The sequence below is a fragment of the Epinephelus moara genome, chromosome 6, assembly GCF_006386435.1.
Source record: "Epinephelus moara isolate mb chromosome 6, YSFRI_EMoa_1.0, whole genome shotgun sequence".
Taxonomy (NCBI): domain Eukaryota; kingdom Metazoa; phylum Chordata; class Actinopteri; order Perciformes; family Serranidae; genus Epinephelus; species Epinephelus moara.
Window position 1 is genome coordinate 24,860,228 of NC_065511.1, and position 62,290 is coordinate 24,922,517.

The window sequence follows — 62,290 nt, forward strand, 5'->3', positions numbered from 1 at the left end:
TATCTTTAAGAAGCATCTTAAAACCTATCTGTATAGGCAGGCATTCTTTAACTTGTCTTAAGTGATTTAGTTTTGCAACAACTGTTTCATTTTTGTGTCTCTGTATGTGACCTGTATGTTTGTATGTATGTATTCTTGTTTGTATTTTAATCCTGTGAAGCACTTTGTGAGTCCTCTCTGTGAGAAGTGCTATACAAATAAATTTTACCAATCCTTTCATTCAGATCCACTGGAAGTCATGGAGTGACTAATTGTCCCTTTCAGGAGCGTCTACACCTGTCTGAGTGACACACTAATTGGCCGATTAGACACCTGAATCACTCATGCTTTCTCCCGAGGAGACACCTGGGCGTGACCCCGGTCCCAAAGCTGGGTGTCAGATACAAACATGTTTCAGACAGTTCAATTCACATTATGCTGTGGCCTTCACTCATGCAGTCTAATGATGTTGCAGAGCTGCATGTATCACCTGGGGTAGTTTAGAGCCAAATGCTTTACCAAAGAGAGAAGTCTCCTGAAAATGTTTTTTTTACACAAGGAGAATGACTTCAGGCCACATTGTGCAATTTCTTCTGCTTCTTGGCTTTAAGATGAATGTCACAGCCAATGTGTAATTGGGACCACACCACTGCCACCTCAATGATTCACACAGCGATTAATGACTAAAGTTTGCTTTGGTGCAAAAATAAGCACTAGGATATCAGCCTCTCCATGAATAGGTCTACTTAAGGCTGCAGAGTTTGCTTTAACCTCTAAGCTTCTCTACCTATTAATAAATCACAAAAAAGGAAACTTGTCTTTACATAACTCAAATACTCCGCAGTGTGTTATGTCATGGAGCTGCATTCTTCACTGGACTTTGTACAGTAATTCAGGATCTTGGCAATAAGTCATGAGAGCTCATGCTGATGGACTGAAGAATGTAATTAGAGGAAACAGACTGTATTAGACCACATTAGACTTCGCTGGCTCAACCGGCAGTTCACATGCAATTTGTTGACAGATAATTTGTTTTCAAGTTTCTTTTCTGTCAGTTCTGATCAGCTTTGTGGATAGTTACCTTCGGATGTCATTACTTCAGTGAGTTTATTCTTGCGTTTATTATTCATCACTTTTCTCTCTCTCAGAAATGTTGTAGATTGTTGCTGATCATTTTTATAAAATGTCATGTAAGTTTGTTGCTTTGCTTTTACATCAAGATGATAATATTATCAAATAGCAGAGGATCACTGCTTTTAATTGGAGTTGAGCCAGTGTAAAAATTTTCAAACCGGTTTAATATTAAGCCAAACACCAGACCACAATAACAAAATTTACCAGGTGTGGCACTTGACTCAGCAGTTGATCCTGAGTGGAACACAATGACAACGTGTCACAACAGCAAACAAGTGACAATCACATCATATTGTGTTACACACAAGCTCTCTGTCCTCACTGAATCCATTAAATGTGCTCTTCTGTTACATCATGTAAAGAAACCAAGTGGCTATTAGCTGTGCGCTCGAGATCAGACTGAAGATGTAACCACTTAAAAGATGGGTGAGTAGCCTATGTTCAATTCTCCTACATTTGTAACGTTACTTTTAAAATCGAAAACATTTTATATCGTGATATTTGCTGAAAATGGCATAACATGCCAACAGCAAATAGCCTTATGTTAGCTTGTTATTAGGGATGGTTATTTAGCTTATGGGAAACGTTAAGCTGCCTGGCGATCACTCTCCAATCAGCTGCCATCTTACTTTGTGTTAGGGCTGAAATAAGAAGGTATTGTACTGATAATTCCTCGTTTCAGCTTCATGAATTAGCCGTTCCTCGTCCATTGGGGTGTTTTCAAGGTGAATGACAGAAATAAATAGACATAGGGTGTCCGACAAAAGTTCAGCTCAAAACAACAGCGCTGCTTCTCCTGCAGTCAGTTAGGACACCTCTTTGGGTCAGTTTCAAAACCACAATGTTGCTTTCATAGTGCAATTTTAGTTTTGTCTTGTCTCGTCACCCCAAAAAACACATTTACATTTAAGTAAACAAACAACGTGTGTTACTTACTCTGGCCTAGCCTCAGCAGTAAATTGCACATGGCCTGTCAGACACTAGAAGCACCATTAGTCCATTTATAAGCATAGTGTTATGTTAGGCAGTAGCTCAGTCCATAGGGACTTAACCGGAGGGTTACCTGTTCAAGACCAAAATATGGAGCGTGGACTGGTAGCTGGAGAGGTGCCAGTTCACCTCCTGGGCACTGCCGAGGTGCCCCTGAGCAAGGCACCGAACCCCCCAACCGCTCGGAGCGCCTGTCATGGGCAGCCCACTCTGACATCTCTCCACTTAGTGCATGTATAGGTCCAGTTTGTGCATGTGTGTGTTCGGACCTGTGTGTAATTGACAAACAGAGTGAAAAATTGAATTTCCCCTCAGGGATTAATAAAGTATATAAAATTATATTAATTAAAGTTAAATTAATCACGTTGTCATACTGTTTATTGCTAATGCAATACAAGCAGGTCTAGCACTGTGATTCCGTCTGCACAGGTTACTGATGTAGGTTACTTTTTAATTTGCCAGACGGTGTCATAATGACAAATGCTGGTTTAGTTGGTTTGCATAAAATCAAACTGGTTTAATGTTGAACACCAGACTGGACCCTTAAAACTTGAAATGGACCCAGCTCTACTTTCAATATAACTATCAAGTAAAAAAAAAAAAAAAGTAGACATACTGTTAATGTAAATATGAATAATACAAAGTAACAATGTCTTTAGATATTCCAGTGCAGAGAGTCAACCAAATGGGGCAAACAAATGGAACAGGGTTATGGTCATGATTAGGTTACTCAGAGTTGCAGACTGCAGAGATCAAGTCAAGAGACATTGTGTTGAATCAAATTAAACTATCCATAACACAAATTGAAACCTCCAGCATCCCTTATTGACAGGTGTTCTTCTGTATGACACAATTAGATCCACAGAGGATGATATTTCAGGTTAGTCTGGGGCCGTTAGTGGCCGTTTTGGTAAGGAAACGGAACCAGGGCGAGTGAGACAGGATCCGGAATTCGATGGATGTGCCTTTCCGTAAAAATAAAAGCACCAAGCTAATAAAAATGCGGTGAAACTTTTAATTTAAAGAATATAATTTACAAGAAAAGCCCCAAGCCATTAAGTTAATCGATTTTCTTACACCCCTCATCACCCCAAATCGATGGTTCGCCAGAATTTAAAGTTTTACTATGGTGAACACTTTTAGTTTGGTGAATTTGGTGAATACCGCATCCGCTCCCTAGACCGGAACCAGAATCCAGACAAAATTCAGAGTGAATAGACACCAGGCTCTTCGCTTGAAGAGCCTGGTGACGCGAGGCTATTTCAGGTGGGGATCCTCTGTGGTTTTTGAGGGCTGTCATTGGCCGAATCCTCAGGAGAGGTCCTGCCCAGCATGGCGCCAGTGATGGGCCTTCCCTCACTGGTGCAACCAGACTGGGGTTAAATTAGGAAAAGCTAACCCCAGAGCTGTGGTGGAGACGAGGGCGAGGTCAAACGCTCTGGTCTGCTTTGATGATGATGATGGAGGTTGGAGAGAGCAGTAGACAGACGCTCTTCATCTGGAGCCTAACAGAGACTGAGAGGACGGATCAGTGCTGCTGGTCACTGATATCCCTCCTGTTGTGAACATGCATGTGCAGATCAAGCTAATTCATATGCATGAAGCTAAGAGGGGCGTGTAAATATCACCATTCTCGTGTGTCCTGTGCAAACAGTTTGCTGCATTTGTTTCCCTAACCCCTCCACCGTGCCACAGCTTGTCCCCTGCATCAACAGGTGGCTACTGAATCTTTTTTATACTCTCCTTTAAAACCAAAAACACAAAAACAGAAGTGTATAGCATGGATCACCCACTATGCTTATATGCTCTAACGTTAGCATTTCCTGCTCTGTGTTGTGCGTTGAATAGGCTAACAGAGCTTGAACATGCTTTATGTTTTTGGTGAACAGGGAACTGAACATTTCAGTTTGCAACTACTGCAACATTTACGGCATGCTGGTGTTATGCCTAAATCCTAACCAAATCTTTGCCTTTACCTATCCATGGAAGAGGCGCTACACATTTTAACAGGAGGGAAACCTCATTCAACTAGTGAATAAACATCAATTTAACAATGATATGGCTAATGCAACTGGAAATTCAGACAACGCAGCTACCAGTACTGCCGAAGCCATTTGATATGAATATTTGTAAGCCTAATATTGTTTGAAAATACAAACAATAAAGCAAAAGTCTAACCTCACTGCTTATTGTATTTTTTTTTTTAAATAATAATCATCCAAACAAGGTTTAATTAGAACAAAATAACAGTACATTGTTTATGTAGTACTGTAATACTGAGGTTAAATAGCTCTACACTGCAATACAAGAACAAATATTCTACTTATATAACATGTCTTCATGCAAATGGATCATCAGCTGGTAAGGATACTTTTTTGCCTTCGACATGCAGCTTTAGCATCAGATTTTTAGCATTATATCATGTATGTAGCCATTAAGTTCATATTTAAGATCTTTTACATGTTCTTGTTTTAAAACCAGTTAGACAGAAACATTTAGAAGTCAGATAGAGGCATCAGTTTTCAGTCAAATCACAGTTAGCATTAAATAGCTAGCTACAGCGGGTAAAAATTCATCTTCAATTTCAGACAAAAAAAAATCTCACAAAAATAAGAAGCCTTCTGAGTGAAATGAAAGCCATGTCGTCTGCTAAGGATTTCAAATGGTAAATTTGCCACTTTAAACATTGTTAACTGCTCATGTGCTGTGTCAGAACGAAAAGCTTGACCCACACGACCACACGAGAATGAGGTTTAGCAATCGGTCATCTGAAGAGACCTGAGGAGCAGGCAGTGATTTAATCTGCGGCCCTGCCTCTCTCTCTCTCTCTGTCTGCAGAGCTGCCTTTACTCTCTCTACAGCCTGAAGGTTACAGTCTGGACTCTACGCTGTAGCTGAGCTTAAAATTTAATCTGTGCTGCAAAAATCATTTCACCTATGTGCTTGAGGCATAAACGTGTTTGTCTTAAAAAATAAACAGCAAAAGGGAATGAATCTTTTTGACAATTATGGGTGCTGGAACATTCATCCATCTGTAATATATTTCCAACTTGACCTTCTGAATATTTAAAATAACAGTTTGTGTTTACCTAACTATAATTTAGTGAAGTAAAATACAGCTATTCACATTGTCTCCAACATTACATGGAGTAAAATATGGTACTGTTAGCTGCTAGCCACTAGCTAAGAAACAACTCATACGCTCTAAATTTTGCATAGAGACCCTAAGTAAAAGATCTGAATATTTCCTCCACTGACATATATCATAAGTATTGCTGCTTCTTCTGAAATCCATGCAAACATCTACGATGCTGACCCGAAGATAACTGCAGGGTTCGAGGACTTTACGGTCACTGAAGGCTTGTGTGAGGATGAAGAGGTGCTGAGGGAGACTATATGAAGTTGCGGATGATTTGTCTTTTTAAACATACATTTTCCCAAACAAATTTATCCGACTGTGGAACACATCAAAGCTGTCGTCTAAAAAAGGAAAAAGGCCTGTCATTGGTTGTACCGAGGCCATATTGTGAACATATGGCCCCACGAGACGCCTTTTACCCTGCTTGGTGAAAACATCAAGACCTGAAAGTGAAAGAGAGTAAACGAAAACCATAGGGGAGCAATAAAGTGACCAGTAAAGAGACTGTATCGAGGAGTTTGGGTTATGAACTCTGTGCCCTCGTGGGAGTCGAATATCAGAGCAGGGGAGAAGTGTAGATGAAATGTTTTCATGGATACAGACGGAGAGCGAGGGCCAGCTGTCGACCTGATGTTTTCTTGTTCCCACATGACTGGGAATAGATCTGACTATGTGATTAGGCTGCTTTCTCACTACCCAGTGGCCTAAAATGCCTTCCCAGTGAGGAGCACCCTGCAGCATGTTACTGTAAAAGATGAAGGATAGATCTGGATACAGAGCGTATTGAAATTATAATCATTTTCAACTGCAGCAGAAAACATTCATTTTTGAAAACCTGCACACACCCATGTTTCTGGACTCTGTCAGGGTGGCATGACGGGGTGGTAATCATAGAGTCAGCCTGCTCTTTAACAGCAAGTTCTCAAGTGTGAATCCTGAATAGTTGTTTGCACATCAACAGCTGTTTGGTCATCTGCAAGACTCGTGCTTACACAGCTATCAGGCAGCTAAATGCACCATATGTAAAACTGATCATTTGCAGGAACTATATAATAAAACTGGCTGAAAGAAACATTTTCTTTGTTTAATGTGGAATCAAGATCAATATTGTGCAGAGTCAGCCCACATTCATGTACTGAACTTTGCCATTTCTTACAGTTAATGTGAGTAATGACTGGTGGGATGCCAGAGCGCTTCATATCAATTTAAATTTAGTGCAGATTTGCAGCTAAAATACCGGTTTGCAACCAAAGGAAAGTTGACTTTGATGGTTGCTTGCCGCCCTGTTCAACCAACACCATCATCTAACTGCTCAAAATGTCGTGTGGGGGAGTGTGGATTTTTGATTTACCGCCATAGTGTTATTATAAACCTGTTTACTTCTTGTTGTGAGGAACATCTGCTCTCAGAGTCTGCTCTCGAATGAACTGGATCCAACTAGCATGGATTACTTTTAATGATGTAAACCTGTGTCACAGAAATCACGCAAATCTGACATTTAGTCCTATAGTCTTTTGAATCGTAGCTGGCTTTTTTTTTTTAATCAAAGAACCAGTGTTTTTAGATTTTTTTGTCATTAAACAGCAGATAGCTTTATGACAATCATCACGTCTCTAACATTCTTCAAAACACATCTAAAACCATTCACCACAAGATCTTTGCTGATTTGTTTGTCAGATTCTTCTCATTCTTCTTCCCCAGATGGGAAGGATACAGCATGTAGAGGGATTACACAGTTTGAATATTGGTTAAATATACCATACAATGAGAACTGCCTACCTTCTCACAGCAACTCGTACAGTAAACCCTGCTAATCTGCACGCCTTGTAGGTGAAAACAAACACTGAGGATTATTTGCAGCTATGTGTTTGGCAGAGCTCGCTGAAATCTCGACCACACAGCCTATCCAAAACACCGACTTGTCACAACAAAGAACGTTAATTTCTCATTTTCCTGTCACAATAAATAGAACTCTCTTGTTAGCGTGCTATACAGTACGGGCTGCCCAAAAGATGTGAGAGGCTTTTTATGTTCATAACAAGGCAGAACACTCTCATTCACACTTCTTGCAAACAGCAATGTAACAGCGGGGAATCAGTCATACTTATGTGACAAATGTTTAGCATGATAATGTGATGTTAACTTTCACTAATGTTACAAGTTTATTTCCACAGCTGGCATATTACAGACAAACAAATAGCTCTTTGCTTTACGGTTTTGTGGTGTGCATGGTTTTAGACATGGTTGCGGGTTGTATACACAGCACAAAATTGAATTGGAAATATTCTGTATACAGTAAAATGTGTTTCCAGGCAATAAGTCACTTTTCTGGTTCAACTCAGTGGACAGAAAAAATGTTGGAATGTTTCCTGCAAACCACAAAAAATTACATTTGTGCATTATTATATGTTAAAACTTCACCTATCAGCAACACTGTGTCACAGCTCAAGTTTCTTCGGTTATGTTTTTAATTTAATTCATTCATGTTGTTTCCTGTTTTACTTTGAAACTCACGTCTCCTCTGGTTTCACATCACTTCACTTCCTGCTTCTGTGTGATGATGACCTCACCTGCATCTCGTTATCCTTCCCCTCACCCGAGTATTTAGTGTGTCTTGTTTTCTCTCAATGCCAGTTTGTCTTAGCTCCTTGTGTGTCTAGTGTTTCAGCCTCATGTTTCCTAGTGTCCTTTTCGTGGTTCTTTGGGTCTAGCCTGTTGACTGACTTCCTATTGGACTCCACTGATTGTCCTTCTGTGTACTCACCCTACCTTTGGACCAGTTAAGACTGTTATTTTACCTGAACTGTCTCCAGAGCTGAGCATCTGAGTCCACTCTCACCTGGTTTACCAGTTGTTAAACACTGTGATTAATGTGTGGTTATGTTCTTGCACAAGAATCACTTGGTTATGGTTGGGAAAAGATGATATTTTGGCAATATAATACCTAGTTTTGTGGCAAAAATCCAATCTGGAAACGCAGCAATGTCTGTAAAAAAACAACCGCATTTCAAGGCACTATCCCCTCTGGAAAAACAGCAACATGTCAATAAAAAATAACCACGTTTTAGTGGCTTTAAAAAAAAACTGGAACCACAGCAATGTCTCACAAACACAACACAAATGGACTTGCACTTGTGCAGCACCTTTCTAGTCTTGCAACCACTCAAAGCCCTTTTACACTACTTGTCACATTCACCCATTCACACAGTTGGCCGAGGCTTCCGTATACAAGGTGCCATGCTACTCAGTTAATCATTCATATGATGGCACAGGAGCAGGTCACCCAAGGATACTTCAACATGCAGGCAGAAGGAGTCGGGATCAATCGACAATCTTCTAGTTAGTGGATGACGCACTCTACCTCCTGAGCCACAGCCGGTGTTTGCTGATCTTGAACAGTGGTCTGCAGCTTGGCAGGCATCATACCGAGATGTCACACCATCCACCATCTCCTCCACCTCTGCATGACAAAGTCAGCTCATATGTCACTTTATAGACATTAATATTACACACATGGCACGTACAAATGCAGAGCTGGCTGTCTGGTTTGAACTTCAGAGATTACGATATCAAAAGACAAACAGGGGAGTCACAACTTTGCACAGATATCGAGGATATTGTGGTTTATTTTAAAAATGTAAACATGTAACCAGCAGACAAAATTATGGGATTGTGAGGCATAGTCAAAACATGAGATATGACAAAGATAACCATGTGTGCTGATGAATTATTCAGTCAAATCATGTTGGGTTATTTGGTCAAAACACAGACGGATTATGATAACAGAGCAAGAGGAGGAAATATATTGAAACTGAAGATATCTGTGAGAACTTAAGGATGCTGCTGCCTGAAGAGACTTAGACTATTTATGACAGTCTGATCTATCAAATATAAATTTATATGTGAAAAGCAACAGAACGAGCTGATAATTAGATTTTTCTGCTGACAAGTAATGCAGCCTGTTTGAGATTAGCTGGCTGTTAGTTGTTACCAGTGCTGACTCAGCAGGAGGGCTGGCAGCTTCACCTTTTGATAACTTTGTGTTTCACTTTCTATCTGAGTGGGAAATCTCTTCATTGAATTATTCATATCTACATGGACTCCTGAGGCAGCAATGGTTTAAGTAAACTATTTAACCTCACACATAAAGCAGGAAACTGTTGATAGTTGGAGCATTTACTGAACTGTTCTGTATTTAGTTTCAGGTCGGCCGAGCTACAGTCAGTCCCTGCCCTTGTTCTACAGTGAGGGTCATCTGACCTCACTGCTCACTGAGAGTAAAACACATAAAACTCGTGTCTCCTCTTTCTCTAAGTTTCAGTCGGGGTTGAACCAGAGGCCCCTCCAGCACTCCCACCGTTGTTCGGCTGCAGTCTCTCCTGACATCAGATGGTTATTTGAAGAGGGTCCGTTGCTCCTGGTCAGGTTTCCTCACAGGCCCCGAGGCTCAGCCCATCTCCCTAACCCCCTGGGAAGCAGAGGTCACGCATGAGAGAAGGGGAATGAAAAGGGCCACTCCCCTGATTTATGACCCGACGTAGCTATAGGATACCTCCAGCTCGGGGATGGTTTTTGTTACGGAGGTGGGGGCACACCAAAGCAGATTCTTTCCAGCACCTCCTGCCAACGCTGGTTTAAAGTTTCAGCCGTTCAGAGGGAGAAGCTGGGCATTCAGAGTCAGAGGGGCAGTAGCTGGAGATGCTTTGTGGTGTGTTAGGACAATGAGCAGGTACAACACAGTGATTGTTTGCTTCTGACTGATTCACTGGTGGGTTACATTCACATATGTTAGCCAGCTGCTGGATTTTACGTAACCGATTCGGCTGCTGCTGCTGTTTTGGATCATTCCAGTCATTCCTTGGACAAACTTATGAGGATTTAATTTTAGTCTCTCAGTTGTGATTCCACAACTGTATCAAATCAAAATGTGGGGTTAAGTTCTGGTGCGTTCTCACACTCTTGATGCAAGACCTTATAAGTGCCTTTTAAGTTCGAAAGAAATAAAGTTGAACAAATTACAATCAATACGTGATTTGTTCGACTTCATTTTAAGACAACACATGCTGAACTGTCTTGTAGAATTGGTTTTGTTTAATTGTTCATGGTGCCAAAATGAGTGTATGTATGCAGACTTTTTAAACACAGGAAAACACGTTGAATATAGATGATAGACTCCTTTATCACTGCCAGTAGACCACGGCCATGTAAATGCCTTACCAGACGAGTATGCCTTTCTAATTTTTTTTCTCTCGTTTGTCATGCTCAAAGTCACAGACGGCCAGAAAACAGGTTAGTAAACAGTAGAAAGCAGCATGGAGGTCAGTGGAAAATGTTACGGTGATAACTACTTTTGTACCTCTACTGTAACTTCAGTCTCTCTCTCTCAACTTCAGTGTGCTGCTTGAACAAATACGGCTTCGAGCCAGCAAAGGGACTAAAATTTATGCATCCACCTGGGTGTTGTATTCATCACTGCTGATTGAAATTGATCGGAGCTGGAGCCAATGGTACCTGTGACTACGGCAGTCATTTGTCCCAGCGGGAGTGAATGCTAATTGTAACCTGTCCCATTAAATACAAAAACCAGATGTTAGTGGGTCTTTGGGGCGCTTTAAAGAGGCTTAAGACAGTTGACTATAACAAAGTCTTTATCAGCACTTGTTTCCATCTATATGTGTTAAATTCAAAATGCTTTCATTACTTCTCACATGATTTATTGTTTTGTCTCCATTTTGTGTTAGAAACGAGAACATCCTGGCTCACTAATTGAAGCAAAAGGGTTAAACTTCTGCATCAACTCTATGTAGGCCATGCCATAGCCTACAAACATGGCATACACTGTTGTCAGCATGTATACTTGTGCAGGGTGTTTGTGTCACTCTGCAGTTACACCTCCAAAACACTAATTGGCGGCGGGGTTTCTGTGAAGTGCTGTAAAGTTTAGTTGATTCAAAACACACATTAATATATAACATGCTAACGTTATTAGCACAAGCCTATGGCATTTTACATTCTTTTAATTAGCCTGACGATGAGCGGAGATTTACTCTGCTCATATGAAGCCAGCATAAATCCCCGAAGGATAAATCACACACAAGACTTAAAATGCTATTTAGTGAAGGCTTTATTGTCTTCACAATTCATTGTTTCTCACAAGTGAAATTGAAGTAAATAAAAGCTTAGTTTCCACTGAGGGAAATGGTTTCAGCTTACAAAAATAGACAGGAGGTCTGTGTAGCTGTGACATATAGTTATATTTCTGGGGAGGTGCATGTTAGTCTACAGGGTAGGGTACGACGTCGATTTGACGCAGAACTATAAATCATGTATTAGACAGAGCATTTAATGGACACTACCCACAGGAGCTCAAGGAACAGCTTATTGCTCTCATACAGTGGATTTTGAATTCCAACAGAGCATTACAGGTAATGATCCCCCACACACACATCCAGACAGTAGTAGTTGACATGACTCAACTGTTCAAGCAATTACTTCACATTAACTTTACTTTTAGTTTTTACAGATTATATGCTGACAGTCACACTGTGCAATCAAACATTTATTTCCCTTAAAATTGCATACTTAATTCATTATTACTTTTTTATATTCCTGGAGCCTTCTTGTCAGCATTCTTCCATTTTTCCAGCTCTAAGTGGGTCCACAGGTTTCTGATTTGTATTGCAATGTGGGACAGTAGTGCAAGCAAATTTGTAATGCACACTGACATCTATGAGAATTCTTCATATTGCAGTTCTTCCAGTGTTTATGGACTCCACACTTCTGTAACTTCAATCCTGTCAGAGTCCGTAGGCTGTGTAGTAGGCTTTTGGAACTGGGACAGAGCTCTTGTTGTCACCAGTAGCTTCAGTCCCAGACCGCCACTGCTTCTACAAAGCCCCCCATGCTTGTAGCTTTTTGATGTTTTAGCACATCACTGATGAAACTGTGCATTGCTAACAGCTGCTAATTGGCTATCATGTTTTATTCGTGTCATGGCAGATCATACAGACCTTTGTGCTAGTTTTGTGTGCTCAGCCTCCCTGTCCCTGAGTCATGAACCGAGCTTCTCTCAAGCGTAGACGTCCACAGTCTGCTGAAGCTGCTGGCGCAGAAGAACTAGGCCAGATTTGACACACTTCACAACCCATGCTACCCCTGACACACATTATTGCTTCTCAGAGCACAGAGGAAAAAAATCCAAGCTACAAATACATCACAGTTTGGGGCCACTCAGACACAAAGTGATAGTATTTGACCCGAGTTGTTGTCAAACAGCTGGACTGGAGGTTTTTAGCCCAAAAGAAGCTCATGTTCTGACTGCCTCTGCGATGTGACACTGAAAAAGTCTTGTTGTGACAGTGGCCAGAGGCGTTCAAGACCACAGTGAGTTTAAAACTCCAGGCGAGACGGGAATCGGCTTTTCATTTGCTGCCCTAGAAATAAGTCTGTTATGCTTCTGTGGCTGTAAGAAAACAAAATGAAGTAAACCCACGACTGCTTGCGTGAATCAAAGTTTGTACATTTGTGTGTTATTAAATTGCTGAGAATAGTTTTGCAAAGTTTCAAGAGATGCTTTATCAGTCAAAACTCCACATCAGTTTCAAGTCATAATTGGGTCAAAACTTTGCTGGGCAGGATTTGCTGGTGGGCAAAAGTGTAAAGCGGGAGGTCTGTGGGACCCCCCGTGGTGTTTTTTTAATGTGAGTGGAAAACCACATCAGCAGCATCAAAGCCTGGAGTGGTGGATCCCTGCCAGTTTATCATCCTTTTCAACCAGGCATGTTCTGCAAGCACAACAAAATTCTTAAACAGGTACACCAGCTTGACTTTAGAAGAGCTCAACACTAAACCAAACTAAACCACGACAACCCTGCAATAATAAAATCTGAATTATCCTCTACAGAACCAGCTGTTGTCTGTTTATTTCCAGGCAGACTGAGAAAGAAAAGGCCAAACCCAAAACATGACCATATGTTTAAACCTTGTCCTATGAACCCAAAACAGGATGTCACAGCAGGCCCTCCGGTCAGAGTAACTGACATGGACACAGGCACACAGGAGGGCTATTGTTTTCTTCTGCTTTGGGAAAGACAGAAAGAGGGAAAGGGAAGTGTGCTTAAAGGGATGGAGAAACTGGATGTGTGTGTGTTTATGTGTGTAGTTAGAGTGTATGTGTTGCTGTAGACTTGCAGACTTTAGAGCTATCTGAGGAAACAAACCAGCGAGCAAAATTTTGTTCAGCGTCTGCAAAAAAAGAGCCCTGAGAATGTGTCAGATGATTGTATCCTTAAATGCCCTTAAACCATTTTGGGCTTCTTTAAAAAGAAGTTCTTCCTAAAGTAGATATCTTATATTTTTTAATTTTAAGTCGCTCATCAAGCTGAGCAGTTGATGAAGTCATCCTCAGACAAACCCTGGAGCTACTCCACGCAGTGAACAATGGAGCAACTTGTAACCGGACAGCACACAGGGTGGATTTATTGGGATGTGGAGACATTTTGTAATTCACATCTGTGAGCCCTATAGCCCTATAAATAAAGCTCATTATGACATCTTAAAGGGAAGCACCACCTAAACTGAGAATTCCAATATGGTATTTCCACAGTCTAGTGAAGTTCAATCAATATTTGTGAACATGAGCTACTCTCTCTCAAAGCCAGAAACCAGAGAAGGGAGTCTCAAACTAGTGATGTCATGGGGTGCAAAGTCTGGAGCTGCTCCATAGACAATGAATGAGAGCCTGATTTTGTGGATGCACGTAATGTTTGTTCTCTTTTTTACACCCGAATGAGCTTTATTCTATTGTAGCATTCTCAGTTCTGAAACAGAAAATGTACTTTTATAGACAGAAAAACCATGACATCATGCTAACACGACAATGGGCAGTTGAAGGTGCTTGAGTTTGCTCTGTCATCATTTTCAGCCGTAACTGGAACATAAATATGTAGTTAAATGTGGTGGTCTGGTCTATCTAACGTTTGTGTGTTTATTTTATTTTATCGCTCTACTAGCGTCTTTGATAAACTAAATCTACCGGCACTGAAACTAAACCACAGCAAAATTTATTTTAGCCACCTCAAACTAACTGTAACTAACTTTGTTGTAACTTTATGTGTCATACAAAGTGTGGTTTAATTTTACTTTTATAATAGGCTACTGTAGCGTCCGCCAGGACGTGTGGAAAGGATGACGCAGTTATTCGGCAAACCACCGTTTATTACTGAACAGTACAGGTTACTGTTGGCTGTAACCACGGCCAACCAACCAAACCAACCAACAAACAAGAACTTAGCTGTAACTCCAACTGTGCACTGCTGCTCTCTCCTCCAGCTCGCTCATACACACACTCGCACCCCCGCACCTCATTCAATCCCAAACATGCCATTAACTCACAGAACATTGACATTATAACAGAACATTTACTGCAGGGTCGCTACAATACATAGCCTCTAACATTATCAAATCATAGCTTTAAAAAAAAACAAAAAAACAACCAGGCTTTGGCCTGCGGGCCGGGCTCGGGCAGTGAATCTAAGCTCTAGTTCAAGGTCCACACAGTTTAATACATTATAGTATACATACTTGCATTTGACCATGTCATTGAGCTAGTTTGCTGTCTCCGTCAAGTAGCTGAAACTTGAGTCATTTGCGGCCCATTCAGAATGGACATTTTTCCCCGTTCATTGGTTGGTTGGTTCATTCATAGGTTTGAGTTAAAATGTATAGATTTTTGTCAGAAAGGGCTTTCAGGGAGAAAGTGTGATATTCTCCCAAGTTTATGTTCATGTGTTTGTGTCCACTTCCTGTTTTATTTTGAAATGTGTTCTCATTGTGTTTAGTGTTTCTTTCACTTCCCAAGTTTTCCCGCCTTTGTTAATCACCTCATGTGTTTCACCTGTGTCTTGTTCCACTCACCTGTGCGCACTTAGTTATCAGCCCTTGTGTATTTAAGCCCGTGTTTCGCTCATTCACTTGCCAGATTGTCATTGTTGCCCTAGTGTTCATGCTCTCCAGCCTTTTCCTTGTGTTTGGTTCCTTGGTTTTTGACTCTGTTTGCACTTATGGACTTGGCTTTTGGTGTGATTGCCCTGAATGGACTTTTCTGCCTTCGCTGACTGCCTTCATGTGTTTGACCCCTGACCTCCTAAGAAAAGATTTGGATTTGGTGTTTTGTGTTTTTCTCTGAGTCTCATTTTCTTACTAGATCATTACAGAAAGCCTACAAGAAAAACTTCTCCAGTGTGCTTTCTGATGAGAAGATTAAAACCACCCATCAGATAAATGAGTGGTTTCAGTCTTCTAATTTAACTTTCAGCAGTGCATAAGCATATTTCCCAAAAGGCTTAACTTTTTTTAGACAAAAATTCAGTCACTCACCAATTTACTGACAATGAATGGACCCACTCCAAAAAGCGACACCTGATATTTTCACTTCAAGATTCAACCTCTGAGACTGGCGAGACTGGTCGTCACAAAACAAAAATAGTTTTAAATTTTTTCCCCTTGAGATTTGAATACACTGTGGGCTGGCTGTGGAAATAAAAGCTGACTCAGGTCTGAGAAGGAGAGAAGAGACAAACAGTGTCAGGAGGAGTCTGCAGACAGGGTGGAGGGTCGGCTCGCGGACGGTGTAGACATAGCATCGGGCCACACAGAGACCTCCTTGTCTATAAACACAACCTGTTGCAACTCACTCAAGAGCAGAGCATGCAGGGAATGCTAAAAGGATTAGCGCGTAGCCACTTGAGATAATGTGAAAAATGAGACATGATGTGGTGGAGGGAGGCAACAAAGGAGTCAAGGACGTGGCAGCGTCACAACACTGACTCAGTCGACCAGGAGAAGATTAGAGAACAACACAGTCATCACTTTATCTGTGTTTTTATATTGACGGATCTATTTAGTCAAATGTAATGTAATATAAATTATTTAATTGAATAATGAAGGTTACAAGATTGAAATTTTACCCAAAACACAACAAAGACACCAAAAAAAGCATCCAAACAAATATTTCTTTCTTTGTGTTTATTTGCTGTGTACATCATACACAAACATCTTTGGAATAAAACTAAATCTCTCATTTATATATATTTATATATCAAATAAAAAAAAAGAGATTCAGATTTTCATGGAGCCACTTTGTAAACATGCAACCAAACGGTTTTTAACAGGGAGATATAAAAACAAAAAAAAAGTCCAGGTTGAAGGGATGTCAGGAGTGTGCCATGCTGATTATAAATACAGAAAATCAAACACCAAAGCTGCAATTAATTGTGTTAATTTATCACACATATAAATATACCGTGCCCTTGGTTTCAGTCATTCTCAGCCCTGAACGCCTCTCGGTCTAACCTTCGCATACCTCGGCAGACCCCCCTGCCCCTCTCGCTCAGTTCATATTTCAGTGGCATCCTTCAGGTCAAGCAATGGAAGTGACCTTTCATGGAGATAAAGTGAGAATCACTGAAGGATGGATGACGTGAGGTAGGATCTGTGGTTATCAGAGAAAGGAGGGCAGCTTCAGCCTCCCCTGCTTGTTTTGATGGGAAACGTGCTGACCGAGCCAGCTGGGAAGGTTAAACGTCTGTAAACTGCCAGATGGTGAAAGTGACGTCCTAAAATAGTTTGCGGTAGTTTAGCTCTTTTACTTTTGGAGGTGACTGTATTATTTTCATGAAATTTTCTTCATTTTTGAAACTTCCTCTGTGAGATTTAAACTCTCATTGTGCTTGTATCTGCATGCAAAAGTCCAGTTTGCTCTGACAGGAATCTTTCCCTGATGCTCTTCTTGCAGCCATAGCTGTGAGCACTGAACACACATTAAGCATTAGCAATCAATGGCTGTGTCACACGTGATTATTGGACAGTGTTTTTACTTTGTGAGACTCTTTAGGGTTTACAAAATGAGATGAAAATGACAAAAATTACTGGCCAAGCATGGCTCCTCAATGTCCTCCTTGATGCAGGTGCTCCTTTGAATCCAGCTCAGTGTTTAACGTTATGTGAGATGAATCTCTTTAAAGAATCAAAGCTATATCTCTCTCTGTCATTTCCTCCCTCTCTGTCCAGTTCAGTGCATTAACAACCCCACAGGGGTGCCTCGCATGTTTGTTCCAACGCCTGCGTTTAAGTAGTAAAAAAAAAAAAAAAAAAGCAACACACAAACTAAACTGGGACAGATCCGAATGAGGTACTCATGGTTCACTTCACACTCACACAACAGTTTTCCAGTTTAGAAAAAAACATAGCTTAGTGGTTTTCCATTTTAATTTAGTCGTTAAGGGAGAGTGTCGGCGTCAAGGACACTAGACTGTGTTCACTGTGTCGTGACAAACACACACTTATGTGCCTCGTGAGGTGTCACAGGGGCTGATTTCGGATCAGTTCGGTCAATAACTGAAGCTACAAATGGAGAGGACAGCAGTGTCTACTCCACACACAGCCACATACACACACATAACATTTTGCTGGGAATAATGGTTCCATTCACCAGTAAGGTCTGTCCACATCCACACAATATGTCCATAGGCTCTATAAATACAATATATCAGTTTGACCAGAGATGACTCGGAGCTTGTCCTCTCATTTGAAGAAACAGTCTCTTTGGAGTAGCAGAGAGCGAGGGACTGAAGGTAATCATGTGCCACGGAGTGCTAATTCTGCAAACAAATCCTGAGCCGACTGTCAGAGACTCATTCTAAATTTAAAGAGAAGTCACATTTTGCTAGGAGCTTTGACTTGCATCGCTGCTCGAGGCTCACAAATAGAAACAAGTCCTATTTTTTCCTTCTGTGATGCATCGCTGCTCGCTAATCACAGCCCAGCCTGAGTGTGGCTTTTTTGAAATCAAGTGAAATTCAGTCGTGACTCAATGCTATGACTTTTGGTTTGCAGTGCAAACTCAACAGCAAATTTCTGCACAATGGGCAAAGGTCTGCACCAGGTGATTTCACTTATAAAGAACACATAAGAACACCTTCAGACTCTCACACTCCACGTCACATGGTCCCCCGTCCCTATATTAAACAGTAGATTCTTTGGGTCCCTCTCGAGCAGCATTCTTACACCCGTAAAGCCACTTGATGACTCGAGCGTTCCTCTCAATGATTGACACACCAGTGGGAACCTGTTCAGCCAGCTCCTCCTGAAACAGCCCATCTCCTGAGTGCTGGGAAAACTCACTGGGCTCTGAGCCGCCGCAGCCATCCCCACCTACACTACGGAGGGCCAATGAGAGTGTGTCTATGGAGCTGGCACCTGAGAGAAAATTCTCTCGACCCAGACGCTCTATCATGTCCAGGTCCAGCCCGCAGAAGTCAAAGAAATGCTCCTGCTCTGATAACGCTACCGAGCAGCGCAGACGCAGGTCTGACTGGGAGCGCCGCAACTCCCCAAGGTGCCTTCTGGGTGCTGGTGGGGGTGACGCCCGCTTCCACGGGTCATTCTCGTCATCATGGTTACTTGTGTGGTTGCCATTGGTGATACCACTACTGGTACCATTTGTAAATCCGTTTTCAGTCCGTTCAAGCACACAGCTAAACCCCGGGCTCGGGATCGACCCTGGGCTGCGTTCTTGGTCAGTTTTACTAGACCGTCTGCTCCCCAGTCCTCCGTCCACAGTGTCTTTGTCATTGGTCCAAGACATTCGGGAGTCTCCATCCCTTGATGGTGCTTTCTCTTCACCAATGACCATCTTCTGGATTCTGCCTTCACTTCCGCTACTCTTCTCCCTCATGGAGCCCTGGAAGAGCCGGCGGACAAAGCTATACCCCTTCACCTCTGAGTTATTGTTCTCTCCCACTGCTGCACCACTCGGACTCTTGCACTCTTTCTTCTGCCTGTAAATGACGAGGGAGTCCGGCCTCAGCATGCGTTTGCCTGTGCTTCTTCTGAGTACAGGTGCACTGTGTGGCGCTACCAAGGTGTTAATGCCAGGAGTCCTGGGGTTGGGAGGCAGTGCTTTGTTCACATTGCTCCTGTTATGCGCCTCAATGTCAACAGAAGTCCGTCTATTCTCCTTCCTGGAGTCGTCGTTTTCATTCTCGTCTCTTGACGTGAAGGAGAGTGTAGAGAAAGGGGTGTTGGATGAACGGCGTGGGGGTAGATGAGGCGTCAGGCCGCCGGGGATGGCAATCGCTCTCCGGGGCTGTGGTGGTGGGGTGGCACAGGGCACCAGCACAGGCTCCTGTTTGGTGTTGATCACCTGCTGAGTCTTCACATATTTTGCCTTATCAGCCTCAAGCCTCTCCACAGCGCTGATTGCGCGACCGTGGCCTCCACCATCTATCTGCCTGCGCAGGTAGTCTGGACCCTTGTTGAGGAGCCTCAGAGGAGAGGGGGATCCAGCTGGCGTTAGGGGCTTCATGCTGATTCAGTAAGCTGGGAGAGACATCAAAAATGCAGCCTCTAGTTGACCGACTGCTTCTGGTGTCCCGCAGAGAGCAGCTGTTGTGAAATTTTCTTTTGAGTTTGCAAAAGTTTCTAAGTGTAGAAAACTGCGGCAGCTCTCATTCCTGTTCACACAGCTCTTGAATCTTCCTTGAGGGGTAATAGATAGGTAGCAATTCAGGAGACCACAGAGTCCAAGTTTGTTGTAACGTTTTCTATAGATAGCTTACAGCCTCTTTGTTGGGTAATGTCAGAGCCCAGACAAATTGATATCTCTATCCAGTATTTACACAGGCATTTGGATAGGCAGGCAGGGCACAGGGAAGTCCTTTTTTTGTCAGCCAAGAGCACTCCCAAATGAGACGCTCCCTGCCCACAGCGCAGCAGAAATAGCAGGCAGGGTGCACTTTGAAAGGGTTACTTTTTCCTTCCCCCACTTTTTTCTTCTCTCTTTCTGTCTCCCAACAACACCCTTCACTGTTGATCTTTTCAGCAATGGCTGCCCGGAGAAATTAGATATAATGGCCTCAAATATTTGCTTTGCGCAGGCTGTCTGAGGGACGCCGGGTCAGGACTTTTATTGTTTGGCGCCCGTTGTGGTTGAGGTGACCTGAGGGTGGCCGGCACCGAGGCACTTGGTTTGTTGATAGACAGATGGGGCAGATGCAGATCTCGTCCTTGTCCTCACCTCACCTGCGTGGACTCCTGGGAGACACAGAGAGACAGAGAGAGAGGGTTTTAGTTGGGAGTGTTATTCTGCAGGGCGAGCCACAGAGACCAGATGGCAGGAAGGACGGTGGTCCCCAAAGCTCTGCTCAGATTGTGCTTATTTAAAGCTAGAGGGAGTTACATGTCTGGAGCAGGCAGCAATGCAAAGCTGACATGTGTACACATTTGATTACCCTCTATCTTACATGTTAATACAGTAAGGCAATGAGTTAATGAGTAAACAGATAGGGGTTCAGATACAGGATACATTAACATGGTTCAGCTAAACCAATAACATTTTTGAAGACGGACAAACCACTTGGACAAGATATTTTTTTTGTGGAATAAGCAATTTCATGAATGTGACCATAGATATCATATTTAACAATAAACAAGCACATGTGGGCAATGTTTCCTGTGCTTACATTTCTTCATCATTTGTCATTGATTTATGTCTTATTTTTAAAATGATAGATGTCTGTTGTCCAGACAGTACTGCAGTGTCCAGTAAGCACTGGATGAAAGATGAATGGATGAAACAATGTCTGCTGTCCAGGCGCATGATGACGTGTCTGCCTTCATCTGTTTTCTGCACAGGAAGTTGTATTGAAATAACTGTTCTTTTTCCGAGACAGATCTTCATCGATTAATTGTTTCAGGTTTGCTTTAATGGGCAGCAAATACAACATCCTGTATGACTAGTGCCACGCCATTGTTGCCACAGCCCAAAATTTCAAAGCCCCATTAGTCCAAAAAATGTCTCATTTTACTGCTCCGACAGTATGTTATCCCATTGTTATCCCAGCAACCACTGCAATACACACTCCCTGCAGTTAGTTACAGATTCCCACCAGGGTGTTGTTACTGACCCTTCGCAGTATTTCCCAGCACTGGGATGTTTTTCACTGACCCATCCCTGCTTTTCCAGCGACTTTTGTGCCACCAAAAGTGGGTGTTTTAAGCCAAAATATGATCTTTTCCAAACCATAACCCATGACGTTTGTAGCTTCACCTAACCACACGTTCACCACAGTGTTGCTGACTAATGTAAACTCTCCATGGTTTAAAGAAATGTACAATGGGAACATTTTTTTGGCAATTGGGAACTGAAAGGAGTGTGTATTCTCCAAGAAACAGGACTACAGAGCAATGGGACATTTGTTTTCTGGTATAACAGACTGTCGAAGAAATGGGCTTTCGGTCCAGTGGGACTATCAGGAAGGTGGAATTCTGGGTGGTTGGAGTAATAGGCAGTCACCATATGACTGATCATGAGAAAACCTGACAAGCAGAAACCAACATCTCAAGTGAAAACTAGACTGAGTTTGTTGTCCCGTAAACATGCCTAAAGTGCTGCTTCATTAAACCGATACACTCTGAAGCAATAACTCTTTCACAGTCACAGTTAAACAGCTTGTTCTTCAAATTAACAGGCCACTAAAAACATTACACCACACTTTAAACCAAAGATAAGGCATGCCTCTGTGGAATGGAGTCCCACATTTAATATTTATGAAGTGTTCTGGGAAGGTTGACGTTTTATATCTTTTAAAGTTTTCATGCTATATGAGGATTTCGGAGGGGGGAGGCTGCACGTGTCTATAATGGGATAGGCTCTACCAGAGGAGTATTAATAGCATGAAAACAACCCAGCAGTTATCATGTGTCGATGTATGTGTGCACGTATGCGCATGGGGTCATGAGTATATTTGTGTATCCGCTCTAGTTTTGCACCTGAGCTTACAAGCATGTGTGTCTGTGTGTCAGCACGAGTCAATAACAGGCTTCCCTATAAATGAAAGCAGGCCATATGTATAGCCTTTCTCTTATTCTGCACCTTTTTTAAGTCCACAAAAAGAAGGCAGCGAGTTTGCCACGTGCAAACTGTGAAGACAAAGAACATGTCTCTTAAACTTGAAGCAGCTACCCAGAGGCACAAGTGGAGCCTGTTTTTCATTCACTTCCCTTCAACATGTATTAAGAGTCCATCTGGGGAGATAAATGCTCCGTGTGCTGGGCTCGACAACAGGAGGGTGTTGTGCTTATTGTTCCCTCAGGTCGGCCTTAAGCGTTATCAAATGCTATTTTAACTTTTCCTTCACATGAGGTAAAACAATGAACAACCTCCTCTGACAGGAAAAAGGATCCATGTCTCATCATTTAAGGCAAAACATATGAGACCACTGACAGTGGGGAACCCAAGCACATACTTAACCCCAGCTTTCCGCTATATTTATAAAACCTGTCTGTACGTAAGATTGTAAAATAATAGTGTGACAGAGTGACATGCAACCAAGGTCAAATTCAAACCTAAGACAACATGACTATATGTACCTCAGCCCACTGACACTTGAATCAAATCAAAATGACTTGCAATAAGCAAAACAAAAAATAAAAGATGTCTCTCTCATAGAGCTGCAATGATTAATCAATTAGTCATCAGCTATTACTTAAGTTTCCAACTAATTTGATAAGCGATTAATCGGTTTGAATGATTGGTAAAGAAAAAAATGTTCAAATGCTCTGATTCCTGCGTCTTAAATGTGAATATTTTCTGGTTCCTTTACTTCTCTAAGACAGTAAACTAAACATCTTGGTGTTGTGGGCAAAACAAGACATTTGAGGGTGCCATCTTGGGCTTTGGGAAATACGGATTGACATTTTTCACCATTTTCTTACACTTTATAGACCAAACAACTAATTAATTAATCAAGAAAATAACAGACAGTTTAATCGACAAAGAACATCAGAAAAGAGAATCGACTGGTTGCTGTCCTAGAATTTTCTTAATTTTTCTGCTGGGTTTAGTTTGACTGTTAGTATATCTCTCCAGTCTATTACCACTTAATATTAAACTACTTTTAATACATTAGAAGGTGATATTTCATATTAACTTCACTCTACCTCATTAAGTCTGCTCACCCTCTACAGAGCAGCTCTACCCTGTCAAATAGCATGCTGCTATAAATTCAGCAAGGAGGGGGGCAACAGCCAGCTAGTTGTTTTTTTTTCCAGATGTCGGCCTGTCAGAGCTCGGGAAAGTCAGCCATTGTTTAGGTTCAAGGAAAACGTCTTGCAACAGGTGTGGAAGGAAGAAAGGGCATGAAACAAGAAAAATGAGGAGGAAGAGGGACTAGAGGTTGCGGCTTGTGACGGGGATTTGGTTAGACACCTTTCTTCCGGAACAATCTGTTCGCCATCTGAGTTCAGAATGGAAAGGTGCAGGCTAATGCTACTGAAGCATTAAAGGGGATTATCGCCGTAGGAGCCTAAACAAAGTCATTAATCCTGATGTTGGCTTTCCGTTGAGGGGGGTGGGGTAAAGTATGAAAATAATATGGATACAGCGATGGTTAATCCTCACTGACCCGACAGCCATAACCCTAAAATCCACAACAAGATGGACACCATTTGTCCTATTTCTTGTATTTCTGTGGTTCTCTTCTTAATGGCAGTGTGCACTCAGTGAATCTGGCATTACAAGCTTGAAGGAAACCGGATGCTTTCAGAGGTCATCTCTTGCTCCGAGTGCTATCTCGGACATCATATGACTGAATCTGAGTCACAGTAATAACTGACGGTTATTTGGGACACAACGTCTTCACCAGAAATGGGGCTGAATATAGACAACAACTGATAGAAGTGTGCTGAGATTTCTTCTAAACATAAAATAATACCATCTTAAAATAGAGGAAGCTGGAACAGCAGGGAGAGGAAATGTGCATGATGAAACGGTTACATTTGAAAACACACACACTCACACAAGCCAAAGACTCAACTGGGATTTGCTGGAGAACAATAGCCACCATTAGCCCCATTGACCATAATGAGCCAGATTAGTACCCACCACCTTCTCCTGTGTTCTCAAGGTTCGTGAAAAGCGTGAGATGGCTGCTGAATCTTTCTCCTCGTCTCTCACTGTAGGTCGTCATTAACCTCTAAACCCTTCGCTTCTTTCTCATCTCTACAGTGAACAACCCCCCACCTTCTCCTCCCTAATGCTACCTAACCTCGGCCTTTCATTCCCGCTGCACTCCCCTGCCCTCCTTCCCACTCTTCACCTCTCTACATCTCCTGTATATGCCACAGGGCCTCCTTACCCTCTCATTTTCCTCCTGACTCTATCACTCTCTTCCTGCATACACCCTGTCTCTCTGCTGCTCTATTTACTGTGTGCTTCTTTTTCTCTGAGCGCAGTCTTCAAAAGCATTTGCCAAACAAGATGCCTTATTCATGAGAATTGATTTTTATCATATATGGACACTTATTCAAGAGGTAACCTACATTTTCATATTAAAGGATCCCAAACTGGGTTGCAAGATCAATCTTAGACGTCACAATATGATTAACAAAATAGGACAGAAAAAGAAAAAGCATTTTACTTTTCTGATATCTCTGCTGATGTCTTGGAGAGTTTTACTTCTTCTGGACTCTAAAGTGAAACAATCTGAGATGGAAAAATCACACCAGTTCTTTGAAGTGGTCACAGTTCAGAGACTTAAGCACCAGTATAAAGGGGTCAGTGTGGGCATTGCCTGGTTAAAAGGGACGCAAACGACAAAGTCTGAAAACCTTTCAACATCCTTTGTAATATACACTAAAAAACTATAATTTACCTTTTTTCAATGTCAGCCAGTTACAATACAAAAGTGATATTGGAACTGTGCCATCATTTGTTTTCTTCTGTAGCTGTGAATTCAGCAAACATACGCGTGCAGCGGCTCGACACAGAATACTTCCTCATCTCTGCACACCTGGGCAACTGCCTGAATTGTCTGACTTACAAAGGTACAAATATTGTCAGTTGCAGCCCCCAAACACCACTCCCTATTCTAACAGTGTCCCGCTGCAGAGCTTCAGGTTTGGACCCACCTCCATCACCAAGAACCATGGTTGTCATAGTTCCTAGTCCATAAATAACATTTACATACCACTGTATTATATTGCACCGTGTATTGTTTTATTGCACTCATCGTTAAATAAACTAGCCTATAGAGTGCATATTTATTACACTCTATTAAGTCCATGCCACTGTATGGGGCCTGTTACAAGCTGACTAATCATATTTGGTTTCACATTCAGGCTACATATGTATTGTTTGTTGTGCTTATTGTTAATGAATATGTGTATTGCATTCATTAGTTTGAATAAGCCACAAGCCCTTCACCATAACACCAAGGTAAACAATACAGTCTAGTATTTCAATATAACTGTAACTTTAAAAGATAGGCTATGTATTGTGACGTTAAGCAGCTAATAACTTGTAATAACCAGGGCCCCAGGAACACTGCTCAGCCTTGCAGCCAACTTTTCCCAGTGGCCATGCATGGTATTGCACCAAAAAGGATTTTCCCTGTAGGCTACCATTACAAAAGAGAAGTCTGTAAAACAGTTGACAAACAAGGTCAATTATGACTCATTCTATTGTGAATTTTTGATCCATGGAGCAGGAGAAACACTACTGTGCATAGTTAGCAGGCCGTATACTGTAGAAGTAAACCAAGACGCTAGAAACTTTTTTCGGCATCTGAGCCAGATGAGCAATTCTCATAGGAATTAACAGGCGTCATCTTTCAATCCAGTGTCTAGGTATTATTACAAATGCATGGTACTAACCTTAAGAGTTTGCTAATGTGAGCTAGCTATGCTAATGTCATTCGCAAACCAATGTCATAAGTCTCATAAGGTTAACGTCATAAGGCTCATAAGATTGTTTCACTGCATTTTGTTAAGCACTTTGTGTTTATCGCCGTAAAAGGTGTTATATCAAAAGCATTTTCTATTATCATTATAATTATCATTGTACAAGTTGTATTGTTTACCTTGGTGTTATTGGCGCAGGGCCGCAGGCTTATTCAAACGAATGAACACATGCTACTGTATGCTGATGATAGTCTCTGATGGGCGTTCACAGTTTCAGACTTCCTTCTCCAAGCTAATGACCGGAAAGGGTTTGACGGAGGAGGTGAGCCTGAGCCTGGAGCTCTGCAGGTAGACCCTTCTACCCAATCTTGATGTCAGAAAGATATGAGAAGCAAAAGTTTTTCCCAGGTGTTTGACAATTCAACAAGCACTCTGGCCCCTTTATAACTAAATATGTATTACACAGCTCTACGTGAGCCTTGTTACAGGAGGTGCTCACGGTCAGAAAGTATAAAACCTGCAGAAATGTCAAACATCTCATTCTAAAACTGATCGCTGGGATGAGCAGTGCAAACAACATCAACAGAATCCAGACATTAATGAAGTCCAGAATTACATGTTTGGCATGTGACCGCTCTCTTTCACCTTCCAGCTCTCTGTTCTTTAATAAAACTCCTCTGTCTGTCTGTCTGTCTGCCCTCTGTCTTCCTTTCCTGCCTCCCCCGTGTCCTCCCTGTAAAGCGGATGGCCCAGCCTGCAGGGGAGGCTTAGACGGGCGCCCCCATGCAGCTAAAGAGGAACCAGATGTTTTGTGTCATGCTACATAAAGATGCTCAGACAACCCTGACAAAGACCTGTCATGGGAAGGGACAATTTTCCTTTTAATCAACAGCACTGTTTGGGCTACTTGCATTTGACCCCCTGAGAACGCAAAGCAGGTTTAAGTTTTGTTATCAATTATACTGTGTGACGTGAATGTATTTGACATTGAGAAAACTGCAGTTGTGCTTATTTCTCTGATGTGGAGGCGGTGCCCCAGAGAGAAGCTAAACACCAAACAAATTTCAGGAAGTGTTTGTTTGCTAGAAGAGAGCCCACGGAAGACTTCATCTGGGTGTAGCCAAAGACAAACCAGCTGGCCTCAGATCAGAAGGTTAAAGGAAGTCCCAGTGTGAATTATGCATTCAGTGGGGTAAACACAAGATAAGAGGTTAATAAATTCACGAGGACCACCTTTGAAGCTCCTGGGAATGAATTCAGCACGCTTACCTGTCAAATTAATCTTTGGACAGATGAGAGGCATCTGCTGCCGACAGGGAACCAACTGGCCACCTCTAACGCCTTTCCTCTCTTTCTCTGTCGCCTCACTTTCTTTATACTAACATCTGGCACCACTCTTAAGGATGACACAGACTAACGATCATCACTAATGGACTGAAATGTCTGAATGTTCAAACGTTAACCAAAGCTCTTTATGTCAAGACGTAGCATCTGTGCGCATTGATTCTCTACAGTGTGAATATAAAGCGCCTGCGTGGCCACTAATGAGCCACGATTCATGAGTGTGTCCGGTTCGGTCATTAACCAACACTACAGACCTCAAGAAGTCTGTTATGGGGCAGGACAAAGAAAAGGAGGTGTCTTCTTCTATTATCCAAATGACGAGACATACCGGCCTTTCTTTGCATTATTAATGGACCACAACAATGGTCCTCCTCCAGGTCTACACATCAGTCTTGACCTGGTTGCTCTGCCTCATTAGTCAGGAAGGGAAAAGGACAAATAACAACATGGTGACAGTAAAATGTAAGAGATGGAGCCACTGTCCTCTCAAAGACAAAACCTGGGAGCCAGTTGTAAATCCTATCACCATTGTGAGGCCTTGAGCGCCATTAGCCGCTTGATCTACGGTGAGAGGCTACACAGGGGCTTGCTCTACATTCATGTGGAGAAGCAGTCGGCCACCTGGGACAACTTCAGGGACCCCCAACCTGAATAGGCCTCTCCCCAAACCGTAAAATAGACAAGTCAACGCTGCAGCTCTTTTGTCATTCAAAGCAAATCACTGCAGAGACAGCTGAGCAAGTCTGGCGTGTACAGACTTTAGCCCCTTATACACTGCACTGCAAACCTGAAATTATCTAGACATTACCCTCAGGAGCTGTACGTGAGAACGCAAGTGTCAGAGTCAGTTGAATCAGACATTAAATGGACTTTATCCCGCCAGCTTCCTAGTAGAAAGTCTGTGTAATGTCCGATTGAGCCCATGTGTGAATAGGGCAGGTAACAGACAGCAAGTGAGTGGGTATGTTAATGTAATTTCTGTCATGAGGTTCACTTGAAACCGGACAAAAGCTAACATCCAAGGGTGAAGACGAACGGTCATTTACATGAACATGGCAAAAAAAAATGTCTAACTGGAGAGATGATGAGATTCAGGAACTTCTGTTGGTAAAGGCTGAAGCTAAAATCGTCAGACAGATTGAAAGAATAGCAAGAGACTCTGTTGTTCATGGCCTAATTAACAAACCAGCCACGGGGCCGCGGTGTAATCCACATTATGTCTGATCTCCTGCACGTTCTACCCGGGCACCACCCCTCACCTTAACTATATGAAATGTTTCCTGTAGGTAAGAACATTTCTTACGCAATCTCCTGTTGTTTGCTACGTGTACTAGAGAAACTGTACAATGGCACGGACCTGATTCTCCAGATGTTGTCCTGAGATCACATGAGAAAATGGCTTTTGAGGTACAGTACCAGTGGTGTGTGCCAATCAGGGACATGCTGAGTGTGTGTGAATGAACATGTTGATTTGGTTTAAGATGACAATTTAAAGTGAAAACACACAAGTATCGGTGGACATACAGTAATCAAAAGCCTTAAATGTAACAGCTAATTAGCAAGTAAACTGCCTAAATCAGGTCAGTTAGCTCAGATGGCGGCTAATCAGCTAATATTAGTCTATTATCTGGTTTGACTGAAGCTGTGTTTAAAAAAATTAAAACCTATAAGTCTACAAATAGAGAGCACATCCTTCTCACACTAATCAGAATCTTTTAAACAAACAATAACAGCTTTAGCTTGCTAATCAGCTAATTAGCTAATTAGCTGATTTGTAAAATCAGCCAAAACTCTATTTCATCATTTAAAAAAAAAAAAACAACAACATTTTTGCATTTGAAAAAAGGAAACTCATCAAAAGGTAGAAAGTAATGTTGTATTCACAATAATTACAAAAACAACACTTTAATATAGCTTGTAAATAAGCTAATATGCTATTAGCTAATATGCTAACAAGCCAATATTTTTAGCTGATTTGTAAAATTTGATGAAATTCTGCTCCATACTATTCACAAATAAACATTTTTAGTTATGATAACAAAGTTAAAAGATCTTGTGAGCTGTAACTGGTATTATTTTCTGTATCAGAAACTACATTAATCGATAATAAAAAAAAAGATCACCATAACCTATAGCACAAACAACTGTTAGTTGTCTATAATCTGCTAATTTCAGTTAATAATTAAAGCAATGTGATTTCAGTGACTGCTTTCACGTGTGATACAGTCAGTCTTTATCAGCCATTATACTGTAAGCCGGGCCTTTATCGTCACTGCAACACCCATGCAGTGTTAACACAGATAACGTCTGCTGAGATAACTGTGTTCACATTTATTCTTGCTTTTATCAACAGACCGGGCAAGTTCCTTTTTCTGCTCAGCCAAGGGTCCAGGAGCAGTGCTGGTACTGTTGATAATTAAACTGCTCTGACCTATAAAGTTTTATGAGTCACTATTTACTTTTTCAAGCCAAAGTTTTTCAAGCCAGAAAGGACTTTGGAAATCTGGAGTCAACTGCCAAAATCTGTCCCATCATTAGACTTAAAAATGTTTCTTAAATTCAGTTTTAAATAATGAAAATAATGAAGACTATCATTGGAATCTAAATTCAGCTCAAAGATGGAAATAAGTGACTTAAACATCATTTAGATGATCTCTACACCAGGTGCACCGTGCAAGGAAACCTAATAATTCACACTGAAACACAGAGACACCTGAACCTGCCTCCCAGACCAGGAATGTTAAGCCCTACTGCACTACCTCACTGTCGATGAGTGAACTACAGATGGGTGAACTCATGCACTTACAAGGAGATGACGTATACCTGGATCCTCATAAACGAACTGTGCGTATGTGTCAACATTTTTTTTAAATCTCTCTCTACGACTGCTCTGATATGTGGAGCACGGATCTATTAAACAATAAAAAAGTGTCCTAAAAATAGCAGCTCATCTGTTTCAATAAAATCGACTCACTCAGAGAATATGCCAAAAAGTTTCTACCACTCAGGGGCCCATTAAATGCACATTAGTGTCTCTTCTGGTTGAACCTGCCTGACTACCCACACATATAAATGACCTGAAAATGTAAGCTCTATCAAAATGTGAAGTTTTGACAAAGGTCAGGTTGTGTTCACATGGAATCAGGGAGACGGTAGATGGCAAACCAGACATTATTTTAGTGGACGAAAGCAGGATAAAATACTGGCAACAGTAACGGTAGACGGCGTTTCCATTGACATTTAATACATTTAAACTTTTTGTTGTAACAAAATTTACCATCGGATGTTACACAGCTCTTTCACACAAGGAAAAAACATGGGCAATTTGATCAATTACTGGGCCGTACTAAAAAATTACTTAAAATAATAAACCTGTTTTACCATCCAGTCATCCCATCGGACTGTTTGTTTTGTTTCTACCATCTGCCTGACTTCACTGAATCGTGAAAGTCATTTTCTAAGATCAAATGCCAAAAAGTCAATAAATAAAGGTCTGATCTGTCAAATGTGAACATTTGATGTTTATCTTTGTCCATCATTGGTATCTGTTGGTCCAAAAAATTAAATCTGAAGACGTCTAAGATAACTTTTTTGCTAATTTCTTTTAACATCTAATTTCTTTTAACATTAGTTGGTCAATCGAGAAAATAATCATTATTTATCATTGTAGCCCTAAGTGGTGCAGTTCAGTTTGGCTTTTAACATTTGAGACCTGATGACATGTGTACAGTGGTCAGTAAATCATCTTAGTTTACGGCTGTTTCTTCTTTAAACAATCCTTTTATGTCGCATTACCAGTAGTTTCAACTGTGGCCACTAGAGCAAAACAACCTAACGTCTTGTTTCATGAGCTTGATAGAAGCCAACACTAATTGAATGTTTCAGTTAAATTGATAAACTGACTGGTAAAAATCTTTGGTTGAGCATATCCAAAGTGTGCAGTGTGTCACATGAATGTTTATGTGGGAGAAGACAGTAAGAGAGGGTGTGTGCAGGAGAGAGCTGAGTGGTGTATACCCAGCGTCCAGATCTGGGCTGCCTCAAGTAGACATCCCAGCTCTGGACAGCATTGTTCTGTAAATCATGACCACCGCTGCTGCTCCCTCCACATGCCAGCCTGGCTTATGTGACCAGCAGTACAAACCGCAGTGACCCACTGTGTGTGTGCAGCACAGCCCTGGACTGGGAATGCACTTCTTTGCAACTCAGGGAAACACAGATCTCTCCCCCTCAAAAAAGGCCTGTCCTGAGGCTGTTTATACAGCACAGTGCATAGGCAGAAATCTGGGCACATCCCTCAATCTCCCAGAGTCTTAAATTATGAAGGCCTGTTCCCACACTGTGCACCCTCATTAAGCTCTCAGCTGGTGAGAATGCTCTGAAAGACAGCACTGTCTGGCCAGCTGCCAGATGTTTTATTTCACCAAGTCGGCACATTTTTCACTCTGCCAGGCATATGTCTGCTTCAACAAAGTGATAAAAGACGCTTCGATGGATGAGAGCTGTTAGAGCAACTAAAATGTCAAAACATGGTTAGTGCTGTTAAATCATACACTAGCGTACCTGTACTTGAGCTGAGTGAAACCTCCTAAAAACCATATCAATAAAAAGCCCCGCTACACTGTGATGAATAAAAGAGGCTGCTGATGAATGAATAGCTGGGCACCAGAGCAGAGATTTGGATGATACTTAGAAAGCAGAACTCCCAGAGCGACTAAAGCGAAAGAAAATTAGTGTAACATCTGTGTAACCCCACCCTCTTTTCACACAGACACACCACATTGCCAAAAGGACATTCACACAACATTTGCAGAATTATTCTAAACACATGTTGCTGATGTTAGCAGTAAAAGGTTAACACCACCTTGTGAGCACTTGTGACAGGGCTGTTTGGGGTTGGTTAGAGCTTAAAGCTGCTCCAGCTGTGATGTGTCCCCAAATACTGGGTCGTCTGTGACTGTGGTGCCAAACCCCATCCAACACCCCCCTGCTGTGTTACTACACACTCTCCACCACTTTAAATGTGCCAGCATTGATTTGCTATCTGCACAGCTGAAGACTGTTTGGACAGGTTCATTTAGTACAGATCCTGATGAAATAATACGCAACACTTCTTATAGCGGTGTCTTTTTCATGTTGAATAAGCAAACGCAGGATGCAAAATCCAATGCTGTTTTTTATTTTAGGCATAATTCTTTTTTTTTTTTTGCTAGCGAGCATAAAAGTTAAGTATTAAAGCCCCTGAAAACTTTAGTATTCTCTATAAAAATAAACACTAATGATGTATAAACTAACACTTAAGCTTGGAAAGCTTGGAAGGTTGATCTAAAACACTGCAGATGACCGATTGGTCGGTCATTAGAGCGGCACGAGACATCCTGCACAAACCTGCCTTTTTTAATAAACCATAAATGGCGACCGCAACTGTTTTTTATTCACTCGCCCCAGACTTTACAAATCGGCACCCATAAAAATACGTTATGCACTATGAGAGTGTCACGTTGACGGTGATGTCACAGCGGTTTCACGCGATGTCGCTATGGTGATCAGCTGAGGATCCTGCCTTCACTGACAGGGTACTATTCACAGTGACAAACAATAAAAGAAAAGCACCTGGTACAAAAGTTGAGTGCCATGTTTGTACATTTTCCTACGAAAAGTAATGCACCACAGTTTCTACTATCCCACATAATCATGAGGCAGATATTTGTGCATAAACCATGTATTTTGGAACACTGCAATCACGTGACCAACACGCTGTCGGGAGTAAAGACGGTTGTAAAGAGGTTGGTTGGGGCAGTGAATGGGTCACAAAACATAGGACTTTCCCTAGGACACCAGTTTGAATTTTAATTGAACTTTAAGTAATTTTAAGGTACATTGTCACCATGTTTTTTTTCTTCCACCGAACCATAGTAACTTTTCTTGCCCAAACCTAACCTCTGCAAATTTACGTTATTACATAACTTAACATTAAGTATGCAACATCATTCGTGGGGTGCTAATTTGTCAGATATCATATGAACCTTTGTACAAGGATACACTGAGTCGAGGCAATAGATTCAAATGTTGCTGAATCCTGACTGGTGCAGAAATAGAAATATGTGACAATGATTCCAGTCCTGTCTGCTCCACTTTCTCCAGTGAGGATCACAAGGACAGAAACAGAAATCTTGTGTAAAATAGCCTGCTAGGTTTTTCAGGGCCTTAAATCCAACATTAACCTTTGCAGCTTTTCCAACACAAAACTTCCAACAAGCATAACTCCTCCAAAAACTTTCTGACTACAAGAAAAGAGTCCAAAAATCTCAAACACAAAGACCCTCGACTGAGCTCCTCTGTTTTTCCTCGCTGCCATCTACGCTTAGCTGTTAACCTCCCCTGAACCTGCCAGCTGTCCTCTCTCATTACTGATCGACCGACCTGCTTCGCGGCAAACAGCCCCCCCTCCCAGAGTGGCACGGAAAGAGACCCCCGCCGTTTGCCCCTCTTCTCCTCCTCCTTTCCTCTCCTCCCTCGCCGCCTGTCAGAATCAGAAAACATCTGGAGCAGCCGGAACAGTTTGTGGAGCTACGTCGACGGTCCCCCTCCTGTGTCGGAGGGAATGTCCAGGCCTGTGTCATCTTCCTCACGGTTGAGCAGACACAGCGCTGCGACAGTTGAGCGTGATGGGATGTGGCAGAGCTACAGAGGCGCCCGGTCGGACTGTGAACAATTACGGGGATGTGAGAGCAACGGAGAGAAGGGCTGCTCTCACAGCTGTCACCCACACACAGGGGACTGTCCGGAGATGGAGATCTGTCAGATCATGTTTCATGATTTCGTTGCCCACAATGAATTATGGATTGAGTTATGAGCCCATGGAGATGGGAGCGATGTAAGAGCAGACTTCAGGCCTCAGAGAATGACAACACTGATTATGATAATGATCATATCACTTCCAAAGTTAGATACAAACATTTGGTGCACATTTTGATTTCTGCTAACAAGCTAAAATGCATTCAAAGAAATTTCGAGAGCTCATAAATCTTTAAAGAGGGGAGCCAGCGAGTGAAGGTTCCACTCCAAAAAGCTACATCAGTTTGAAAAATATGTCTTTGCTCATCAAATTATGGCTTCAATGAAAATGATCCCACACTCTGGTGTTTACAAAACATGAGAAATACTAGCTTGGCACATGCAGTAGATGGTAGGTTTTACCTCTGCTTTCAGCCAGTCCTGCGTAAGAGTGGGTTTACTGTATCGCAGGGCGCCTGCCTGAATATATTGTTTTGCTGCTGGATGTAACTGAGAAGCTTTTCTTTGACAAGTTCTTCCTCTTTTTCAAACAGTTCCTCCTGAAAACGGACAGCGAGGAAGTTCCCAGAGACAGTCTCCACAACGGCCCAAAACAAGGCGACAAGGAGCAATAAAGCTAAATTATAAGCCTGACGCTTTGTGTGTGTGGTGAGTGTTTGAAGTCTCACACTGTTGTGAACCTCTCATGTCCAAAACCAGCTGCTGTTCAGCAACACACACACAAACTCCTTGAACACAGTGCCAGGGGGAAGATGATGTCATTAGCAGGGTACATTTCTTCTCTAATTAGAAACTCAAGCTTCCCGCCATTACTTGGGGGTCTTTACATGTAACCATGCAACAAAACGGGGATTAAACAGAACAAATGTTTGACAGCTCTCTTAAGGATGTGATGTTTTCAAGACCGCGCTGTGCAGGAAAGCGTAACCATGCCTTGAAAGTGACTGTGGTACAGCTGAACTTTAAGTGATAAGAAACACATGAGTGGTCCATTGTGAACTAAAACCATGAAATATCCTGCGGCTTCCGCTCCTTCCCCGCAGTCAGCACTGATGTGGCTAAAACCGATCAGATTATACACTTGTAGAGCCTCAAAACAAACAGAGTCAAGTAAAAACGTTTTTGTATGTAGGGAAGAAAACTGGAAAATAAAAGGCTATGAGAAATCCTGGTGTGCTATTATATCCCATAAGATATTCCATAAAATATTCCTGTGCTGGATCACGCCGAGGTCAATGATATGGTGGTTGCTTGGCCTCTGTTTAGGCAGCTACAGTATGGTGAATGCATGAATATTCATGAGTAAGTTTAGTATCTTAAAAGTCATAAAGTCATCATGATTCTCCAGGCTTCTTTAAAAGTGTCGCACCACCAACACCATCATCATCAATATCACTGCTGGTGCTAAGAGCCAAGCGGGAAGGCAAAGACCTAAATTACATTTCATTTAGTCATGTTAATGATGTCAGGCCTCCTGTCAACACCCCAGACGGAGACTGCAGCGAGCAGCTCAGCGCTCGGTGCCCCTGGGCATTCTCTGCACTGTGATGGGAGGAAGTATTGTCGTCTGCTCCGCTGGGATCAGCATCAAACACAGATACAGATACAGAATTACAGCTGGAAAATTTGCGCGCTGCCACATGAGTCGGGGCAGAAAGAGAGTGGAACTGTTTACGACTGCTCCACTCAGTAATTTTGCAGGTAGAAATTCAGTCGGGGAGATGTTTGTATCCTGCGTTTAAACACGCGCTGTATGACAGATTGACGTTGGCTGTAGGTGTTTATGATCTATGACTCACTGTAGCTCAAGCAGGGAAGCAAGCCGGGTCAGATCTGTGGGCTTGAACCCTTAACAAAAACCAAAGTTGAATCATGGAAAGGTAGAGGCGTAATGGGCCTGGATCCACCTTCTAGTAATTCATTATAAGTCATGCGTTACCTGCATTCGTTTTAACAAGCCTTGAGGGCGATCACACCCAAAATTATTAGGAAAGCAATCTTATAAGTTTATCTTTCTGCCAACATGGACTTGTATTATCCACAGTCAGTGAATTAGCTACAGTAGATGGCTGTTGGCAGGCCCCCAATGTGGCATTCAGGTGTACCACCATGGAAGCTAAGCAATGTACTGCTATGGATGGAAGGCAGCAGCAAAATATATTATAGCCACCTAAAAGTAAGTCAATATCAGTTTAAGTGTACGCTATATTAGTATATGCTGTCAGAGAGCCCTTTCCAATGAGAATCTGAAGCCATTAAATTGCTCTTTTCACAGGCACCAAACTCGAATTCAAACGCTGATGCACCGCTGCATTGATCCGTAGTTTATTTTGTCCTATTGTGTCACTTTGTTAAATCAGAACTAACCCTTTACAACACCAGGGTAACACAATAACGCCAACAAACTAACCGGCTGAGACAGCTGTAGACCAGCAGCTCCTGTGTTCTGCAAGGTAAAATTACTGGTTTTGTCAATGGAGTCTGGCATTAAAGACAGCATAGATAAGTTTCAGTTTCAGGTCAGCCCCCCATTGGAAATTGTTGTCTGACAGCAGGGTAAAACAGTGTACACTTGCTGATATTAAGTTTTTTAGGTGGCTAACACATGTGTTGCTGCTGCCCCCATCCACAGCAGTGCATTACTTAGCTTCCATGGTAGTGCTCCTGTCTGCTTCTCCAAACTGGGGGCACGCAGACCGCCATTGTATGCAATACTCTGACTATGGATTAGTACCTCATACAACCCCACTTCAAAAAATCCAAACTATCCCTTTAAAGTGCTCAGAAAAATGGAAATTTAAGCGACTGCACACACTGTGGTGACATATGTCATACAGTCTGTCTTTTTATCACTGTATATCGTCATGCAGGCAACTTAAAGATCACCTTCCCTCCCTGGAAAGCTTCATCACTGCCAGTTCATGCTCTGCATCAAAAAGCATGAATTAAACCTCCTGCTGCTGCACAGCGGCCAAACCAGCACGTGCACACCTATGAATCTCAGGGTGAATGTGTTTACAGGACATGTGTGGTCTGTTTAGTCTGGCTCCTACATTGTTTATGCTCCTGATCCCACACTGATCAAACCATCTCAGGGTGCATGAAACATATCAGAGTTAAGGAGGAGGGCAAGAGGTGGGAGGGGGTAGAGGAGGGTCAAGGTGGAGTTGACCCCTGAGGGCATGTGATTGTCTCCTTGGAGGAGACAGTGTTGTCTGTGTTAGAGTGGGTGGGTTGCATAATGACCCCTCAGGTCCCCAACTCACTTTTGTTCCTCTGTAAGCTCTGAGGTAACGCTGTCATATGCTTTATTTTTTTAATAGTATGACTCACTACAAAGCGAGACATGCATTTCTCATAAATTTACTGATTGGTAGGAAAATGCTTAATTTAATTTATGATTACAAAACTTTTCTTCCTTGATTAGACGTCTGGAAGCCAGAGCCTCATTTGTGCCATTCCCCTGATTTCATCCAGATGTAAATATTTAGCGTGGAGCAGAGTTAAGATGGGATAAACCTGCTGCCCCGAGTCAACTGTATCTGCTTTAATCAGAGCACAGTGGTCAGCCGTCTCTCCAAACCATGCAGCTATTACTGACTGGACTGCAAGGCTGAGTTAAACCAGGGAGCCCACATATAGGTTTACAAGGACAGATGATGAATTGCTGCACTTGTCAACTTCTCAAAAAATGTTTTGGGTCGATCCATAAACCTGGTGTGTTGTTTATGGATCATCCAGCTACAGAAAGCCTGACATCCATCACAGACATACTGCCATGGAGCATTTGCCTTGTAGGGCACTGGCCATAAACACACCATAAAGATCTCAGGCAGAAGACAAACTGAAGTAATCATGTTGTAAATTTTTAAACGGGAGACACGTGTACTATTTCTAAGAGTGGATTTAATTTGGGATTTAACTTGTGATTTTACACTGAGTAGCCTATCATGAAGTCTGAGTGCCACATCCACTCTGTGCCACAGCGTTATGAGGTCAGTTCAGTTACCAGGCTGTTGGTTGTTTGTCATTTCAGCAGCGCACAACACACAATGTAATTAATTTAACGATCTTTCATCCAAGCACAGCTGTAAAACAGTGGTGCCACATCACGGGAGCAGCACGGAGGAAAAGTGAAGAATAATCACGCAGCGCACTGATCGCATGAATCAATTCAAACCCGAATCCACCCGGAAAACTTCACCAATAAATCTGGACTCACACATGCACTTGTAACGGAAAAATGACAGTCAGCCCCTCGCTCACCTTGTTCAGTTCAGTTTATCCACTCTTGTTGTCTTTCAAATCCCGTAAAGGTGTTGAAGCTCCTCTCTGTGACAGACGGCGCTGCGCTCTGCGCTCTGCGGGGACTGCTGGCACACTGACGCTCCGCTGCATGGCAGCAGCACGATAAAGAGGGAGTCCCTACAGGAGGAGGAGGAGGAGGAGAAGGAGGGGGGTGGGCAGGTATGAGGCTGTGTAAGCTGACTCCTGTGTAGCCTGCTGGGAGCTGAGTGGAGTGGCAAGGGGGGCTGTGGACTGAGGGTAGTGTCAAATATAACATCATAATAAGTCATTGGGCTTCCAAAACATTATTACAGTATCAGCTGTAGAAGTGGAAGAAGTTTAATCAAATCAAGTGTCTGATTAAAGCAGTGTAGTAGCTACATATTTCTATAGAGTAGCCTATACCGTTTAGAGTCCCACCTAATGGTTCTTTAGATAGTTAATAGTTAATAAATTGGTTATAATGTACTGTGGATCATACAAACCATTTACAATGATAACTCGGGTTTCCAAATTGTGAGCAAATCCTTTAATTCATCAGGAATACTTTCTTACTTTTATGTTAATAGGCTACTTATGTTTAACATATGGTTTTACAGTAATGTAGTCTACTATCTAAGACCCCTTCAATTGCAGCCTGTCGCTTATTTTCCAACAACATAAGTCAAATCTGACATTAACAACTTATTAAATTATGAACTCTTTATAAAGTAGCTATTACTGAAGTGGTAACTTTAAGAAGTTTACCAATAACTGAGGGTGCTTTGCTTTCACACTCCAGGTTCGAGCTCAAGTTTGCCTCCTAAGTGTGGTTCATTTGGGCGAGAGTGAACACAGAAATCGCACTCAGGTGCACACCAAAACAACCAGACCGAGACCTCCTTGAAGAGATGGTCTCTCTGGTGCGGTTCGTTTGTGGGGAGAACGTGTTCCGACCTCGATCTGAACCAACTGCAGTCACATGACACATTGTTTGGGTTAAACATGAGCATGTTACAGTCCTGGAGGATTATTAATGTGCACCTCCTCCTGTACTGCCTTAATATGCACATTCAGCACATCCAATGCATCAACACATTGTTTTCTAGTTGGAGCCGCGCCTCGTTTTCAAACTGTATGGTTTGACTAAAATGAACAATGACAGCAATATAGTCCACGATGAGCAGCGCTAAATTCAAACTGCGTAGTTGTCCCTCCATTGTGACATTAGAAAGTGTCGCATTTACTTTGCAAGTGTACTCTTCTTCAACGCTTTGTTTACTTACTGGATTTTTCCTGCATGGAAATTCTGACCAATCAAGAGCAGCTTTCTCACACAAGGCATTTTATCTGGTCTCCTTGTAAATGCTGAAGTGAGAACACGAACCAACTCTAGGCAATTATGCAACTTTGTAACAAAATAAGTCCCTGATTCAGACCAAAGCAAGACAACTCTAGGTCTGAAAGCACCCTGAGAATAAGTAAAGGACTAAGGGCCCTGACACACCAAGCTGACAGTCAGCCGTCGGTCAATATCGGGTCGTCTGTCGCCCTAGTTGTCCTGCACTGTTAGCACTACTCTGCGCTTGGTATGTTGAATCTGACTCGGCGGAGTCCATCTGTGAATGAAATCACTCTGATTAGCAGTTCAGCTCAGTGCACAAGAAGAGAAACAGAAGTGAGGAAAGCAAACAAACGACTGAAGTCAAGAGGTCATGAGATCGAAACAAACTTGTTATTTGAGCCATTGAGCTCTTTAGCAGAAACAGTTTGTAACTTTGTGATATATTGTTTGCTAGCGCACAGTAAATATCCTGTTTTTTTAACATCAAGTTGTGTTGTTGAAGTGCTAACTGGCTAACTAGCATCTTGAATTCATCCTGTGGATCTTCTAGTTTAACTTTTTGAATGCTAAATTCAGGCTACTGCCGCCTGCTGCAATGGAGAGTTATTACCTCTCCTGCAGGCGCACAACATACATGCTAGTTGGTCGTTTACTGTAGTCTTTGCAGTGTGTTTAGGTGCAACTATTTGGTGACTTGAGGCAACGTGAGCCAACGTGAGGTGACTTGACGCAACAGCTGGCCTTCGTCAATACTGGTTCTTTGATGTTGTTTGGTGTGTCAGGGCCTTAGGACTACAGCCATGCTGGCAGCATTGTGAGGCTGTCCTGAGCTAAACGCTAAAGTCAGCATGCTAACGCTGCCCCCAGTGACAATGCTTACATGCTAACATTTCACAGGTCACACGTTTAACATGTTCACCATATATTAGTTTAGCATATTAGCAAGTCACATTTGCTAATTTGCACTGAACACAAAGTAGGCTACTATGGAGTGTTTGGTCATAAAAAATTGTTCCACAAATTAAAGTTCTGTCCTGCTGGTGGCGCTATCTGTGGTGATCTTCAGAGGATCACTATTTTTTCATTCATTTTATTTTAGGATTAATTACTGATTAGTTGCCCAGCCGATTGAGTAGTTTCAAAGTAGTTCCCATCATGCCAGTGTATTTGTGCTTCTTGTTAACCAGCCTAATATCAGTCCAGTGTGTGAGTGGATTGATTGTGCATAATCAGTATTGTTCTCCTGTTGTTGATTAATGAATCTCAACAGTGCACTTCACACATTATCTTAGAGGACTTTTAGCCTTTAATAGCCTCACAATTACTACATATCACACATGATCTGAGCAGCTTTATCCCCTTTGATGTTGTTACAAGTCACATGTGATGCACTTAGATCAAAATAACACCAGATAATGTTCCTTACATGTGAACCGTGGCGTTCAGAAAACACAACATTCACATGACTTATTTAAATGGGCCTTTTTATGATGCTTTTATTTATTTTCCTGCTGCTTTTCTAATTGAAACCTATTTTTTGATCAGCTGTGGGCAGTTTTTATTAAGCATCACGCTGCTGTCCTGCTTATTCTCAGCGATCCTCTCTGCTTCTGTGTTTTCTCCGCTCACCCCCTTTGTCATAAAACACAGCTCAACACGAGCAGCTCAGAGAGGTCGGGATCGGGGGGTGAAAGAGAGATAAAGGAATGATCTGCACGTTTCACACACACCTGTTTCTCATTCTCAAGCTCATCACTCTTGACAGGGCAGACAGCCGAGTGAGGAAGCAAAGCACACATGCAGATCCACTGGAAATATTTTACAGAGAATATAAACAGGCTCCACAACAGAGCCACGCTGAGGCTCACATGATCCATACATAGTGCATACACATCCCCATGCACACTCCTTTAGTTATTCTGCAGTGGAGGAACGTTCAAACTGCTCCTGTGAAGCAGCTCTGTCTGTAGCTCACAGGAAAAGTGCTAAAGTGATGTCTCAAGTTAGGAAAGTGCGTAAATGTGAAGTTTAAAAATAGCAAGCACGCTCAGCAAAGCCTTGACAGAATACAGGTTTTAAAAAGAGATCAATACGCTCCTGTATTATTAGAGGAATGGCATTTCTCAAAATAGAAGTTCCTGTCTCTGCAGTCACGCTACATTTGGGGCACCTCCAGGCTGGAGCCATCGCTGTCCTCGGCCACATCTGGGTGCAGTAACACGATCTGCTGATCCCAATCCCTGACCTCTGCCCTCGTAGCCACGACTCAAGGAAGCCACACTTCCTGCTGAGCACCGTGTGTGAGGTGGCGAGCGACCTCAACCTTGTTTGACGCCATCTTTTATGCCCCCCCCTCGGAGGTCACTTCCTGTGTGTAGAGTTTTGCTACATGGTTGTGGATGGCCGATGTAGCAGGTGGCTAATTCCTAGCACGATTCATGGTGCCAGTGAACTGTTTAAGACCCTGTTAACTTGGGGCGATAATCCTGTGAAAGCTGTGACAGATCACGCACTGAGAGGGCGAGGGAGACAACTAGGGTCCAAAAGGATCTGTAATGTTTCAGCTGTGAGGGATCAGACTGGTAGTTCAATCAGGAGAGACAGAAGAATGAAGTAAAGATAATATTTAATAGAGAATATGAGTGTACAGATTAACAGATGATTTGTGCTGATTAAGATTTAACAGAAGTCTTTGGCACCTGGACACCAGAGGGAGATATTTTGTGATCGAGGGACATCTGAGCAGCAGCAGGATAAATCTCCTTCATGGAGCCCAGACACTGGTGGTGGTGGTGGCTGATGGCTGATGAAGCGTGTGAGGCCGATGAAAGAACTACAGCAGACATCTAACCATATTTAAAATGAGGAGTTGTAAGATGATAGGCTGACAGAGGAGGTGTGTCACTGCGCTGTTGGTTGATTGGGAATCAGCTGATGACTCAACTGACCTACCCAGACAATGACACCTAGATGGTGAGTGAGCACACGTGCAAGAAGTGAATGGCAGGGTGAGATAGCAACTTACAGCCTGAGCTTGAAAAGTATTCCTGACTGAACTTTTGCTAGAGCTTCATGAGTTGAGTGAATCCATCTCTCTGCTAGGTATGTTAAAGTTCACCGCAAGATTATCTCCATTTTATCAATAACTTTTGTCTACTTTTGCACCATGAACGTCTTGTTTTCTCAAAAATGTATTATTATTTTTATTTTTTTCAAGAATATTCTTACAAATCAAACATGGGTGAAGATTGTGGGGCGGACGCAGGGGACACTTTCCCTTTGGTATTAAGAACATGTGCATTAAAAAGCTAAAAGTAGCAGGTGAACTTTTATTTTGACAAAATTAGAGACGTTTAAACCATAAATTGATACCGAATAGGCACATATTGGTGCAAAAAATGAAGTGATGCTTAAAATTTTAAGGTAGGACTTCCAAACCACTTGTTTCATGTGTTCCCCCTTAATGCTGAAACATAATGGACACTCTTGATACCATGACAAGAAAATCATGCATTCTCCAGTTTCTGCAATTATAAAGGCAAGCTTTTGGTCAGTGACCTTCATAAATGCCTAAATGAATGAATGTTAAACATCAGATACATTACATTTAAGCCACTGCACCTCCATCATGTCTTTACTTAGTGAGCAGTAATCACTGTGTATAACACTTAAAGATTGCTCATGAAATGGAAGATGGCAGATGAAGGCAAAACACAACTTCACTTAACAGATTGAAATCATCTCACTGCACAGACAGACTTATTTAAACCAAATAAGAAAGCAAAGCTCACAGGGCTCAATAATGAAAAAAATAACTGGATAAGATGGCAATTTGTGCAGTGTGCATCAACATTTGTTAGGGTCTTTTTCAGTTAATATTTGAGGCTCATATTTGCTAAAAATTTTAATATCTAAAGCAGTTTCCACATGACATATGGTATTAAAAAGTTCAACACTCCTCAAGCATCTACTCCGGCACATTCTAAGGGATTGATGGGCAGAGCCGTGCCCAGTTTAAAGACATCTTCTTATTCAAATACCTCAGCATTTTTACTGTAAGCCGTCTTTGAACCACTTTCCTCAGGGACAGGGATGAAGGCCCCGCCATGACGCTTCTGTTTACACGTTATCTAACATGAGGAAACCAGATACTTGCAAAAAATCTGGGAAATATTAGAAGTGAGGTTGTCTTGTACTTTCTGTCTGTCCGTGATGCCTAAAAGCTTTTTGAAAAGAAAAAAAACATACATACTGTACATAGCTACAGTTAATGCACATATGCTTTAATCTCGAAATAAATAATTTCCTATGTGAGAGAGGGTTGAGAGTATACGCACATTTGTACTTATATATTAGTTAGTACTCTAAGTGGGTATGTGTGAGTGCTCTTGTATTGTCTTTGTGAGGACCAGTTTGAGTTTTAGATCTAGAGAGTGAGAACATTTTCTAAAAGTGTGGACATTTCGACTGGTCTGTACTTTATAATAGGGCTGTTTTTAAGTTAAAGGGGCAGTATTTTTTCAGTACAAAACTGTTCCAGAGGAAACTTTTCACAGCAGGGTCAGTGAATTATCCAGAAGGCAACTGGGACACTGTTTATGAAAAAGATAATTCTGTAAGCACCTCAAACAAAATTTCATTGACATCCATTTTGTTTCGGTGGTTGCAAAAATCTTACAAACAGAAACCTCAAAAACTGAGAAAACTGAAAATGAACACAACATCTATAAGACCAGATACCGCCAGAGGCAAGTGGGGGGGGGGGGGAAATGTTTTTTTGTTTGCCTTATTTTGTTTTTCATAAAATTCAAACCAACAGTAAAGTGATCATACACTAAAAAGTTCTGTATTTTCTGTAAAGCCAAACTGTGGTATCTTCTAGGCCATGGAGCTCTATTGTTGTCCAAACACTATTTTAAAGGGGATCTGTTATACTCATTTTCAGGTTCATACTTGTATTTTGGGTTTCTACTAGATCATGTTTACATGTTCAAAAAACATATTATATTCTTCATACTGTCGGTGCTGGAACACCTGTACTCACTCTTTGTCTAAGACACTCTGTTTTTGCGCCTGTCTCTTTAAGCCTCCCTCCCCTCTGACTGGTCAGCATTTCTGCATCTACATCATCACTGCAGCCATGGCGTGACTGTAACAAAGTATGCCTGCATTTTCTACAAAGAAATATCGTCACTGAAAGCTTCTTTACCAGAATTTTCACAACCGGACATGTTCCAGCAGGAACCGAAAATAGGGAGAAATTAATAACATCGGTGACTAAGATTACTGGTTACTCCCTGACGTTAGCATGTAGCGTCATGAAGCAATGAAGGCTACGTGATGTGGACACTTGCAGTAGCATGCCCGAAGCAGATGATATTACAATGAAATCTGCTGAGAGCTGATATAAGCTCGCCTAAAAAGTAGAAAAAAAACATTGGAAACAGAGTATTCAGATTACTTTTACACATTTACCTCATTACTTACACATTTAATACGAACATCCGACATTGTAACACCATATAGCTCCCATCATCAATGAGCCTCAATGCATCTTCCTTTGGTAACATGATATTGACAAATGCTATATCACAATACTGATCCTTTGGCTCACAGCGTCGAGGCCTAGTCCACACGGACATAGATATTTTCATGCTTTTTTAATATCTTTTGGCCTTCCTTCCATATGTTTTAGGTCACTAACATTGGGTAAAACTCCATCCATGGTGAAGATTTTCAGAAACTGTTGTCAGTGTTGATGTGTGGACAGGGAAAGCTGAGTTTCTGACAAGTGACAGCAGATTGTGAACCATTATCTCCTTTGTAAGGCCTGGCGTCACATATGAGGTGACATTTTGTGGAATGGCAGACGTGGTCAAAACTAGTGCTGGTTCTAACCTTGCCAACAAGACTTTTAATATGTTTACACATAAATGTACAGTTTCCCTTCCACTATATTGAGTTATCAAAATGCGCTACTGAGGTCACTGCCTTCTTATAGCTTTCTCTTCAGGCTTCTGATTGGCCGGCATATCTTCTTCTTCTTCTTCTTTGCGTGGCTTTAGGGTTGCGGTTTTATCACTGCCTGTGGGTTTAGCATGCTCTTGACAGCACTTAAAATGTGTTTTTGCATTTTCATTTGGACAGAGATTTATTTTTTTATAACAATGTGTGTGGACGGGACTTTTTTTGAGAACGAAGAAGGGAAAAACCCCTTATACAAAAATACCCCTGTCCGTGTGGACCGGGCATAAGGCTCACACTGGTCCTCACAAAAATAGCAGTACGAGAACACTGGCACACACACACACACACACACACACAAACACACACAAGCTTGAGGATTAATGACACTTCAAAGGAAGGAAGCCGCTCCATGGCCAGCTTCCTGCCCCGGCCCATCTTGGACCATTTGCTGGCATCTCTGTAGCTGATGACGGCCTTGTGAGCCATGTGGTGGCTATTTGTAGCCACAGAGGTAATCGTCTGTGGTAGCACTTTGTCTTCCGTAGGTTAAGTTCAATGATAAGGGGCCTGGGGCACCTTAACCTGTTGTGCTATCGCTGAAACTTGATGGATGCCATTTGTCTTGGAATGAAAAATGCTTCTCAGGTTTGATTGTGAACAGAGTGAAAAGAGGAGGGCTGTGGGGTAATTATTTTCTTTCTTTTTTCCCTATGTGTCATTGTCCCTCACTGGCATAGGATTTTCTCAGTCGCCATTCCTTTTAGTGTTAATTTGTGGAAATAAAAACCTCCAAACTTCAATCCCACTGTATGAGTATACTTATTCCCAAAGCAGCTACTGCCACCACCCATCCTTGTCTCTGACAAAATAGTTTAATTTGCCTTGGAGTTAATGAAACTGTTTCCTAGATTAGATTCACTGGCAAAGTTTCTTTCCAGTCCAAGAATTGTGACCCATAGGGAGGAGGACATTATGTATCTTCGGGCTAAAAATAACTATAATCACTTGGTTAAAGCTGCACTTATCAATATTTTCATATGACCAATGCATGAGATGACAAATGGCTAATGTGAGGAAACTTGTAGTAAAAACCAAAGAGGATCATCGCCCAACTCTGCAGTTTTCCTCAGCTCTTTGGAGCGTTTTAACATCCTTCAGCTAATTGTTTTGGTTTTACAGCTCCTGACTCAGCAAAAAAAACCTGTAAAAAGCTGCAGAGCGACACATGCTCAGCACCAAATGGCAGGCAGACACAGTTTGCAACTAGCTGCTGAACATGTGGAGCATTTAGCAGCTACAGAGCCAGATCTTTCCCTCAAGAGTTGGAGACCAAACCAGAGCTAAATGCCAAATGAATGATAACGATTCTCTGTTTCTGCTGGATGTGTAAATGAGCAGCTGTTTGCTGAAAAAGTCGCCATGTCAACTTTATAGGATATTAATATAATGTCAGTGTTGTGTTCACAGCTTGTTCCTCTATGCCAGGGGTGGGCAACCAGCGAATCTGGAGCCCCTTTCCAATGGCTCCCCGTGGCTTTGACAGAAAATTATATGGAAATGAATAACTGTTATTTCAATATGGCGAATGAGCTTGAATCTGGGGTTGGCTTTCATTTTCACTCGCTATATTTTTTTTTACCAACAGTAATCTTCTGATTACTATTAGATCTGTCTCAAACTTTCTCCAACCTTGATCAAGTGCTTTGAGTTGCATGAAGCACCTTAGAAAACTCTAAAGTCATTTCATCTTCAATGCTGCTTTTATCCACAGCATGATTTTGCACAGTAATGGTTTTCTCTCATCTCTTCATCAGTGCAGCAACTTAAGGCCCAGACCTGATGGCTGACCTAAACATGCTCGCGCCGGTGTGTCCTCCTCCTGTTTATCTTGCCCTCTGTGCTGACCTTTACCCCTCTCCCCACCACGCTCCTGCCCATTACGACGCCTTTTGTTTGGAGTTTACATCTGGTGGACGAACACCATGCCCCTACATTGTTTTGTTTTAGTGCTCACAAACTTGCTCAAAAAAAGGGAGGAAGATGTTCATGAGAAGACCTGAATATGTCAGAATTGTTGACCCGGCGCCACAGTTGTTTGGATGTACATGAAGCATTGTTTTGTTTGGGCTCCGGCTCTGATTGATGTCTGGGTTGTAGCCGAATCCTAGCGAGGTGTGAAGGGCTGTGTTGTGGATCTGAGCCATCTGCTGACATGTCTCAGGGCAGCTCACGGCTCTTGTTGTTTGCTGAGGAAATGTACAATAAGAATGGCAGGAATGCGGTGTGTGTAATATTTCCAAATATTAAAGATCAATATTTGTGTAAGGACAGAGAGAGGCAGCAATCTCATCACACACGGAGACATTCTCTGGGTATTTCCACTTGGCTCAGGGAGTCATAGCCTTTGGCAGAACATCTTTCCTGTGGTGAAACAATACCAGACGTTGAAGGGCCTCACCAGAGAAGGAGCTGGCATTATGAAAAGCACGTCGCAGACAGACTTGGAGGTCAGTCAGCCAATAGGTCTCCGCATAAACAACCCAAACCAACACATTCAGGCTTTCTGTGAAAACAAACACTGGAAAGTAGGGGATTAGATCTTGTATGTGGGTCAGTGTGTGTTGTCGGCTGGAAGGCTGGAGAGGTTGTCATGTCTAGATGGCAGCTCTGCCACCTGCAATAATATTGAACACTGTAAAAGTTTGTTGGAATAAGATGAAAATGAGGACGTTGTTGTTTTGACTCAACAGCCCTTCTGTGTTGTCTCATTAAAGTCCTGGTATTAAAGTGATAATCAAACATTTGAGAATCAAACACTGAGAGGGTGAAAGGTGGCTGTAAGAGGTTTTTGTAGTGTGTTCCATCATAAACAACAGCAGCTGTGGTCAGCTCGAACTTTCAACTTGCAGCCAGGCAAAACAGAAAAATAATAAATACATAAATCATATTTTAATTATATAGATTCAAAGACAAGGAGTCCATAGTTTTCAAGTCAAGTCAATTTTATTCATATAGTTTAGAATCACAGCTTGACCTTAAAGGGATAGTTAGGATTTTTTGAAGTTGATTTGTATGAGGTACTTCACCTTAGTCAGAGTTTTACCTACAGTAGATGTCAGTTGGCACACCCCCAGTTTGGAGAAGCAGGCTGAAGTACCGACACAGAAGCTTAATAATGCTGTAGAGAGGTCAGCAACTCAATAGCTTAAAAAATCAGTATCAGTTGAAGTGTATGCTGTATTTAGAATATTTTCACTGCTTTATCTTACCATCAGACAGCAATTTTCGACCAGGGAAGGAAGCCATTACATCATTCTCTTCACGGCCAGACCCCATTGAGAAAAACAGTGATTTAATGTCACTAAACACAGAGGTTGCTGGTCTATTGCTGCCTCAATTAGTTAATTAATTTGAGTAATTGGGTGCCTTTGGCATTTAAAGGAGTTAATTTGGATTCACCAAAGGCAACCAGTACCAAAAACTAACCAATTGATCAAGGCAAGGGTAGAACAGCAGTTCCTGTGTTCAGCAAGCCAAAATCACTGTTTTTGTCAATGGAGTTTGGTGGCTTTGACGAGAGCATAGATAGGGAACTGGAGCCATTGAAATGAGCTGTCTAATAAAGAGGTAAAGCGGTTAAAATATTCTCAATATAGTGACACATAGATATTTTCTTTTTTGATCTTTTAGCTTCCTTGTTGGCTCTTGGTTTTTCACATTAAGTGAGTTCTTAGTAACAGTCCTTGCTTTGCCCCAAATATTTCTTTATTGTTTATGTTTTTAAGATTATTTTTGGCCTTTATTCTATAGCTTCAGTGTGAAAAGGGGAGAGAGAGGGAACGACATGCAGCAAAGGGCCATGGATCGAACCGGCAGATCCCCAGCATTAGCACGTAGGGCACCTGCTCTACCAGGTGAGCTCCTGGGTGCCCCTGTTTGCACTCTTTCCCACTTTGTACTGCAGCTGCTGCACAACATTTTCCGTCGAGATGAAGTTTTATCTTTACTTACACAGATTTCAGAGTTGATAGTGTGACATAGAAGCAGTATATTCAGCCATATTTGACCTACAGCCAGAGTTAACAGATGGAGATGGAGATGTAAATCATGCTACAGGAGTGGAGGTTTCTATGGCTGTTTATATATTTTTCTTTTTTTCCCCTGCTGTAAATTTAGTGGAGCCACAAACTAATTCAAGCTAAACATAGTTGTTTTTATATAAAAGAGAAAAGTACAAACTCTTAAAACCATCTATAAAGTTTAAACAGTTTGGGTTTGTGGCTTTTAAATGCATCAAAGTTATCATGCAATATTTTCCCTTGTCATGATCTCACTGTCTGTGGAACTGGGAAACACATTTTTTAAGTAAGGTGCAACCTGGTGCACAAAGCCTACAGTATTTCTCACTGTTTCAGACTTTTGGAATAAACTCCGTAATCACCTGAGGGTGGGGTTTTTTTTTAGTTGTGAAATACTGTAATGTCCTGTAAAGGAGGATGAGTCTGGACAGTCAACGCTTACTGGAATCAAGACAGACTTCAAAGGTCCGGATCACAGACAGAAAGCCTGCCCATGTGCTGCAAAAGAATCTGTCAAACAGCTGGCACGGACCAGATGTGGATTTTGATCCAGGCTAATCGCCTCAGTACAACCTTCCTCTCAAGACACAGCAGCTCAGACCTATAAAACTATGCCCTCTACATCTATGCACCAATTAGTATCATTATGGAGCACTCCACATCCAGAACAGGCCGCTTCCGCCTCAACTGTACCCCTACAGCAGAGGGACCAGGTGAAATCAAAATGGTTTCCACATGCCTGGTGATATATGGCTCCTGTAGGCGAGCTAATGAGCTACACCAAGCGTTTGGGTCATCTGGGAGAGATGGTTTGCAGATTGGGTCTAAATCCCACAGTTAGCGGACAAGCTAAACAAAGCCTCATTTGAGGAGTCACGCTCCGACAGCTTTTCCTGTTGTAATTCACCCTCGCATGAAGTCCACTGAAAGAGGATGTTGTCCGTCCCACACTCCTCTCTGATTTATCCTCGTCCCCTGCAGGAAGTCTCATCACCTGTCCTGTGACGCTGAGGTGTTGAGCAGGGTAAGTGTCCCTGTGACAGGCCTTATTGTCCCCTCAGGGATGGAAGTTAGGCCTTCCTTTGTGCTTGTCCCTCAACAGGAGACACAGTCCTTTAACCATGTAGGGGTCCCAGCCTGCGGGGACATGCATGGGCTCACAGCGGCTCTGCTTTTTGAACAGTGAGGTGGTCGGATGTGGACAAATTGATGATTGTCAACACCACTGTTGTCCCAAAACACAAGACTAAGTGGACTTATCATGTAGGGATGTGAAGCATGGTGACGTGGCGCAGTTTGCTCGTCTCCTGTTTGTTCCTGATCAGGCTCAGTACGCCAGTACGTCTTTCATTAAATTGATTTAATCTTTCACAGATAATTTGGAGCGGAACTCTGCATACTCAAATGGTTTTTGGTTTAAAAGACAGCGAGCACGCATTATGATATAATTTGAAACGTGTGGTATAGTTAAACACAGTTCAAAAATGTAATTAATGGGGCTCATGCAACTGTTTGGATCGGCCATGTGTTCACCAAACGGCACTCCGGTTAACGAGGGCTGGAGCGCAGCAGCTTTCTGCCAGGCCGAAGGCTTCACACCAAGGTGCCAAAGTGTTTGCTGCATTTTTGACAAGGATGGGGACAAGCAACCAGCATCTGTGCCAAGATGTGGGCTGTAATTCAACCAGTGTCCAAATGACCACGAAACCACAAGTCATGGATTAAAGCCAAGTACGGATATGAAGCTCTTTGATATCTGTCTCTTGATTTAAAATGACAGCCATTTATCAAACGCACCATCAGAATTTACAACTTTTTATGACGTTAATTCTACTGGGGCAGTGTCTGTTTGTATCTAATGAGTTTGTGGCCCTGGGGGGGCGGGGGACAAATTTACCATCACTTGAAACGATGGCAAATGTTTCATGTTAACTTGTTCAGCTCAAACATGTGGGTACTTTTCATCATGTGTCCCAGCAGGGCATTTGCAAGCTCTGTGTGCAACCTTGCGAGAGCTCACCGCGCTTGCAGATCTTTGATTCTGCTCTTTGGCAAACGTCGCTGGCAGTTTGTGAGCTCCCATGTTTCATGGCTGTCAGTCACAGAGGTGGTCCCAGCTTTTAACCCCGTGGAGGTTCAAAGAGAATGGATTTTCCCAGTGCCATCAGCCTTAATCAAAATCACATTGTCTACAGCTATTGGCCCACGGTGAAACTCGAAGGCTTATCCTGAGTTTAACTTTGATTAGCCTGGGTCCTTGGATTGAGTTGCCCACCGTCCTCTGCTCTTTGATCTGCTACAGCTCTTGCAGGAAGCTTTAGTACCCCCTAATCAGCAGTTTGTGGACCAGTCCAAGCTTCCCTGAGGGGTGCATAGACAAGACTGACCCACAGTGTGAGCATTAAGGGGTGAGACTGAGTGGGAAAAACAGGGTCCAGATTGGCAGACGCACAGTCTGGCTCCAGCCAAGGATAACCTCAGGGTACTCCCATGCTTAATGTCATATGGTCATTAAATCAAGGAGCCTCCATTAGACTGGACACAACTGCTTTTGACGCCAGAGTCTGACACACTGACACCCTTTATTTGACCATTACAGGGATCATTGCCCAGTGCACAGTTATTGATATAAAGGGGACGTTTGACATTGCTTGGGGGCTGTGGTAAATCCACAAAACACTCTGCTTGACCTGTGGTGTAATTGTTTACTGTAGACTGCCTTGTGCAGTAATTCCAGGTTAGAAATCCTCTTCTACAGGCTGACTTGATAAATAGAGATTATGATTTTTATGTGTTTTATATCCACCTATTTGTGTTTAGGAAGAAAATTAACTCATGTAACAATTAGACTACCACTCACTGTAAACTGAGTGAAATCATAAATCAAGGCTCACGCATTTTTGCTAAAACGTTATGATTTAAAACTGAACCAGTAAGTGAAACTTATCTATGCTCTCTTCAAAGTCAGAAAAAAATGCATGTGTTTTGGAAGTACTGATCATACGACTGGATAGATGAGACATAGATTATACTGCACAGGTTTAAGTTGTGTGAGAATTTGTAAATGGCTGTTTTGATATAGCTTTGCTGTTGTTAAACCCGGAGTTATTGATGTATAAATGACCATTATGTCCCTTTTAAAATTGTGAGGTTCTAAATATTTAAGTATTTATCTCTATGCTGATATCCAGCAGCTTGTCCTGCTGGTCTGTAAAGCATACCTCAGAGGTCCTCAGGGGTCAAACAGTTCAGGTTAGACCTTGGTTGGAGACCTGAGACCTTTATGCCCTCAAAACAGTGTCAAATGGAGCTTGACCTCAATCTGTGCCTTTTGCCTCGGACCTCCCACTCATAGGTTGTTTTCAGAGGTCACAAGTTTGCTTTGGTCAGTGTCTTCTGTCATTTTGTGTGGGAGCTTTAACCTAATTGAGTCACAGAGGAGCTTCTTTTTATTGTTGTCTACCTGTTCCTGCTGAAACTATTAAGCACGTATGTCCAACAGGTTGAACCTCTGATTTGTTGTAAGGTGAAAAGACAGGCAATCAAGCTCTCGCTCTTAGAAACAGACTGTTAAAGATTCCAGTAGGTGAGTAACTCCATGTTTACAGATAGTGCTACAAGACTGATATCACTAATAGGAGATTAACTACGGTAAAAAACAAACACCGTCGTAACTTGAAATCTGTTCGTCCTCTTGTTATTCTTAACCTCTGCTCTTTTTATCAGCTTGAAGTTTCTGTGTTGTCTCCAGGGACAAAGCATTAGCAAAGAAGACGCTATAAACAGGAAACAGACACCCTCTCTGGTTTCGTTAGCTCATTGCTCCCAGGAAGAAACAGCCCCATTTCAGTGACTGACACAAGCCAGAACACACACAGCCACACACACACAAACACAAACTCCTCACGTCTATCACGCGTCAGGCTTTATTTACCTACTTGACACCTTAATCTTTCACTTGTCGACGCAGTGAGTGGAAATTTACCTCAAGTTTTACAGCCACTGCTCCGAGAGCATCGATCGCTGCCTGAGAAAGTCCAGGAATTCATAATCCTATTTGAAAGCGATGACATAGGTGTGACACATACTTACTGTAAGGTCATGACTTTTTACAGTGATCAGAATTCAGAGATGACATGTGAAAGAGAGAGTTTGGAAAATAGAGCAGCTCAGTTATTGCCTCACTTCTTTGTTAAATTTACAGTGTTTTCTTTTGATTTTCTGGATCTGATATTTTGGTGGAAGGACAATAACTTGAGTCTGAACAATGCCCATGAATCACGGGGAAACATTTCCTTGACAGGATGCAAGATTTATAAGGTTATTTTAAGTCTGAAATATTTGGAAAACCCAAAGGAAATTTGCCTCACAGATAACACACTTTCCAAACTTTTCCACTGAGTGATAGCGTGTGGCAGATTCAATGCCTCTCACTATCAAGAGGAATCTGTCTCTTGAACAAACCCAACCTCTTCGGCTATATCACTTGGACAAACACACACCCTCACACAGATGAGGACCATCAGAGAGGGAGTCCAACCTGACTGACTTGCAGCTGTGTCAGCAGGAGTTGGAAAAATCCAGGAGAAAAAAAACACGAGAGTGAGAGAAGGAGGGAGAGGGATAAAAAGAGATAAGAGAAGGAGTGGAGAGGAAATGCAAGTGTTTGTGTTGGCCCGCCTCTTCCTTCAGTCCCTGGAGTTTCACTTAACCGATGTGTAAACATGGGTTTGTGTGTGTTAAAGTGTGTTGCCCTCCTCTGTGTACCTGCACCATGTTTCTGAGTGAGTGAGTGAATCAGTGTTTGCAGGTTGGTGCTAATGGGACTGATAATGCTGAATGATGAAGTGCCTCTAACTGACAGACCCCAGTGGGCTGATGTGAGCAGGACTGTCAGGCGTCAGTAAACTGTGTGAGGATGACTCATAACTCCTCTGATTGACTCTGACTGCATAACTGTGTTTGCTCTTTCTATTACTTTCTTCTTCTACATTTTTATGGGGGAAAAGTTGATAACTAGGCCAGCATAAATGACGTGGTACAGTGCAGTTTCAGATGGATTCCAGTGATAGTCGAGCTGCTACAGACAGTCTTTTTCTCCTTTCAGCTGCTCATGGACTCTAACTGAGATTCATCTTCGTACCATCAACACCAGTGAAAATGTTGGCATCATGCATTTCTTCAAACCATGAATATGTTACATTTGCACATTTTTATGTAGCAGATACACTGAAACTTAACATTTCTTTACATTTCAACAACCCTGTGGTTAACGTGTGGTTAGGTTTCGGCACAAAAATCACTTGGTTATGGTTAGGAAAGGATCATTTTTGGCTTAAAATGCCCACTTTTCATGGCACTAACCCTGCAGGAAATGCAGCAATGTCTCAGTAAAAAACAACAACTTTTCCTGGCACTATCCATGGGGGAAAACCTCAATGTTTGGTGCCTAGCAGTCTGCTGGTAAAACAGCTACAGGTCGCTAGAACACAACTGGTTTTGTTGTTTACTGGTCTCCAACAGTTGTCTGCAGCTTGACAGAAGTTTCACCAAGGCATCACACCATCCACCATCCCCTCCACTTCCTGATGACAAAGGCAGCTACTACAGTATGTCACTTTAGAAATGTAATGATATGTATGAAAAGTACAAATATAATGTATATGCAGTTCGCAGAAACAGACAATGCCAACATTTTTCTCTAGCAACTGGGCTGGTACCATACAGCTTGATGTCATGGTTGTCTCGTCGGGCATCACGTTTGCATTGCCTACTGCCCTTTTAACATGTGAGAAAGGTGTGTATTTGACGCTGAAACACTATATGCTCTTATTAGTCCTGAATGTTGCATTAACACACACTGCATGTTTTTAAAACAGTGGCTCCCAACTGGTCCAACCACGGAGTCTAGATCGCTCCTCAGTCATTAGTTCAAGGTCCACGCAGTTTAATATTTGCAGCATAATACTTGTCTTCGGACACGTGGTAGAACTAGTTTGCTGTCTCTGTCAAGTAGCTGTCTGTTATTTACTCTCTCTATAGCAGGAAACAGCACTTCAAAATAAAAACTTGTGCCGGAAATTCAGTGTACTTAAAAAATAAAGTGTGTTTTTTACAAACTTGACACATTTGTGAGTCATTTGCGGTCCATTCAGAATGGATCCACGACCCACTTTTGGACCATGACCCACCAGTTGGGAACCACTGTTTTAAAAGGCCAAACCCTGCTCCTTCTGTGCTCAAAATGTAAGGTCAGGACCCAGTGTCAATTCTGTCCATTCACATTCACAGTCTACAATTTTATTCAAACAAGATGGAAGAATATGCAGCTGCTGATTGCATGTCTGCAGACTGCAGCACAGTCTCAGTCAAAAAACAACATTTTTAGCTACAGTATTCAAATTACCTTTTATGTACTTAAAATAAAATTTTCTCATCAGTTTTTAAATAATTCCTTTTTACAAAAGCCACGTAGGAGATCAAATTGTGGAACTGTTGAAACTGCAGCCGACCAAAGTTTTGGGCAGCCAGATCATTGATCATTAAAAAGCTTAACTGCACTTCCCATTCTAATCCTCAAATTTAACCCAACTGGGATAAAATTGCACACAATTGTACACTCTTCATAAAACTTTATGACCTTTGGGAGACTGGCTTAGTGGTGCTGAGTCAGAGGTAAAAGAAAACCGCTTATGCATGCTTTAGGGCTAAAGGGTAGGGTAGGGTAGCTAGTAAGAAAAATAGTTGACAGTAAATGTTATTGATTGCGTGTTCACTTGAATTCTGTCTGTTTGCATCATGTACATGTATGAACAAGTGCGTTTTTTTCCTCTTATTGGTCCAAAAAAAGAAGTCATAATCTTGTTGACCTATCTTGCTTGTGAAAATAACCACATTCCTTGGCTATTAATAATCAAACAACCAAGTATCAGATCACAAAATGGAAATACAAAGTACTGAACTGCACATTTGAAGGTTTGCTGTGGTGCATTTAAAGTTAATGTCACATGGGAGGATGAATAATTAGAATTACTGCTCCCACATTAACTCTCCTGTTTTCATTTGAGAGATGTGGCTCATCAATAATTTGTGCATCTGATGGAGGCTGTGATAGACTGAGGCTCTTATTACACACACAGACTGAGTTACATGAGCAAAACAACAAGTGTCCTCGAATAAACTCTGGAAAGCTAGATGGAAAACTTATCATTGGCTACGGCAGGTTAAAATGAACATTCGAGTCCATTCGAAGAGCTCATGTGGAACTGGAGCCTGTTTCACACTGGTTTACTAAATTGGTAAACTTTGCTGAGTCCATGTTGAAGACTTGAGAGAGTTTCCAAGTTTACCCATTCAGTGATCAATTGGAGAGCAAGACAACTTACTTTAAAACTATGGTTTGTTTCTGTTTAGTTTTTATATCTGCACTAAACATTTTCCACACTGCAACTGCTGCACACATTCCTCTGTAAATACTGTACATACCTAGCATACTCATATCACACTGTTCCTACTGTATATATCTTAGTATATTCATATCTACCCCTTACTGTTTATTTTTATGCAGTAACCACTGATACATTGCTCTGCACTTAACTGCTTTCTGTACTTCTGGTTAGATGCTAAACTGCACTTTGTTGCCTCAGTGCTTATATACTCTGCCCAGTGACAATACAGTTAAATCTAATGAACCTGTAAAACCCTGCACGCTGACATGGTTTTTTTTTCCTCCCACAGGGCTACACATGTAATATTTAGTCCTGTATGGCATGTTTATTTTGCATTTTAATGTACATGCATATATAATGTGCTGCTCTGCAAGGCAAAGGACTTGACCCTAAATTAGTCCCTCTAAATAAAAAATAGGATAGAGAGCTTCAGTCTGGGGCCTTGTCCGCACAGACACAGGTGTTGTGTAAATGTAGATTTTTCTAAGCATTTTGGATTTTCCTCCACATGCAAACTGCATTCTAGGTTGCTAATAACCACAGGTGGGACCAAGTCATCGTTTTGCAAGTCACAAGTAAGTCTGAAGTCTTTGCATTTTACCCCCGAGTCAAGGCCAAAGTCAAGTTCCAAGTCCAAAACTTTGAGTTTCGAGTCCTGAACAACTCATAATGCGTGTTTACGAAGTGTAATACCATTTTAACAACAGATTAATAATATATTAAATTAAAAAAAATCATGAATGCTTTTTAAAATTTGTATTATTTGTAAAATCAGGTTTGTTTAAACAAGTTCAATTGAACTTAATCAGAAAAAAGTAGTGCTGCGATCACACTTTCATAAAGCACTATTAACCAGTGCCGCAACTGTATGAAAGTTCTATGTTTCTGCCACGTCTTATTGTATTTAACTCACCTCATATTGGAAAAATGTCTATAACTTTCACTTCCCAAATTGGCTTGGGAAAGGTATCAAGTATATTCAAGTCAAAGGGCTCAAGTCCAAGTGAAGTCATGGATTACTGGTGGTAAAGTCCAAGTCAAATTGCAAGTCTTTTTTGATTTTGCTACGTTGACTCTAAAGTCATCAAATTTATGAGTCGAGTCCACACCCCTGAAAACAAACCTTTTGAGGGTGAAAATTTTCAGAAACTCAACATGTAGACAGGATAAATAGAGTTGGTTTGGTTTGAGGTGACAGAGTACGCTTTTGTCTCTTTGGTGAGGCGTCACAAATGAGACAACAATTCGTGCAAAGGCGGATGTGACCAAAATACTGCTGGCTTTAACCTTGCTAACAGGACTTTTTACATGTTCAAATGTTCAGTTACTCTTCCACTCAGGCATGTCCAGACCCAGCCAGGGGGCCAAGCATGGCCTATGGAATGATTTAAAACAGCCCCTGGTTTGTTTTTCAAAATATACTATGTGTGGCCCGCACACAATATTGGTTACTCAAGTAAGATCACTTTGCATTTTTTCTGTTCACCTCACAATGCCAGGACTATCATACAGTTTAATATCTGTCAGGATGAACTAATGTGTTTTCATAAACAGAAAGTAAACAAGCAAACGAATGGTTACTTAACAGCAGACATGGCCGCTGCATATAAGCCGCCACTTTCAGAAGCAGTGCAAAGTAGAATCCTTTTTGACCGAAAGATGAAACAGTTGCTTTTGTCTCATTTGTATGTTTTTTGGGGTTTTTTTGTTTTTTAAATAATCTGTTTGATACGAGAAGCAGCTGTTCCCCACTGATGTGCACATTATATAATCTTGCCTCCATTCAGAAAAGTTTGGACACCTCTGCATCATACTGAGGAAGAGAGTCATCAGAATGCACTATGAGGATCACTGCTCGATTGTGGCTTTTTTTTCAGGCTGCTGATTGGCCAACATCTTCTTTGCGTGATTTAGGATTACGGTTATATCGCCACTTGTTGCTTTGGCTTTCTCTTGATAGCGCTTCGATTGTGTTTTTGCGTTTTCATTTTGACAGAAGTTTTGTCATAACAGTGTGGACGGGAATTTTCTTGAGAACGAAGGAGGGAAAAACCCGTCCACAAAAATACCCGTGTCCATGTGAACTAGGCCTCAGCTGGAGCTCAGCAAAAGCATGCTATATATACTGTGTGCAGTGATCTCAAATTAAAAACTGAGCTTTATAGGGACATGATGTACAGACATGCATACATTGTCTCTCTTTCATGTAATGCAAACATCAGCCAATTAAAACGCTTAACTGCAGGGGTTTTTTGTTGTAGCATGGATTATATTTGTGTGTAAACGCATACAGACATACTATGAACTTAACACACACGCCCCCACTCCGCCCAAGAACACACACATGCACACACACCACATCACACAGTCCCCCCTTGCTCTCTTCTTATTAGGGACTGCGGTTCAAGTTCGACCCCAAACGAGCACCATGACATGCTTCTTTGTTTCTCTGCCCCCCTTCTTCCTCATGATCGCTGACGTGGAGAAACTCAACAATCGCTCACTTTTTTCTCCTCTTCCCAAAACAGTACAATTGTTTTTTGTTTCTGTCGTCTTCCTTTGCTGCTGTTGTTGTTGTTGCTGTGAACCAGAGACCCAAGACAATGGCACATTCAGAAAAAGGCCCTGTGAGTGTATCTTCTTGTACGAGACGCAGACGATGTGGTCCAGACAAAAGAGTGGTTCCTGTGTTGCTGCGGCGGAGATTGAATACATCTGGATGACCTCTTTTAAAGGCTTTGTCTTAACCCTAACTGACTGTTTGTTGTTTGTTTGTTTGTTTGTTTGTTTGTGTGTTTGCTAAATCTTTTCAGAGCACCCTTCTGTCCTAAAATGACTTTCACTCATAGTCTGGGGATTAAATATAGCACCTTGACTGTAGCTGCTGAGGTAACAAAGTGTTAATCATCTACTTTCCCATACAGTCTGGGCTGAGTCAGATGCAGAGTTCCAGTCACCTGTTTCTCATACCTTTAGGCTAACACTTCCTCTGTTTTGCACCAGAAGTTCCTGTCAACATTATTGTTTTTCCACACAGACTTGTGTAGTAGATGACATCTTCATTTGGAATCCATCAGTGGGCAGGGCCGATCACAGAGCAGTGTTTGTCTATTGTATTGTTCCCCTGGTTGCCAACACGTCTGGCTTTCCAGTGGGCATTGTTAGTGGCTGTGACTCAAATGAACACTCAACACAGTGTTGTTTTAAAAAGCATTACAGTATGTGAGCGTTGCACTTTACAATGCCTGATGTGGTTAATGGTTTAATCTACTGTAGCTTGGGCTTTGTACTCATGTTCTGTGGCTTTTTTTTGCCTGGTTGGATCAGCATCTATTTTAACCACTTCAGAGGTGGTGAAATCAGTCTCTAGCTTTGAATTTTGATTCCCTCTGAATTCACTTGTTTATAGCTCTGAATATTCTGTACTGATGTTGTTTTCCCTTAAGCGGCAGCCTTGAAAAATGAAGCCAACGCTTTACTGCCAAAAACAGCAGTTCCTCTGATGGCCTCTTGAGGGTGGCTCCAAAAGCGAGTCAATCCCCACAGACACCCATGTTGAAATGTCTAATTTTACAGCAGAAATAAACATGTTTACAGCCTGGTGCAAAAACAGTTTTGGTCTCATACAACTGTACAAGAGTGGGGGGTTATATAACTCGCCTTTAAATGTTAAGTTATGCATGGCCACTTTCAGTGACTGGTGGGTGCCGTCTGTTGACAAGTTGCTACCACAGAGATAACATTGGTTAGGAGATGTAACCATGGTGTGACCCCAGATTTACAGAGTAGGCCAATACGCATAGCCGTAGCTCTCACTATTTCATTCTGTCACCTAAAAAAGTCTTGTTCAGAGTTTGGACGTACTTTAAGACCCTTCCAGGAGTCGGATCTTTAGTTTTTCTAATAAGTACGTTATGTCTTTTTATTGGTTTTAAGCCTTTTTTTTTTTTTTTTGCTAGCAAAAATTAGCATTAGCATTATCACAATTAACAATAGCGGTTTGGCACAGCATCTGCAGTGATGTGGGCACTGTGCCGGACTGTCGTGGTGAAGAGAGAGCTGAGCAGGAAGGCAAAGCTTTCAATTTAAGGGTTCATCTACGTCCCAACCCTCACCTATGGTCATGAGCTCTGGGTAGTGACCGAAAGAATGAGGTCGGAGATACAAGCGGCCGAAAAGAGATTCCGCAAAAGGGTGCCTGGACTCAGCCTTAGAGATAGGGTAGGGAGCTCGGACATCCGGAGGGAGCTCGGAGTAGAGCAGCTGGTTCTTCGCGTTGAAAGGGGTCAGTTGAGGTAGTTCGGGCATCTGATCAGGATGCCTCCTGTGCACCTCCTGTTAGAGGTGTTCTGAGCACGTCCCACTGGTAGGAGGCCCTGTGGTAGACCCAGAACATGCTGGAGGGACTACATATCTCATCTGGCCTGGGAACACCTTGGGGTCCCTAAGGAGGAGCTGGAAAGTGTTGCTGGGGAAAGAGACGTCTGGAATGCTTTGATCGGCCTGCTGCCTCTGCGACCCAACTTCAGATAAGCGGTTGAAAATGGATGGATGGATGCATCATGCTAACCAAGCTAGCAGCTAGCAATAGGGTTAGCTACCCTCTTGTCGAAATATGGTCACTTCTAGCTTCTAAAATCCAAAATGTTGGCAGCCAAAATGCCAAACTCAAGGCTTTAAACAGGAGTCCACAAATCAGTGGGTAAGGTCACAGTGGCTATGTCCAGTATTTTATACAGTCTATGTTTTCCCTTAAGAAATTCTCACAGATTTTCATATGCAGATCCTTATCTCTACTCTACAATCCTGCAGCGTTCAGCAGCCCATGCTCCCACCTTCTTCCTCTCTATACACATTGGGATTTGTGGTTTTGGGTTTGGTCCAGAATGCAACTCTGTGGTCAGCCGCTACTTAGAAAGGCTGAATGAAACGGGAGCTCAGTTTCCCTCTCCTCACAGTAGCACCTACATAACATGTCATCACATTTACACAGACAGACACACGTCAGAAAACTGTGGCTCAACCATGGGAAACTCTTTGTAAAATACACTGTGGAAGAGTC

The 62,290-nt window shown here is 42.0% G+C and overlaps 1 protein-coding gene across 1 annotated transcript; it reads right to left on the reverse strand.

Moving 5' to 3' along the window:
• Positions 1 to 16,238: 16,238 nt before the first annotated feature.
• fam110d (family with sequence similarity 110 member D) lies at positions 16,239 to 38,515 on the reverse strand. The gene is made up of 2 exons (XM_050047609.1): positions 38,390 to 38,515; positions 16,239 to 20,335 (listed from the first exon to the last, which is right to left on the reverse strand). The coding sequence occupies exon 2, from the start codon at positions 19,605 to 19,607 to the stop codon at positions 18,264 to 18,266; it is 1,344 nt and encodes a 447-aa protein (XP_049903566.1). The 5' UTR covers positions 19,608 to 20,335; positions 38,390 to 38,515; the 3' UTR covers positions 16,239 to 18,263.
• Positions 38,516 to 62,290: the final 23,775 nt, after the last annotated feature.

What these genes read in the sequence shown, in the direction of transcription:
- fam110d (XM_050047609.1), bottom strand. Translation starts at nt 19,607, where the DNA reads ATGAAGCCCCTAACGCCAGCTGGATCCCCCTCTCCTCTGAGGCTCCTC.